Below are 65897 nucleotides of genomic sequence, written 5' to 3' on the forward strand. Positions count from 1 at the left end.
CTACTAAATCCATTCGATAAAAGTTCGGCACAAAGCGGCCAGTACAAGCCTTTAAGAAGTCAAATAAATCGCTTAAGTACCCAGTTTCATGCGCATCATTTTCGACGCACACCAGCTTGAAAGAATGGCCGAATGGATTTGATGGAGTGTTATCATGTGCATGATGCGCTGCTTTATGTGATGAACTTTGTTTACCTACGTTATTTTATTTTAAAGAGATATTCCGTCAACTTGTATAAAGCATCATTTATCCAGGATGATCGATCGGTTTGGCCTTGAGCCAATTTTTTCATGGATCATCGAAAAATGTAAACATTACGCGACGCTAGTGGAAGTGATGTAACACTAGTTTACAAAATAAGAATCTGAACTTCAATATTCCAGCACCATTTCTAATGTAAAATTGCGTGCTGAATCCGAAAATGAGGTTCAAAAAATTTCCAGTAGAACAGTTTTCGAGTTACAGTGAAAAAATAAATTTTACCTTCAAGATTAAAAGTTGGTTCAGTAAAATCCAAATATCTTCGGTTGTAGTGCATCGATATGAAATATTATTATGTTGAATTAAAGGTAATTGAATGTACTTTTGATTGTTAGAACATTTTGTTTTAAAGCGACTACTGGTTCTGACGTCATTTACGAATCTTTAATCTTTTTTTTAAAGAAAAATGAGTGTGTGATCAATATTTTCGGCAAGATGAAGCAATCCCAAAAATTATATTTTTATGGGAAATTAAAGCCTGCTAATAATCAATGAAAATAAGCACTTGTTAGTTTGAATCCGATGAAAATTGCGAAAGGTATTCAATTTTTTGAAAAATGCCAATTTTTGTGTTTCTCTGGGTCAACTTATTGAACCGTCTCGATTCCAATTTTTTCTAGGGCTTGTTTAATAATATATGAGGGACTCCCTGTCAGAATTCTATTAAACAAGTAAATGGAATAATTTTGAAAGAATTTAATGTGGGGTAATATTCGAACTCGTTTATCCAGATGATTAAAGACGTCTGATAACAATAATTTCGGGGACGGGCATAGCGTAGATGGTAAATCGATTGCCTTGTACGCAGCTCACCTGGGTTCGATTCCCAACCCCGCACATAGGGTTAGAGATTTGTCCAAAAGAGATTTCTCTAACCCGAAAAGAGGCGAATGACCCTAAGGTTCAAAACCCCTATAATTAAAAAAAAAACAATGATTTCAGGCTTAATGAAATTATAAATCATCGAATGATTGGTATGCAATACTGCGTCTAATGGGGTTTTTCATTGAAAAACCCCGGGGCGGTGGATTGCACTGGTGTTGCATTTTCTAGCAGAAGAGCAGGCCACTAGACGTGTTTCATTCCCACTTCTGCTAGAAAGTGCAAAACCAGTGCAATCCACCGCCCAGTGTTTTTCAATGAAAAACGACATAAGTGTGTTACATAAAATAAACACTCTTACGATACAAAATTTGTTTTGAGGAATTCCACGAAGATCCGTCCGAAAATCATTAAAATCGTGACCGACCATCTTAGATTCCGATGAAACTTTGCACGTTTCACCGTCATGCAATGAAAACAACCAAAATATGATTCAACTATATAGTTTAATCATCAGACCCTATGATTGAAATATATTTTGGTTGCTTTCATGTAACTTTCAAATGGTTTACAATATCGCCTTAATGTCAAAGAGAAAATTGCAGGAAAGTTTACGGGCCTTTTGAAAAACCTATTATTTTTGATGGAGAAATGCGACTAACTTATGAAAAGGTCGTAATAAAACAAAATAATTGTGTTGTTAAAACAAAAGTTAAAATATCTCGAGAACTGCTACATTTTAGAAAATTTTTGTTAAGAGCATTTCGATTTAGAATGACGTTTAGAATCATATTTAAAAAGAAAATTGTATTTTTGACTGCAAATAGTAAGAATTATAAAAATATGTCAAAAGTTGTTGTTAGGAAAACTTTTTTATTGAAAGCTTCTCCATGATCCAAATACACTACAAAAATTGCTTTTACGTCTTTAAAACGATTAACATTAAATTTTTCACATTTTATGATGGGGTAACGCGAATAACTTTTAAAAAGAGCATAATTACAGGAATTAATTGTTTTGAACGAGCAAAATTTCAAATATCTCGAAAACTATCGCATTTTGGAAGATTTTTGTTAAATGCATTTTGATTTTAAATGGTGCTTAGAATTATATTCTGTAATAAAATTACAATTTTGTATGTCAATTAGTATGAAATTTGAAAACATGTACGAAGTTATTGTTAGAAAAACTTTTTTACCGATTTTTTCTCCATCATGCAATCACATTCAAAATGTTTCTTTTCTCTTTAGGTTTTTGGTAACAAAATATAAAAACTTCAAAAAATGGGTTTTTTCGCCATTATAATTTTTATCATAAATTTTTGTTTTTTTGAAAAATAACACAACATTTTTTTCAGTGTATATTTTTGACAGACAGAAGTATTCATTCCCTGTAACTTGTTCTCAGAGAGTTTTGCTGTATAAAAAACAGTAATCGAACAAAAATTTTTGAAATTCATACACGTAGAAACGTTTACGCCCTTTTGAAAAATTGCTCTTGTATCAAAATATTCCAATTGCCAGAGAATATCATGGAGATTCATACAGCGAACACACCTGCAAAGTGTTTGAAACTATGTAGGACATCGAACAAGACTTGTTTTAGGATTAAAATCTCAAAATATGAACTTAACAATGATTAGAAGAACGTAGAATATTTTGTAATTGCACTTAGATGTTTTACGCAATATATTGTAGTATGTTGAAGTTTTGTGACCCAGTACAGTAAAATCGGTACATCATAGAAGCCAATATGAATCCAATATAATTTCAAATTATAAACTTCTAGACGTTTTGATAACGTAAAATAAATTGTTAGTAGAACAAAACGTGACGAAATAGGTGGATAAGTCATCATTCGTGAAGCTAGTGCCCGAAATTAGCATTTTGCACAGTCATAAGCTTCCGATGTGTGTATCCAGGCATTGTGGATCGTGCAGTTTACAATGTGTTTTGTATATATATACGATTCTGTACATGTAAATATTATGCGTATTTATTAATGCCGAATTTTTGATGACATTACTCCACTGAGGCTGAAATTATTGTTATAAGAAGTCCTGAGTCATTAGGATAAACGAGTTAGAATATTACCCCACATTAAATTCTTTCAAAATTCTTCCACTTACTTGTTTAATAGAATTCTGACAGGGAGTCCCTCATATATTATTAAACAAGCCCTAGAAAAAAGTGGAATCGAGACGGTTCAATATGTTGACCCAGAGAAACACAAAAATTGCCATTTTACAAAAAAATGAATAACTTTCGCAATTTTCATTGGATTTAAACTAACAAGTGCTTATTTTCATTGGTTATTAGCAGGCTTCAATTACCCATAAAAATATAATTTTTGGGATTGCTTTATCTTGCCGAAAATCACGCTCATTTTTGTTCAAAAACGACGAAAAATTAAGAAAAAGTTCAATAGATTCGCAAATAACGTCAGAACCAGTAGTCGCACTAAAACAAAATGTTCTAACGATCGAAAGCGCATTAAGTTACCTTTAATTCAACATAATAATACTTCATATCGATATACTACAACCGAAGATATTTAAATTTTACTGAACGTACTTTTAATTTTAAAGGTAAAATTCATTTTTTCACTGTAACTCGAAAACTGTTCTACTGTAAATTTTTTGGACCTCGTTTTCGGATTCAGCACACGATTTTACATTGAAAATGACCACTAGCTTATTTAGTTCAGAAATGCTGTGAACTAGTGTAATTTTTCGTTATTGTGCGCCACATTCTTGAGGGGGTCACGAAAAAATTGCAAATACATATATTTGAGGACTGGTTTACGACATTACTGCGAAAAATTTAAATTTTTATATATATCGTTTTGAAAGGTCAAGTTTTAAAGTTAATAACATTGAACTTTTTTTCCAATCATTTATAATTCGGAAACTATTCGATGTATGAAAAAATTAATAATAATGGATGCGATGAGTATCGAGTATGAGCTGGAAAGAATACTCTAATATTTTTATTTCGTTATTTAACTTATATATTCCGCAATTGTTATGAACAAATTGATTTTTTTATGGTTGGACCAATTTTTTCCGATATTTTTTCTTCAAATATTAAGAATTATGTGAAAAAGCTTGTGTAGAGAATTCAGAAGAAATTTTGAAATACTTTGAGAGATATTACAATTATAATAAGAAAGCCAGGCAACTTTACAATGAACGCCCCATGATAGTCTATAATTGAAATATCTCGTACAGTACTTCGAGATCGAACGATGTTCTCCGAAGCCATTGTACAACATTAGTAGGGACATTGCGATACTTTCGATACTAGTACGGAATCGATACTTCTGTTTCCGACGCTCGATTTTTTGGTATCGATACTTTAATCACGATACTTTACTGATATCGATACAATCTTCACGATATCGAAAAGAATCGAATGAACCAGTAGTTGGAAGTATTCGATTCGGAATTATGAACGATTTTGGAATTATTTCCGAGTGGAATGTGATAACCTATTCAGGCTAAACCATCGCGGAGTCGGTTGTTACATTTGAGTTGCTACAATAACTGGAGCACCAATCGCATTTGATTAAAACATCGATTCCGAACATTGCCCATTATTTGACAGTCCATGAGACTTTCTGATCAGCCAAATTATTTATTGTTTATCTTTTCTGACATTCGACGTCTGACATAATCGTCGACTGGATCCAACATCAAACGAATCAGATCAATAAAATATATTTGTCGAATGGGTTTTTCTGTTCCCAGGAGCAGAGCAAAACGTTAACTGACAAAACCCACTACTGAATTTCTAAACAACGGTTTGCAGATTACCTAATTCAGGGAATTAAGCTACTGTAAAAGCACAGACTAACAGACATAACACTCGAAAACAATGCTTCGCCCGCTTTAACGGTCATTTTAAATATATTTGTAGTTGGGACTGTGCCCACATTTGAAATTATGGCACCACTGACCTATGAACAAGCAGATGGGGGATAGACCACTAGTGAAAAATTGTTCCCAAACCTGAGGGGTAACCCATCAGCAAATGAGTGTTTGGGACTGTGCATAAAAGGTGGAGCTAATGTTCTGGGAAAATTGCCGGATCGATGTTTTTATGGGAATTCCCTCATAGTGTTATGTCTGTTAGTCTGTGGTAAAAGTGCGGAATCGAATGGCGATACTTTCAAGTATCGATACTGCGACTACGATTATATCGAAAGTAGGGTGATGTGCCTATTATGGCAGTAGAGCCTATTGTGACCGTATTTCGTACCCCTTGGTTTCGAACCAAGCATATGAGATAATGACACTATCGATTTGGCTAAAACAGGTGAGAAAAAATAAGCTCAAGTTATATTCTTTATTTGTTGTGCACATATGTATTTAGAACTATCCTCTAAATCCAACTTTTAATTAAAACAAAATCACCTTATTGAAATATCTACTAATCCGCCTCACTCACGTAGTGAACCGAAACTGGATGCAACGGCGCTTAGCAAAATAAACACTTATGAGCCAGCATTTACCGCCTCATATCTCGTTATTCCAGCACAAATATATTAAACATTGCACTGATACATACCTTTATTTTAGTTGGAGAACCTTTTTATGATAATTTCACTTTAAAATCACTCGTCAAACACTAGAATAGGCCTAGTGTTATAATAGGATAAAACTAAATACGGGGGTTCCTATTATTGGCATGTTTTGCTGATACACTACCACAATCAAAACTAACTTTTTGTATCCATCATGCAGAAAAGAATTATCAGTGCGGCCAAACCAAAACATGAACTTGTAAATATAATGTAATGCAATTTCAGGTATAAGTAATCAATTATTTCAAGTTATTCAACTAATTGTTGATTGCAGATATTTTATTTTCATCTGCACATACAATTCGGATTGCGAGAAAGCAATGTGTGATGTGAAACTTGTCATTCCAGCTGCTAACCTTCGAATGGTTTTTTTTCTGCGTGTGCAATTCTGGGCGCTCTTCTACTAACAGCTGATGAGTTTCATTGATGTGCGTGATGTTTACGTTTGTTTTGATCGGCTGAAAAAAGCAGAATGATTCGTTTTACAAATCACATGTTGGCGTCCATGATCTGGATACCTAGTTAGAATCGACGCAAATGGAATATGAGGCATTGCGTTTCAACTAGATTGTTTTTCGATGAGGTGGAAATTGGCACACCCATGAGGCGATAATTGGATCGTTAAGGTGGGAATAGATGCTCAGAATGGAACATTTATTTGCATTTATGCTGAAAATTGAGGCAATTCTGCTAAGTAAGCATTATAAAGATGTTTAAGTAACAGTACACTGATACTTTATTCTGAGAAAGGTTATAGATAATATGGCTTCTTTTAAAGTTGTTCAAAAAATAGTGCGACTCTCTCCCTAATGGTGCCAAAATAGGCTCATCACCCTATCAGTACTTGCATTCGATACCAGTATCGATTCTAAGTATCGATGTATTTTATTATCGAAACGTCCCTAAACATTAGTCTGTTCAACTGCATGGGCTCTTTTCATTGGCACCTTAACATGTACATTAGTGTACCATATGCTAGCGAGTTGTTATCTGCTTTCAGTACCGGCAAAAACAAACCGCTGCGATTGAGCAACACGCACGTTTGCTTATACGCTGAAGAATAACAGTTTCAACTATAAACCGCCAGTGTGGGCACGGCTCAGTCAGTCCAGTTCGGTATTGAGCTAAGATGAGTACCAGCGACGGTGATCAGCCCTTTCCAAGACAGATCAAATCGGTGCTTCCCAAACAACGTTACAACGTGTTGCGCTGGGATGGTTGGGGGTACAAGGATACGCGCTTACTAAGGGATGAGCAAGGGCTGTACTGTTCCGGAAACCGATATTTTAATGCCGGCGAGAATCACATGGGAAGCTTTTGGAACAAGTTCAAAACTTGTTTCGATTTGGAGGAACGACCAGTACAGGTAGCTACAGAGCCAACGGAGTTTCCGGAACCCCTGAAAAATGAAAACTTTCTAGCCAGTTTGATAGTGTTCGGTGTGGATTACTCCGAAAAAGGCTTGGATCGATTTGTACGAAGCCATGGTCAGTGTGTGCAGGATCTTATTGCCGTAAAGAGCTTAAGTATTAAAAGAATACCAGATGTGGTGCTATGGCCAAATCGTCACGAGCAGGTGGTTAAAATTGTAGAACTAGCCATGAAGCATGATGTTGTGTTGATTCCGGTCGGAGGTAACACCTCCGTATCCGGAGCTGTGCGGACACCGGAAATCATGGACCGCACGATTGCGGTTATCGATATGACTCAGATGAATCGGCTATTGTGGTTATCCAAAGAAAATTTGACTGCCTGTTTCGAATCAGGAGTCGTCGGTCAGGATATCGAGCGGGAATTGCAAAAGGAAGGCTTAACACTGGGACATCATCCGGACTCGTACGAGTTTTCTACACTTGGAGGGTGGATATCCACGCGAGCCTCTGGTGTGAAGAAAAATACGTACGGAAATATTGAAGATCTTGTGATTCGAATAAAGCTTGTAACCGCAGTAGGTGTTCTGGAGAAGCAATATACCGCAGCAAGGGTGTCCTGTGGGCCTGACATAGATCACATGGTTTTTGGTTCGGAGGGTACACTTGGGATCGTCACGGAGGCTATTGTTAAAGTTAGGCCAATTGCCGAAGTATCAAAATTCGGATCGCTGGTATTTCCTGATTATGAAACAGGCGTTCGATTTGTTCGCGAGATCGCTGAAAAACGTCTACAACCCGCTAGTATACGTCTAATGGATAATACTCAGGTGATGCTAGGAAAAACTCTTACGGAAAATAAATGGTATTCGAGGATTCTGACGAAAGCTCAGGATTTTTGTCTTGAAAAGTACTATCGTTATTCCATTAGTGAGATAGCCGCTTGTGCAATAATGTTCGAAGGTGATGCGAAAACCGTGAGTAGTCATGAGAAGGAATTCTATGGTATAGCGTCAAAATACGGTGCAATTTATGGCGGATCGGCAAACAGTGAGAAGTGCTTTCTGATGATCTTCATTGCTGCTTACATTCGGGTGAGTGTTGGTTGATATTGTACCAGAATTTGGAAATCAATGACCTAGATTCTCTTTTCCTCAGGATTTTGGATTGGATCACAATGTAATTTGCGATTCATTTGAGACCTCTGTTTCGTGGGATAAAAGTATTCAAATATGCCATAATGTTAAAAGTGCAGTTCATGCTGAATGTAAGCGACGCTCGAAGCTCCTTACGAATCCATTACTCAGCTACCGTCTAACTCAGAGCTACGACACTGGATGCTGCATTTATTTCTACTTATCGTGTAAAATGAACGGTTCGTTAGAACGCTCCCTCCAGGCGTATATGGAAGTTGAAGATGCTGCCAGAGAGGAAATTTTAGCCAACGGAGGAACGGTCTCGCATCATCATGGCATTGGAAAGATTCGCAGCAAGTGGTTCCCTACTACCAGTACCAAAGCTGGGATGGGACTTCTGAAAGCAGTCAAAAAAGAACTGGATCCGAATAATATATTTGCGGTAGGCAACTTGTTTCCAGATTGATAAGCGTACAGCTGTGATTCATAGGCTTTCTGCACGTTTATACTGTAAACGCTAAAACCAAGAAGTAAACAATTTACTATAAACAGATAGGCAAGTCACATTTTTGTGACGCAACTATTTATGACTGTTTTCATTTTAGTCAGGTGGCAGAATTGCAACATGACAATGCACGATGTTTTGATGAAATGAATTCCTATTAAATAAACTTGTTATCTGATTTTACATTGAAGCGCCGGAAGGTAGATTTTATACGGTGTCACACGAACAGAAAGAAAATAGTACACCTTAACATCGTATTTCAGTGAAGTTGGTCAAACAATTATTCAGGTATATATTATTATTCCCTTTTAGTTAGATTCAGGGTACCTTTATTCTCAATGCACGGCGGCTCCAGCCGGCTGACAAAAGGTAAGAACACTTTTCTGACAAAACAGCGTCAAATTTTGGAACGTATTTAGAGATTTACGAATAGTTGGACAGATCACACCATCCTTGAATTCAATTACTATTCTTTTTCTCAACTAATCGTCAGGGAGTCCATGTCGATCTTGATATGTTTACCATAAATAAAACGTGGTGAAAGTTTTTATCTTCCAGCTTTCATATTGAAGCCGGTATTTGCAACAAAAAACCACAGAAACCGAAATAACAGAACAACTAGCACAAGCTCAGGTACAAGTAGTAATTCAACCACATTCATCAAAGGTCAGTCTGTTGAGAAGCGTTGTTTCCCAATCGTTGACCAGTTGATTGAAATCCAATATCTTAATAAAACCTTTGAAAAGTTAGTATCACAGGCTCAATCTTAATTGAAATTCCCATAGGTTTCACACAAGGAAGTCATTTAGAACAATTGCTCTTTGGTTTATTTGTTAAAAATATATACCGACAAAAAAACTGACCGCTGAACTGGGGGCGCATCCTTCCTCCGAAAAGGTTACAAATGTCACCGAGCAAGTAAATAAGTTTGTTTTGATCAACGATAAAACCAATGCGAAAACCAAGATGAAAGTTCGTTTTTGAAAGAAAAAATAAGTATTTGGCAAGGGAACTGTTCCTGTAACAAGAAAATCAAGCAATTCCATGATGGCCCAATTACGTTATGGCTAAATCTAGCCAGCTACCATAAAAGCAAGGACTTGCTTCAATAGTCGACAATTGGGGACCAGCTGTGTGTGTTAACCATCCCAACTTTCACTGGCAGTATACAGAAACAATATGTCACTATGTATTTATGCTTGCGAATAACTTAGTTCCGGGATTTGGGTAGGTGTTAGCTCGATTGAATTCCGATGACCAATTTCGTTTACAGGGCAAACCGTGTACAGAAACCATCGTTTTATCAATCAAACCCGCCTTAATATAGTGTTTGAATCAAATAGATTGAAACATTATAAAAAGACTTTCGATTCCCTACGGAAGGGAAGAAATCATCACATCTTTATTGTATTCATTTGATTTTCTTATAAAAATATCTTAAATTGGGTGGATCTTACCCGATTGTTCATCATTTTTATTATTACTTTATTCTACTTACCTTGTCTTTCTTCTTACGAGTGCTCTCTATGATTATTTAATCCTAGAACATTACACTTACTTTTTCCACCTTAGAACGTTGCACTGGGGTACAAACGTACCCCTCGCGTTTGATCGCAATTTTCGCAGGTAAAAATGCAAACAAAAGAAATGAATAATATATCATTTTCTTCGTTTTTAATTTCGAAAACAGCTGCGTGAGTGAAAGTACGGAATTTATTGATTGCATAAATTGGTTTGAACAAAAAAAGTGAAAAAAATCGTTGCTTTGGCCTTTTTTTCAGAAATTACCATAACTTTGCAAATTTTGAACCGATTTGAACAAAATCGGATGATTCTGAAAGTTGAAAGAATTGTCTAGAAACGGCATAAAATTAAATTTCGCAATTTTTAAAAAAGTGCAATTAATTGGAAGAGTGAAAAATAAAGAAAGATAACGACTTAAAGTGAGTCAATCTTTTTCCTTTTTTATATTATAACGACATTTAATTAGCAAGGGACTGGAAGGTGAAATATTTTTCAAATATTAAGAGCCATAGTACTCAAGGAAGAGCAAGGATTTGAAGTAAGAAAGTTTAGAAAAGCGTGGAGTAGGGTCAATGAGCAAGCTTAGAGCTTCCCGGCTACTTAACTCTTTGTCTTCTGCAACGCAGGAGCCAGGATCTTTTGGCATTAACTGCGAATCACCTGAGTCTGCGGCATGTCCGGACAAGCGTAAAGTCACTTTAATGACTTATGCTGTCGGAACCGACAGCTTGCTTGCTCATTGACTCTACTCCACGCTTTTCTAAATTTTCTTCCTTCAAATTCTTGCTCTATCTTGAGTACTATGGCTCTTAATATTTGAAAAATATTTCACCTTCCAGTCCCTTGCTAATTAAATATCGTTACAATATTTAAATAAAAAGTTAATACTAATACTAATAGAGGAGTGATACAAAGTTGATTAAATATACAGCAAGAAGGAATCAGGATCCATTATAATAATACCTAAAGCCATCGGAGTAGCTTATAGTCCGAACGTCGCCTTCGATCCATCGGCCCGTCGTCTATAGCAGCGCTGTAGCCACTGAAAGCACGTCCAAAGTGCCGTCAAGCACACTGAATCAACCACGAGGTTCCATCGAGACCTCCGAGTCATCAGCCAGTAGCTGAAACCAGCTACGAGGTGCCAGAGTGCCCTTGAATCGCCGACCTGTCGCCGAAGATCAGCCCAAAAAAACCACTGTGCTCACCTATCGACGTATCCGCCAGAAAGTGTCATCGCTGGTCGCATGGGACCCGGTCACCCAACAGTTTACGTGTAGCATCGCCACACCAACAGCAGACCATCGCAGAATCCCGTCAAAGTAGCCGTCACAACAGCAGCCGATCGTTTTTCGCTTCGTCCCATCGTTCGACGGCCGGCCTTATACACACCTACACTCACACACACAAAATACTAAGTTACAATAAATCATTGAAAAAAGTGAAAAGACCGTGTTTTCTTCTGATTGGGATAGAGTGGCATTGAGCCGACCCTGAAGCCTCCGTGCTGCAAGCTCGGGCTAGCCAAGAAAAAAGACCTTCGGAGCCCACCCCAAACAGACCCCGTGGCTTGACCAGGGACTAGGGAAGATATAAACCGCGACCCCTCTGGTCCGGCAAGTAACAAATTATACTTGCAGGTCATTATTTTAAAAAAAAACTATAAAAAACAAAAAAATAATAAGTTCAAATCAGCGTAAATGAGAACAAATTTTTTTTCTACTTCAAAATTATATTAAATTAATTAAATAAATGATAATTCTAATTGTTACTTGCGTAGGAAAACAACCCGTATTTAAATTGGTATTTTCACGCATCACATTTCCACTGAAAGAACGAAACACTAACGGTAACCGTACACTGGGGTACAAATGTACCCAACCCCAACTTTGACTTCTGCTTCCGCGAAAGCAAAAAGCAAATTGGCTTTACCACCTTTTCCTACATTTATTATAAACTCCAAATTGAATTATGGTTAGGGTCACAGGTCGGTAAATGCCGAATTCTCGTCTTCACACAGCTCCAAAGAAGGCGTGGGGTACATTTGTAACCCAGTGCAACGTTCTAGGGTTAATGATTTTGTTCCAAACATTTGATTTAGAGCTAGAGCACTGGTTTTCCATGTTAAGAAGAGCACTTGCCCGCGTTTTTCAACAGTATCTTACTAGCTGAAACAATAATGAAATTAATTCCTTCATTACACATGCAAGAATACATCAGACAACCACAATTAATCCCCCACACAAGACACCAAGCTGTAACGCGAGTAGTGCCGTGAAAACTATCGAATACGACATTGCGCATTTAAGGGTTAAACCACAAACCGCAAAACATTAAGTTAACCGCAAAAACAAAAACCAAATTCCTTGACTGTCTTCGGAAATCTTGTAAGCGGATGCATCCTTCTGCCGTTTGATTGCGACTACTGTTTCAGTAAGTTTCAGATTTCAGCCCCGGAGGTAAAAGTTCAAGATGATATTTTTTCTGGTATGTTACGGTTTATTACCGGTGACTTTTCGATTGATGACATTGTACGCAGTCGGTTGCGACCAAGTTTGAATACCTGAAATCTTGTTGTTCTGGTCGGCAATGATGTCCAGTTCATCCCAAAAGGACTAAAATCACAAAATTATCCACAATTTCGTACAATAGAGACAAATGCGATAATATTTAACCCTGGAACGTTGCACTGGGGTACAAATGTACCCCACGCTTTCTTTGGAGCCGTATGAAGACGAGAATTCGGCATTTACAGACCTGGGACCCTAACCATATATCAATTTAGAGTTCTTAGAAAGAGTATGAAAAGGTGGTAACTGGTTGCGTATAGCCTTCGTGGAAGCAGGTGTCAAAGTTGGCGTGGGGTACATATGTACCCAAGTATACGGTTGCCGTTAGCATTTCCTCGGGTTTCGTGCTGTCAGTGGAAATATGACTCGCGACAATGCCAGTTTAAATACTGGTTGTTTTACTACGTAAGTAACAATTAGTATTATATAATCATATTTAATCGTTTAATCAATTAATTTAATTTAATTTTGAAGTAGAAGAAAAATCGTTCTCATTTTTGCTGAGTTTGATTGTTTTATTGTTTATTTTTTATAGTTTTTCAAAACAATGGCTCGCAAGTATAACTTGCGCACACCCAGCAAACCAGCAATCGTATATAAAAGTTTACAATAAATTACAAATAATGACAGACTAAATCAAAATTACAAATAGTGAAATCAAAAGTTATGTTTTGTTGTAAAAAGTTCACATAAAAAGCAAATCTGTGGTCGAAATACAATGTTGACTTGAAGTTATTTATAAGTCCACTACAACTTAAAACAAAATTGTACATGCGGAATAATAAAGACAATTTTGAAACATTGTATAGAAATTAATTTGCAATTGGATTAAACTGCAAAATCGTTCAAAAAAAATAGTCACCTCCTTATAGCACTTCGCAAATTCTCTGCCAGACTAGTTCAATATTTAAGCAATAAAAAATGGCTTGAGTACAGAATGTAGGTTGTGATTTGACAGGTATAGAAGGTATAATTGGAGTGCCATATTTAGGTTGGATTATTGTATTTTTAGATCGTAATCACAAAGCGATAAAAACGATCAAATATAATCGTAGCTTGACAGTATATAAATAGATGAGTACATAGCGGCTATGCTAGGAATACGAAGATCTCAGGTTCGAAACTGGAAGTAAATCGTAGCAGGTAATTTTAATAATTGATGTTCCAGTAACTCCAACCTCACCCATGAAAAACATATCTACCAGTGTGGGCGTAACTGTATCTTATAACAGAATTATGGAAATTTCCTCTTGATTTTTTATTTTTATATTATTTAAAAAAAAAATACTTCTTGTTACCACATTGGGGACCTTAAGCTGCATAAACCTTCATGTGTGATTGTAAAGTTGATCATATGTAAACTCGAAATGATAAGCTAGATTATTGTATAATGCTTCTGATGAGATCAAAATTCGTCGTAAATCACATAGTTCTACTATACCGATTTGTTGTACGTATATGGCCTCCACTTTTGTTCACATAGAAGAGATCTATGCATGTTATACAATCAATTCATATCGTTGAAGAGTACAGTTAATCAAATTGCAACTTATTAAAGTGAATCAAAATGTTGGCTGGGCAGTAACTGCTGTAACAATAACGTTGCGTGTTATCAATGTATTACTGGTCAGAAATATATTTTTATTTCAATTTCCATCCCATTTCGTGGTATTATCCAAAACCCGATTTTCAAACCTTCACTCTACCAAATAATTGCACTCTTTCAAAAATATCGAAATTCCATTTTATTCCATTTCTAGACCATTCCTTCAACTTTTGGAATCATTTAATTTTTTTTCAAATCGTTTGAAAATTCGCAAAGTTATAGTAATTTTTGGGAAAGAGGTCAAAATTGTAATTTTTTCACATTTTTATGTTTAAACCAATGTATGCATCATTGATTCAATAAATTCCGTACTTGCACTTACGCAGCTGTTTTTGCAATTAAAAAGCGAACAAAATGATTTATTATACATTTCATTTGGTTGCTTTTTACCTGCGAAAATTGCGATCAAACGCGTGGGGTACATTTGTACCCCAGTGCAACGTTCTAGGGTGAAAAACGCAAGTGCAATATTCTAGGGTTAAGTGGATGTAATTAAAGGGAGCAGTTACCAGTGACATTGGTCGGAAAAATAACACGGTGCTATAGTGATTTTGTACTTTTCAAGTGACTTAGTAGATCTCACCAAATGCAACACAAAACAATGTTTGAAAAATGTTGTACACCCTCAATATCTTGATTTATAGTAAAAAAACTATTTTTCTGGACTTTCGGCCCTAAATTTTTTCTACGCGGTCATTTTTAACCTATTCTCAATTTTTCGAGTTTTCTGGAAAGAAGAAGAAATTACCATTAGAACGGTATGCTATTTTATGTTCTCTTGATAAATATATTAAGTGGCTTTGGGACAACAATATGAAACTAATTTTTTTTACATAAAAGATGAAAATTGCTTAACATTTTCCTTAAGAAGAGCCTTCATTTCAAAAAATAGAGGGAATATTTAGTCCCGCATTCCACGAACTAGGTGATTAGATGCGGAATCAAATGTTCCCTTCTAAATTTTCGTTAAAACAAAGACGTTTCTTTAGAAGTAGGTTGACCAATTTTCATATTTTTCATGAAAAAGTCATAAAATAATGTTCTCAAGACACTTCGACACTTTCATTTTCATGAAAATTTCCAACGGTGTGAGAAAAAAACTGCCTTTTTCGTTTTGCAAGATGGCCGCTTATTGAGGCATTCTCAGTTGAACCTTAATGTCGCGATTTGTATTTACTCATACTGTGTCATTCTACTGATGAGTGTGTCACTTGACTCCCGTTATTACGGGATAGATTTCTGGAGGCGATAGCACTATGATTCGCGCCACATTTTCAACTCAAGGTTAGATATATTTTTTAAAAACATGACATGCGCGAGACAGGACACAACGTTCTGTAGATGGGCAGCATCCAGCCCGAAACCGGCATATCGGTACCGAAGATGGGTCGGCATTCCCCGGACTTTAGGGTTACCAACCGTCCTAATTTTAAAGTGTTACATAGAAGGAAATAAACTGATCACTTTGTTGATCACTTCTAAAATATTAGCATATTAAAGTGGGGTAATGCAAACTATTTTTGCCATAACAGTTTCTGGTCGAAGAGGGCCGGGGTGGGGGGTTAGCTTGTTCCCACTCTGCCCTGTCCTGGAGCCGCCAGTAGATCTAATGTAAAAACACTTGATATCTCCAAAATTTCCAACCAAAAAATGGGTTCTTCAAACAAAGTTCTGTAGTTTGGGCAGTGCTAAAAACTTTGCAAAAGTAACTATTCTTCTATCAAATCGACGAGATAAAGAATTTTCACGCGGTTTTTTGAATTACTGCTGTTTTTACGCGGATTTATGAATTAACGCGTTTTTTACGCGTAGAAAAACTTCTGAGTACATTTTGATTGAGCACACCTTATAAACGACGTTCAACGACGGCAGGAAGATATGTTATTCCAGTAGGTATGCACTACTGTGTGGATTGATAGTATATTTTGCAGGGCGTTTTATGCGTTGCTAGTTATTTGAAGAAGAATTGTGAGAAGTTTTATTTTTAAGTGTTCCTTCACTGGCTGTACCCAGAATGCAGATTTGACGTTACTCATTTTTTAACGTCGTTGTGCAAGAAGAAAAATACAGCAGAAGTTATTCATATTATTTTAAAAGATATTTCATGTTGAGCGGGTAAGGCATTTTCTACGCCAGAAACTGTTCCGTATTAATTTTACTTCAGCGAATAACTGGCCTAATGCAATGAGTGAATCTTCTACCCTATTTGTATCATATTTTATACAACCAACAAAGCAACCGTCTTAGCTACCGCACATCTGCAGTCTGCATACTGTTTCTGCTCTAAACAAAACAAACAAACGGCAATGACACACGGTCAACACCGGAGCGCGCGAGTTTGACAAATGCGCGCGCATTTATATTACCGTTTCATCAAACGATTCGCATGGCCGTCACCCATGTGCTCGGTACATTCATTGACGACGAGTGATTTTCAGTTCGGTGTTCATTACTCGCAGCTGGTATTGCGGCATTCATTCAACATAGAGAGTAGGTATAGATGTTATGTTTAATTCGTTATTTTGTTTGAGTGAGCTGTCTCTGTAGCGAAAGGGGTCGATTATTTTCGGTGCATTTTCTGTGGAGTTTCTTGTCACATAAGAGTTTTATATATGGCTCAAATAATTTATCCGCTTTCTATAAACCGAAAAACTGTTTTATTTCGATTTCAAAGTGCTATTGCCAGTGATGTTCTGATACCTTTCACACCATTTCAAAAATAAGCCAAAGCTAAAAATTTCAATCGGAAGAACCCTCGGCACGACGCCTCTTCACGACGCCTTTCGGGTAAAAACTCTCACTTTTTCTGTTCATTACACGGCTCTTTCTCTCTCACGTTTTTACATATCTGTCCGAAGGCATATATTGTGCACTACATTCTATCACTTGCCGTGCCATACTGTCATATATTGTAGATACAAATGTATATGCGAGGAAGAATAGGGTAGATAGAACCTTTGGATTAGTTAGCAACTTCCAGGGCTCCCGTTCGGTCGTGTCGGAAACGATTGTTTCTATCGAAAAGCTGTCAACTAAAAAATCATTCAAAATTCTGAGTTTCTGTTTATCACCAACGTGGAAGTCTGGCTGTGACATAACACACCGAAAAACGTGTCGTTCTTGGTCAGTAACAAAATCAGCTAGCGATCGGCTGCCACCGCGGACGGCATAGTGCGGCCGCAATTGGTTAATTAGCTCCAGCGCTGCTTCAAACTAGCCAGATCCGATTGCAGCCAGAGAGTGTGTCTAGGAGAAGAAAACAGCTCAATTACAAAAGCTAAATCCGGCGTTAGTGGAATCCAAATTCGTAAGCATCCCAAGACAAAATCACTTTCCCAGTCGAGGGCAAGTCGAGAGGCATAACGAAAAAGCGAAAACGGAAGAAAATCGATATCGAACCTGAAGACGGAAGTAGGAGAGGGCGCGCACCAGAACGGCGGCATCGGCGACAGAGCAGGCGAAATTTCAAACCGCAGAAAGTGTTCCCCCAAATGACTGATCAGAACAAAGATTCGGTCGGTCTAGATCCGGATGCTGGAATAGCCATCCAGAGTGTAATACCGAAGCAGCGGTAAGTGGAGTGAAATATTTGATTCGTCGGCAATTTTCCGACTCCGATTGTGTGGTGAACACGCGCGGAAGGGTGGGTATTGGACATGGACGCAAGTGTATGGTTGGAAAACTTCGAAGGGTGTGTGCTACTGCTGGTGAGAGAAAATCCAAATCTGTTCGAAGAGCGAAAAAGTGCAAATTTAGGTTACATACAACACCGTTTTACTATGAATGCCTCGTGGTCTGTGCTCTGTTTATGCTAAACTCCGACCGAGCGCGTGGTGTTATGTTTCTGTTCCCTTCTTCTGAAAGAAAATTTCTCTCATTTGTACGGGACGTTTTGCCTGTTTGAATTTTGAAGGAACATAGTTTTCTGATAAATAACAAGCAAAGGCGTGATTTTTCGGGTTTGGCAATAGCTCAGTCTAGTTGTCCATTGTCGATATGAGTCACCTAGCACATTTCCCCATTTTCGACATACTTACGCAGCAGATAAGATATGGATAGAGCGTTTATTCAATAAATCATTCGGCGCAAACTGGCTGACATAACGGATATCAATATGCCACAGAGTTAAACCTTTAATTTAAAAATCGGTTAAATTTATCTGTGGCCGAGCCCACTAATACAAGTTTGCTTGATAAACTATTTCGCAGAAGTTGGTGCTTAACCCTCCGCTGTCCAACTCCATCGTTTTGCGTGGTTTAGGAAAATCGTTGTAAAATATTTAATGTTTTTACGTTGTATTATCCACTATTCTTTGCACGACTTACCTATTTGTAATTGCGTTCTTGTTGAAATCAATATGGCGAGTAAATTTTTGGTTGAAAATTGAACATTTGAGGAAAAGAAAAAAAACTAAACTATGTTGTAAATTTGTATAATTCTTGACGTTTTCAAAACAATTTCAATTGATAGTAAGTTGCTCTACAGTAATACCATAGATAACAGACGTTTAGGCTCGATTCGAAAGTGTGTAAATACCCGCTACGAAAATTGCGAATAAATGAGACGTTTGAAACACGTTTGGCAAACGTTTGTAGGTGGCGCAGTGATCGATGCAATGCAACTGGAGTGCAGCTGTCAAGTACGTGTAGCAAACAGTTGCGTAGATGGCAATAGTGAAACACGGATTTCCAACGGCTATCAATTTAAAAGTTTACACAGATTTCGATGAAATTTTGTTCTAGCTTAAATGTCTGTTATCCGTGGTAATACCTTCGATGTAAAATTTTGTTGTGAACTAACGAGAACTTACTCTTATTAGCAGAAGAACTTACCTCGCCAAATGGCAGTGTTGGGAAGCTGTTTACTACTTTTCCCACTTGAATGTCAGATCGGCATGTGGGTTACTAGACTGGCTCGTGGTTACAAGGAAAAAAACTAAAAATGATTCTAATTAGCGAGGACAGGACTTTTTACTTTTGTGATTCCAAATGGCAATGCAATTTATGGGAAAGATTGGTTTTACCCCGGATTTGTGCATTGCGTTTAATCCTATCATGTCCTACTTATTTCTAGCACATACAGGCTTCTGAAACTATTTTCCCCTAATACTGCTAGGATCAGAAAACACAAAAACTCGTTTTTATTAAAGCACACGAAAAAATTTATTTCTGATACAATTACGTTTTTACGTTACGAAAACAGGACCATGCACACAAATCATGTGTTTTGTAAGTATATTCAATTTTCCTTCAATAATGCATGCTTAACGCTATTAGAGATATTTAGTTGTGTTTTGTGAACTTCAATCATGGTTCCCAGCATGCCCTTAGCAAATCGATTCTTTGTAGATGAACTAGTTCTCAACTTTATGATCATTATTCATAAGCAAATAAACCAAACGTTATTTTATTCATAGATTCAGCAACATTATTCAGAAAACGACCATAGGGTGTAAACTGATTTATATTACATCTGGATCATGTTTTAATTGTGAATTGGTTCACAAAAACCTATCAGTTTGGATATTTTCTCGCGAACTTTTTCATGAAACTCGGAATATTATTTATGATTCCTTTAAATCCTCCCGATGTTATTCATAATTTCTAATACATTAATCATGATTCGATAGCCAGACTCGCGAAATAATCAAAAAACAATTAAATATTCATATATTCCTAAACTGGTTCATGATTCCTAGTATAATAGTCAATACTCACAATTCGTTTTCATGAAATAGTCCAAAAGATCATAAAATATATTACCCGAATTCGTGAGCTGACTCACCGGCTTCCTGGTATATTACTCACAGCTCACAATTCGTGCTGGTCCAGTAGTTCACAAAATTATAAATTATTTTTTATGGTTTCGTGAACTGATTCTTGATTCAAAGTACATAATTCCCGATTCACCTTGCGTACTTGTGATAATAAGTAGTATTCCTAATCATTTTCAATTTCTTATATCTTACATCAGTATTCAACAAACCAACATAATCTCCTTCAAATCGTCAATCGCACCCACACTACCGCTTGCTAGAGGAAAACTAATGAAAGAACACACTCCAATGTACAGTCCAGTAATCAGTATATACACTAGGGTGGAACAAAATAATAGTTTTTCGGCACAGTACTTTTTTGGTTCCATTTGGGGTCACAAACAACTGTGCAAAATTTGGGGTCGATTGGTTTTGAGCCGGCGTAGCGCATTGCGTTTGAAATTTGTATGGAAATTAGTATGGGAAAGCCTACTTTTTGCATTATCAATTTTGCAGACTACAATCCTTCCTGCAGTATACCAACAATTAGATAGAAGTGTAGTCCAGGATATGCTGAACAACTATGCCGAAGGATACATGGTGCTAGAATGTCTCTACAACAAGTTATAGCCGTTCAAGTCGATAGATCGAATTAATTGCGAAAAATCATTTTTTGCCAACACTGCGGGTGTACCAATGATATTTCAAATAGCATACCAAAATTACATCGTATACTTTAGATTTAACACATTGATATGTTTGGATGAATTATTCAAAAGCCTTAGCTCAATTTCATGGGCATAGGTAGTTTAGTAATAGGGCGTAGTGAGGGGAGAGGGGGGTGGCTTTTAAATATAGAAATTTGAGCTGAAATAACTGAAATCTTGTCGAATCGGAATGTTCAGATGAATTATTTTAAAACATTTGCACAATCCACTAGAGCCCCAGTTCAACAGCAATTTTTACTTCAGGCGATCGAAAAGAGCATCCTATCAAATCATAGTGCGTATTAAACTGAAATATAATCAATGCATTCCTCTGACATATCAACTCATCAGTCAGGGTGGCGATTCCTGGAAAAAAAACCTCGAAAATCAGTGAATTTCAGGGAATTCTTTTTGACCTGGAAAAACCTGGAATTTTCAGGGAATTTATATTCAAATCAAGGAGAAATTTCGACCTAGTGTTAATATTTTTTTTAAATACGACCGGAAAATATTGGCTCCAATATTAGGTTGAACGCACTTACTCCCCTCAACACATTTTATACAAGGGAGAATAACAATAATCGATCCATCTCATAATTACAACTTTTCACAACAATGGTTATATGGGTCATCCCCCGTCAGATTTACAACCAAAATTTGAATCCCTTCCAATTTTTTTTCTTGCATTCTTTAGCTAAAAATAATTAACACGTATTTTTTGTTTTGGCTGAATATGATACTTTTTTCAAGTTATTAGATTTGTAACTTTTGAAGTTTATAAAATCGAACATTTTTCAATCACTGATAACTGCATGGAAAAAAATATTATTTACAAAAAGTAGTTTTTGCTTGAGCTTTCCGAAAAAAACATAAAAAATATTTTTTGTTATATAGCTTATGAAATCTGCAATTATTATAAACAAATTAATTTTTTTTAAAAGTTGGGCCAATTTTAAATATTAAGAATCATGTTTAATCTTTTTTTTGTGAAAAAATATGGAGTGGATATCAAAATACAATGCGAGATATTACAGTTATAAACTGAAAACAAGCCAATTTTACACTAAACGACCAGTGACAGACCTGTTATAATTGTATTATCTCGTGAAGTCCTTGGAGATCTATTCTGTAATTTTTACCTAATCTTCGCAATATAATTAAAAATGATTTCAAAAAATAATAAAATGTTTTTGGTTTAACTTAAAAAAAATTTGCTTCTAGTATTTGCAGAATACATAAGTTACATAGCAAAAACAAATATACATTGCAAAAACAATTTCGGTGAGCTCATGCGAAAAGGAAACTTAATAAATTATTTAATATTTTTTCTACAAACTGAATAGTTTCTGAGTAGAAGATTCATTGATTCCAGCGGATACTGAGTAGGTGTAATTGCCTACGGGTCCGCTACCCCCTTTTGGTCTTTCATACAGTGGTATGCTGAATGCAGAATTGTAACGAAATTTGAGCGTACTGTTAACCCTTTCATGCCCAACTTTTTTCTAGTGCATGTAGGGTTTCAAAACTATTTTTTCTTTAAAACGGTGAGGTCAAGAAACTCCAAAAACCATTTTTCATAAAGGTAGGTGCTTTCCTTGCAGTGCTAGAAGCTGCTCAATTTTTACCTTCTAATGCTCACTGCAATTCTCCTAGAATATTTACAATAGTCCAACTGCGTGGAAAACGTAGCCAAAAATAGTCCAAATTGATAAGTTTTATTAGTTTTCACTAATATTGCAACATAAAGAAGTTATATGAAAAATTCATTTTCCGTCGTCAACGTAAACGGTCCCTGGCAGTTCTGCTCCATCGGAGTTCAATCAGACTAATTGCAATAACTTCATTTCTAGAGCTGATCCGTGTAACCGTTAATACTCAAATGAAAGCCAATAGTCATATTAGCCTTACTTGTTTTTGTGAGCAAATCTTACCCCAATCAAAAGTTATAGCTGTTTAAAAACGTTGTTGGCCACAAACAACATGGGCATGAATGGGTTACGAGGAGCCGCATGCAGAGCAAGACTCGAGCTAGGATGGTGGCTACCAACATACATACATACAAATTGAATAGTTTCTGAGTTATCAGTGATTGAAAAATGTTCAATTCAATAAAATTCAAAATTTTACAAACTCATAAATTGAAAAAAAAAATAATTATATTCAACAAAAAAAAACATAGTGTGAACAATTTTCAGCTAAAGATTGCAGAAAAAATTTTGGTTGTAAATCTGACGTGGAATTACTCATATATAATATTTTATATGGATGCCAATTGATTTATCGACGGCCTTGTTGTGATTCTTCTGACTCAAGGTAAATACATATAAGTACATTTGGTGTGCACAGACCGTTTACTTTGACACGGCTCAATGCATTAGCTTGGCCGAACCGTGGGTATTTTTTATGTTTGCAAATTGTAGACGAAAAAGATGGGTCAGTAATGTTAGAGATACAGAGTAGTAGAGTAATTATGCCTATTAAATCGGACATATTGTTGATAATCTAGTTGCATTTCCTAAATAATAAAGCAATAAATTCTTTAAAAACTACAAGGGGCAGCCCTATGGTGTTGCAAGAACTGTAAACGTAGCACTATACTACTTAATGTAAAATATTTATTTTCTTAGTACATTTAGAGTAATAATAAATCAAATATATTTCTTACGAATAGTTTAAGCACAACCAATCAACATCGAATGTTACATATTGAACCAAACCTTCTTGGTTATCAAGTTATTTCATTGTAGTAGGCGATCGAATCCAAAGAAACTTATTTGAGAAGACCTGAAGAAAGAAGACAGAAAACCGTGACCGAACTACTACCTGAAACTATCGCACAAGATCAGCTTTTAAAAATTGTAAAAACTTTTCGATTGTGCGTGGTAAAAAAAACCCGAACCGGTGAAGAAAAAGCAAATTTTAGACAATATAATCACATTTCAAGTGTAGAACAAGCTTTCTAGTTTTATTTTGTCATCATTTTAACTTTCCTAAAGTACGTATACACATGCATCCGTTAACAAACAGAGATGCCACATTGAAATCTGTGTTTCAGTCAAAAATATCATTTTACCATCTGTGATGACTGAAACAGGAAAAAATCTGTGATAAATTTTCGAAAAATTACAATATTTCCAAAAATCTATCCAATTTTCATCAAAATGCCAAAAATCTACCATCTGTGAAAAGGAATCTGATCAAAAATTGTGAAAAAAAATCTCTGACATTACAGAAAAATCTGTAAATATAGTAACCCTGCCAACAAATTTGATATACCTACATTCGCCTCAAACATTGAACCCAAGCGAACAAATCAAAATGAGTCAACGCTGATGGTGATGGGTAGAGCGAAAGAGACAACTAGTATCACGACACTATGTTAGCAGTGTTTGCAAATGGAGCTCGAATGTACAAGCGATTTTGTGTAGGAATAACTGTATTCGAGATTGTACATAAAAGTGTGCTGGAAACGAGCACAACACAAAAGAAAGCATAGCTCTAGATAGCGTATCTTCACAAGTAGTGTAACGGACTTCTCACTCAGCTACACTGGCTGTGAAAACACACAGCGCAGTGATCTGCTCCGCCTGTCGTTCAACAGGCAACTGAGCTTGTCCGGCCAAATTCGTTCTTTATATAGTCGATGATAACGTTGTTCATAGAAGCGTAGCGCGCTAGGTACACAAATCTGTCGTACCGGGTTTGGGAAGCGCTATCTTCTGTGTGTAATTGCGCGATATTTTGACAAGGTATCAAACATTCTTGGGTTTATCTATTGGAATCCATTCTTAAAAGTATTTCAGGGCGATTCGCGCAAAAAAATTGAAAATTTATCGGGAGATGGCTGAATTATTTGCGTTCAAAATTAGACCACTTTTCGTTACATATCATTTTTGTAGAATTTGCAAAGTGCAGCCCCATATCGAAAACAAAGACGTAGTCCTATGTCAAAAAATGCCGATTCTTGAAATAAATCTTCATGATCGTATAACAGTATATCGCATCGTAGCTGATCTCTTGTTTTGCGGCAGCCTATTTTTTGCTTATATGACCAATTTTGGGATTTGTAATCAACTAATTCTCAACGGCGTAAACTTGTTTTATTCAAGTTCTTTCATGTACTAGCCATCGAGTTAATTCTAAGCGCTACTCAATTCCACTCGTGTTCAGTGCTAGTCCATAGCGGCATTAGGTAACGCACAGCTTTCATACTTCTTATTCGCGCACGTTGGCTGCCCCTATTTTTTGTCTGCAGCTGAAGTCATTTGTCTGCTCCGCTCACTGACAGACAGAATTATTAAGAAACTAAATAAAGTTGTGACGACCGCTCTGGGGTCAAATTATCAGATAGTCCCTTGACGATTGTTAACAATCTCTGTGGCAAACCCAAGAATTCTGACATCCCTATTGCTAGGATTCTTTGAAATTTACAAATAGTATTTCAAAGCTAGGACACACCTCCAGGACCGGGTGCTATGCGGTAGAAACGACCAAAACGTTCGCTCAGGTCTACATCTTCAATTATATCTCACTAAAATTTATGCCTAGTGATGTACTATGATGTCACCAAGTTTCAGGTTCTAGTTATGAAAGGCACATTGTAATTTTATTTGAAATCTGGAAAGGTACTCGCGTACTATGTCGTTACCTAACAGTTCAACACTCAACTCCGCTTAATAATTCAACGTTTTCAATATGGGTTTCCGTGTATAATAGAACTGTATGAAGATGACTTTCGCAAGCTTCAGTTTCAATATCACCTTCCGTTAACAGACGGGCGGATGGGACAATATTTAAAATCAACAAATAGTGTATTTAACCGAAGTTTGCCTCCCTTTTGCTGCGAAGCTTCACTCATCTCACAACAAACAGACAAACGATCATCGCAAAAAAAATCGGCAGTGTATTATCACTCACCATAGATCGTGGCGACTGTTACGTTTGTTAAGTTACAGCACTAGCTTGAGCAGAGATAGAATATACACTAGTGTCCTTTTTTGTGTGCTGCTATTGCCAGATTGCATTAAAAATCGCTTTATTTATTTATTTGTTTGTATTTATTATATTCCAAGATGGAATTTTCAACTGACCTTTTCACTGCCATTTAACGCATAATTGTCTTATGTATAGAGGGAATCTCATAGAACATGGGACGAATACGATCTTAACGGCAGTTTAGAGGGTACCTAATTTCTGAAATGACGAATTGGTGGGAAAAATCATAAGCAGGCAAATGAGAGACTAAAAAACTGCTTGTCTCAAATCACAAGTAAACTTACCAAAATTAATTTATTCGCAGACCTGTCTGTGTTTTCTTGTGATTATTCGTCATTTTCTTGAATTACGCCCCTACTTTAAAGTTGTGAAAAAGTGCTGGAAACAATCTTCTTAGTACATATTCTGGGATACCTTCCTGTTGGTATGAAGTTTTTACTGGTTCACCCACTGTTGCAGAACACCCTGCTTTACCAAATATTTCTTGAGAAATTTAGACTTCTCTATCGTTCAGAATTACTTTAATACTTCATTTCGTTACATACCATGAAGCATGGTTGAAGTCTTCTACGTCCAAGTTTTGTAATCCATTGCCACACAGGAAAAATTGGTAGAATATCCACGCTACAATTTTCGAAGAAGTGTTTAGCCCCCATATTCTGCCTATCACTATAATTCGGAATAATCAATACCTTCAATGACTTCGTTCCTTAATGATGCTTCGAATTATACACAAGCAAATTTGACGTTTTTATTTTATTATTATTTTATTAGTGTACGAGCAGAATGTTTGTCTCACTATCGAATCCATTTCGTCGTTTCTTAAGATTGTAATTTGCATTTCTTTTATATGTAGCTGATGGCAATCGAGTATTAGACGTTTTGGAAACGGTGTGAACAGAGCTTGCCGATTAGCCAAGCTTTTTAGAACTATTCCAATGAGATATCTTTTGATTTCCGTTTGGACCGCACATATTATTTCTAATTCGCATTTCTTTCGACCCATTGTTGAAAGCGCATTCAACATGTCAACGAATTATGTATTTTTGGATAAAAAAGACATACGTCCATATTTGTAAAAAAATTCAATGGTTGAATATATCAAGAGATCTATGTGATTTTAGGTTTCCATATTTTGTCGCGAACAAACTTTACATTGCAAATTGACCTAAGAATGGGTTACGACCACCTTCAAGGGTGTTTGGAATGTAATAGAGTATGTTAAAACGGTGCCTACTTAACCCTCCGGAAGTCGCGCATGACACTGAATGAGCAGCCGCAGTTGCCCAAAGACAATTCGCTAGCTTTTCAGAGCAGCGTGCACTCAGTGCACCAGCGCGACTGCCGAAAGATTAACGGAAGATCCCAGACTCATCACCATTTCCACACAGACTAAAATACATAACACTATGAGGAAATTCATCCCCAAAATGTCAATCCGCTTATTTTTCCAGTACACTAGCTCCTCCATTTGCTTGTCGGTCATCCCTCGAGCCTGATAACATTGATGATGATGATTTTTCAGATTTGGAAATATTTAAATTACATGACAGTTAAAGACCAAAAGTGGTTTAATTGAAATGGAAAATACAATAAGTTTAAAACTAACTAAAAATGAAAAAATGGTGTAAGCTCAAACGATTGACATTGAAAAATGTTAATTTAATTTGATTTGTTTGAGCACTCTGGAAAATTTATAAAAAGGTCTGGAAAAATCTGGAAAATCAGGGAATTTCATTTTCAGAAATGAGTCGACACCCTGTCAGTTGATTCAGTCTGCAAACTTACTTCCATTGATATAAAGTCAATGCAGAGGGATACAGTATGTTTCGTTTCATCGTTACTATTATGAATAGAACATTGTGCAAATGTTTTAAAATAATTCATCTAAACATTTCCACTCGACTTGATTTCAGTTATTTCAGTTAGAATTTCTATATGTTGAAGCCTCCCCCCTCTTCCCTCACTACGCCCTACTACTAAACTACATACGCCCATGAAATTGAGCTAAGGCTTTTGAATAATTCATCCAAACATACCAATGTGGTAAAAATAAAATATATGATGTTATTTTGGTATACTATATGAAATATCATTGGTACACCCGCAGTGTTGCAAAAAAATGATTTTTGGCAATTAATTCGATATATCGAACTTGTTGCAGAGACATTCTAGCACCATGCATCCTTCGGCATAGTTGTTCAGCATATCCTGGACTACACTTCTATCTAATTGTTGGTATACTGCAGGAAGAATTATAGTATGTAAAATTGAAAATGCAAAAAGTAGGCTTTCCCATACTAATTTCCATACAAATTCCAAACGCTATGCGCTACGCCGCACAGTGGGACGGAATCAAAAAAAGCCGGACATTGATATTTGCGACGAAACTATTGGCTATGGCACTTTGATGTCTTCAGAAAGGTTTTTTTACTTTTTAAGTAGTTTAATATAATGTTGGAAAATTTTGATTTAAGGGGGTATATATGGAGATAAAAAAAATAACTTTGCAAGTTGTTGCCAAAATTGATAGTCATGTATGGAAAGTTTGTAGACGAAATGATTTTATGAAACTTTGTTGAAGTAGCGAAATGGTTATCTGTTGAGCGAAAAAAGTTATTGGGTGAAATTGAAGTACAGGTCGGAATACCCCCTTAAAAAGTTTTTTTTTATTGTAACTTTTTTATTAGATTTTTTACAGTTTTTCGATGTTCTAAAAAGTTGTAGATCATTTCAAAACACACCTTTTTGCGGAATAGACCAACTCGCGATCCCTTCGTTTTTAGGATGTATGACTGTTTTTTTGGTATTTTTGGGCTAACTTTAAGGGGCTATGGTTTGTAGAGTAGCAAGTAGTAGCAGCTAAATTTATTTTTTTGTTATTCTGCAAGAAATTCCTTATTGATGTATAGATAAATCATAGGGGGATCTAATGGGATCCTTGGAATAATGTGCCCCTTAAAGTTAGCTCAAAAATACCAAAAAACAGGCATACTTCCTAAAAACGAAGATATCGCGAGTTGGTCTATTCTGCAAAATGCGTGTTTTGCAAGCATTTACAACTTTCTAGAACATCGAAAAACTGTAAAAAATCAAATAAAAAAGTTAGAATAAAAAACACATTTTAAGGGGGTATTCCGACCTGTACTTCAATTTCACCCAATAACTCTTTTCGCTCAACAGATAACCATTTTGCTACTTCAACAAAGTTTCATAAAATCATTTCGTCTACAAACTTTCCATACATGACTATCAATTTTGGCAACAATTTGCAAAGTTATTTTTTTCATTTGCGTATATACCCCCTTAAATCAAAATTTTCCAACATTATATTAAACTACTTAAAAATAAATAAACTTTTCCGAAGACATCAAAGTGCCATAGCCAATAGTTTCGTCGCGAATATCAATGTCCGGCTTTTTTTGATTCCGTCCCACTGTGCGCCGAGTCAAAACCAATCGACCCCAAATTTTGCACAGTTGTTTGGGCCCCCAAATGGAACCAACAAAGTGCTGTGCTTCGTTGATGAGATTATGATTACGTTTTTCCATATAACAATGCCCCACCCTAATATACACCCCCCGCAGTGCACTCTGGAACGCGCGCCGAGGTGAATTTATTGACACGCGCCACACATAATTGAAAGAGCAAGAGAGCGCGGTCTCTCGCACCCAACCACCCCATCGCCAGCGAACACTTGAAATTTGTTTATTTAGCTCCGAAAGAAAGAGCGTTCTGTTTTTTGTTCTGTGGTCTGTGATCATTGTATGCATAAAACTGGCGCGCCTGTACATCATTGAAATGATGCCTGGCGGCATTCATGGAATATACTGCTTCGAGCTCATGGAACGTAGCAACTACTACGAGGTCTGAAAGCAATCGAATGACGATTTTTTCTTATGTGCTGCTTTTATACGTGTATCGCAGTTCATTGTATGGCAAAAAGGGCAGTCCTACCAATGCTTCACGAAATACATTATTTCCGTTATTTATAGTAATGGTACATATTACGGAATCAAATACAATATACGGGCACATATTTCCGATCAGATAGTACAAAAATATAGGGATTTCGATCAGTACAACAGAAGTTATTCGCACTTGAAGACTGGAAAAATATCTCAGCAGAAAGTTTGAAACGGGACCTTCATATTGAAACGTTAGAAGTATTCTACTTCAAAAATTTATAAGCAAATAGTAATCGCTGAATGTATACGTGTCCCAGCAGGCATTATTGTTTGCTGTTGCAATTTATATATGTGAAATATCTGAAAACTTTGATGCAAATATATTGTTAATTTCCTCTTTAAAATTAAATCAAATTTGTAAAATGTGTTGTAGAAAAACATGAAATATGCTAGAATTCGTCAGATCGATAAATCCTCATCAATTTATCGAATTTTCTGATATATATGTTATAATATTCGCAGTTGATACATATAACTACTGTGAAAGATTTGAATTTCTGGAATTTTGCTAGGTGTGAGATAATTGTACTGGTTTGTTTAGTCTTTCCCATATTAAATATGCTAATAATAAAACCCCAAAATAGACTTAATTTTAAACCCTCAAAACTTTGGCATTTGTTTTTTGAATCTATGCGGAATCCTAAATAACATTTGTCGCATCCGCTCAATGTTACCATATCGCATCCGCATTAGAGACCATTCATAAATTACGTAACGCGTTTAGGGGGGGGGGGTAGTTGGTATGAGAAGTTGTGACATGTTGTGACATATGGGGGAGGGGGAATTTGTTACGTAATATGGGAGGGGGGATAGAGAAATTTGTGACAATTTGTTACATGGGGGAGGGGGGAGTTAATTTTGAGCCATTTTCGCGTTACGTAATTTATGAATGGTCCCTTATTTCTAAAATCTGTGTAAAACATGTTAACGTACAAGAGAAGCGTCGACGCGCACTATTCCACCCCACTTTCCTAATCTGAAAAGATAATATAAAGCTATTCAGTATATCGTTATATAGGCATTGGTGATAAAAATTGAATGAATACAAAGTGTAGGACACCAGGAAAACAAACAGCGCTTAGGCTTGGGCAAAGTTCAATGTGTGTGTTTTCTGGAAACGTCTTTTGCATCTATACCCTCGCCCGATCAGTGGAATATTATGCTATTATACATCCGTTGTAAAAGCCTCGCTGGTTAAAGGGCGATTCAGACGATACTTCCGTGAACGTCGACGGAACGTCACCGTTCCGTCAGGATAGGTTTAATACTTTTCTCTTGTGGCCGCTCACACGTGCCGTACGTCAAAACGTTCCGTGCCGTTGATGTTGTGTGTGAATGCTTCCATTTAACTGCATGTCTTGACAAATCTTGACGTTCCGTTGTCGTTCCGTACCGGTGACGGAAGCCTGACGTATCGTGTGAATCGTACTTAATGCAGAAAACATCCCCATCAAACTCAGAACAACCAAGGTTCAAATCGCAATAACCAATAATAATAACACCGTCCATATATTCACGATGATACTCAGCCGGCATGTATGCAATCATTTGGCAATGCTCTAAAAAGCTTTTGCAACTTGATGCTTTTTACTCCCAAGCCAAAAGCGCCTTAATGTATGCTTTATTTTTCTCATTTTCTATTTTAGACGTGCACGTTAAAATCGTTGATATTATATAATAAGTAAAACAAGCTACATATGTTGGGGTTAATTATGCTTTCTCAAGTTGTTACAATCGTGTTATATTGCTATCAACGTTTGTTATAAATGTGATACTCGTAGTGAATTTGTTGTTAGAATTTTTGTTATTTTAACACTTAACGTTTTCTACTTTATAACAATATTTGATAGGAAATTTTTTCGTAACAACGACGCTTCAACGTCATGATAGAAATTCTTTTATTCTCGATTCGGAATTGATAAAAAAAAAAACAAAGGAAATTCCGTCTTTTTAATACTAAATTGTGTTTTTTTTTTCATATATTCTTTTCTTTTGTTTTCGATAGTTGATCTACTCCACACAGACAAAAATATTGGTAAAAGTAGGTTGAAAGTAAAACTTTTAAATTAATCAAAAGTAATAATCAAAATAAAAGTTTTCCTTTAAAGCTAATGAAGAATAGTAATAAAAATTAAAGTTTCATTTTCAAACTAAGAGTTCGTGTTGGTGAAAAACTCGTATTTTTTTCTGTGTGTGGAGCAGTAGAGTGGGGTTCCCGGAAGGGCTTCCCGTCACAATCACTCGCTACAATTGCAGACGAGACGAGTAATGTCACCCACTAAAATACTGCTTAAGACCAATTTTAGCAGGCCCTGATACTGATGGGGTTTTCGATTGATTGACACCGGTGTAGTGGAGTGCACTGGTTTTGCACTTTCTAGCAGAAGTGTCAATGGAACATACCCAGTTTTCTGCACATCTGCTAGAAAGTGCAAAAACGGTGCGGTTTCAGTGCACTTCACTACACCGGTGTCAATCAATCGAAAATCCTATGATTGTGATATTATTTGTAAGGTTCAGATGTGCAAGCGTAGAGGGTCTTTACGATCACGTGGGAATGAGCGTTTATTTGTGCACGCTTGAGTTAATCAGATTACATATAAGTGCGTTCCCTAGCTCATCGGGGAATTTTTGTATTTGTATATGACACTTAATTTTCAGAGTACAGTTCAGATGATAGAAGAAAGTGAGTTCTTCCATATCACTAGAGTTCCCGGTCATGTCAGGTTGTCTAGTGGATATGAGCGTCATTTTTTCTGATTGGTTTAACAGAAGGCATAAACCTAGGCTGCTAGGAAAGAGGGTGAGGACTTCCGGACGTGACGGATCGATGATCGCGCGAACGGTGGGTTAAAGCTTAAGAACACGTTTATAAGTTTAAAAGTAATAAAACATTCATTTCATTACCGGGTGTTTTATGTTGGCTAGATCGCGGGCATAAGTATGTGTGGATGATTGGAATTGCATGTTCGCGTTTGTAACCAGGTTTGTGTTATCGTAAAAGCCACAAGCGTTTGTACTTTTGAAATGAGAGAGTTTGGGAGTGTACATGAGAAATTATGCAATCTGTTTGAATTTTTGTCATGCTAGGCTGACCGAGAATGGATGATTCGTACTTTAATTTATTCAGTCAATTCTTTCCGAATGAATCGATTCGAATGCTCGGATTGAACACGGGACAAAAGTAACTAACAAATCATAGGAAGGAAAAAATACTGCACGCGAGACTGTATATTCTCCAGGTCCATAATTATATTGCACGCTCTTGATAAAAGCTACATTTTTATGTCACCGTTGTAGTGTTCTGTACACAACCCTTCAATTTTTCTAAGTGTCCACGAATTTCCACGTTAGAAGATTTTACACATCACTAGCATGCACCTCAACCAAAAAATCCCCCAACCCAAGAAAAGAAAAGCAATCAGCGTACAAAAGTAATATTTTTATCCTGGTTACGTTTCTCATTCGTGCCCTATTTATCTTTAGTTGTAGATTGGCCTTGCTTTCACATATTCCGATAAAAAATAGGTTTACACGTCCTTACATCATGTAGAACAAATCGTTTAGTCGATAAGATATCAAAGTGCAAAGAACCCTATCGACACCGGACTGATAGAAAGACACGTTGCTGGTTACACGTTTGTCAAACATGCACCTATCAATTATTCACTGCAGATATTATCAAACCTGTAAGGAAAAGTATGACGGCAACCGGAACTGCTGACTTCCATTGGAATATACAATATTTTCTTGTCGTGATTACATCCTCTATAATAGGCACTTTATAAATTGTACACACCACAGATAAACAGTCAAAATATACTCATCTATTCATCGATCACGTCAGTTCGTGAAGTAATTTAGTCAACCGCAATTAGAATCTAAGGACATTAAAGACTACTACCGTACCACCTTGAGAATACCTACAGATTTGAACTCTGGCGTTTAATCGTTATACGTTTTCTCATTCTACCTAAAAGAAAAAATACTGTACATTTTGTCTGTGGTCCAATCGACGCGGCTAGTAAGGTTTCCCACCATATCTTTTACGTTGAAACGACATTATAATTAACTTCAAATTAAATTGTTGCATGCTTTTTCATCCACACACAGCCAGCAACTGCTCAAATGGAACGGCTGGGGCTACAAAGACTCACGCTTCGAGTACACCGACGGCATGCTGATTTTCACCGGTAATCGGTAAGCGATCGTATAAATATCCTCTTCGATTCGCTTCTAATATGGAACTAATCTGTATAATTACTATGTTCAATAGGTACCCGATCGGAGGTTCTCTCTCACTACCGTACTTTAAAGAGTACGTCGAAAAATATCTTGGTGTGGACCTAACGGATCGGCACGAAGGAAATCCACTACCGCTGCACTTTCCGGATCCCGTTCCATGTCCACAGTTCACAACAAAACTTCACCAACACGGAATCGAATTTAGTCAGAATGGTGTAGATCGGCTCATTCGGTGTCACGGGCAAACGCTACACGACATGCACACGCTGCGAACGGGACAGTTCAAACGAATCCCGGATGTGGTCATGTTCCCCACAAGTCACGCCCAGGTGATACAGATTGTTGATGCAGCCAACGAGTGCAACGTGGTGGTGATACCCTATGGAGGTGGCACGTCCGTATCCGGAGCATCGACGTGTCCGGAAAATGAGGAAAGACCGATTGCCTTGCTCGACACTAGCCAGATGAACAAGATGCTGTGGATTGATAAGGAAAACTTGATTGCCTGCTTTGAGGCTGGAATAGTTGGACAGGATTTGGAGAGAGAAGTTCGAAAACTGGGATTTACCGTTGGACACGAACCTGATAGTTACGAGTTTTCGACCTTGGGCGGTTGGGTTGCGACGAGAGCCTCCGGTATGAAAAAGAACCTGTACGGAAACATCGAAGATATTGTCGTGAAAGTCAAAATGGTAACTGTACAAGGAGTGCTAGACAAGAACGTGACTACACCAAGGATATCGTGTGGCCCAGATTTCAACCATATCGTCCTTGGATCGGAAGGAACCCTGGGAGTTGTGACAGAAGTTGTTATAAAGGTACGACCTTTACCTGAAGTAAAGAAATACGGATCCTTGGTATTCCCAGACTTTGGATCCGGGATTAAATGCCTCCGAGAGATAGCCAAGCAACGCCTGCAACCCGCCAGTATTCGACTGATCGATAACGAGCAATTCGTTTTCGGTCAAGCACTCAAACCTTCAGGTGGTTACTTGTCCAACCTCACAGCCTATATGCAGAAATCCTACATTACCAAAATCAAAGGCATGAGCCTGGACAAAATCGCGATTGCCACCCTAGTGTTCGAAGGGAACGGCCGGGACATCAAAGTGCACGAACGAAAAATTCTAACCATCGCTAGCAGTCATGGGGGCTTTTCTGCTGGTAGCATCAACGGCGAGAAAGGTTACATTCTAACCTTCGTGATCGCTTACATCAGGGTAAGAAATCGTAGAGCTGGTTTTGCATTGCGACTAAGCTGCACCCACAAGTGGTCGTCTAGTCAGGGAAACTGTCCGGTAAACATCTTGACTTAGTTAGTTATGCACTCCTCGAGTGGTCGGGGCAATATTTGCAATGACGCTGGCGATGGGACGCAATAATGATTTGCACGCGTCTTGTAAAATATTTACCCACCACCCAGCAAGTGTTCAGTAGTACATATACCTAGACAATGAAGCTGTTGCGATTCAAGGCCAAACTACATTACTATACTTTGCTTGTGATGTTTGTTTGTTCACTTTTTTTTATTACATTTTTAGGATTTGGCTCTAGAGTACAACGTGGTTGCGGAATCTTTTGAGACGTCCGTTCCGTGGAATCGATGCGAAACACTCTGTAGCAATGTGAAAAATCGGATTAAAAAGGTAAGAGGGAGAATGTTTTATACTAGTAGACTAGCACATTGTTGAAAAGTGTTGTACTGGGATAACGAAATGTTGTTGCAGAAAACTAAAAATGACTCCCGAAGGACCATATGATCTCACTATGGTAATAAGAAAATTATAATGAAACTACTTTGCTTCCATAATCCAAAAAAAGTCGTAGACCTAAACTGCCGTGATACGCATAACAGTCCCACCTGCATAGCAAACCCATAGCAAATGGGACTTTTAAGCGGATCACGGCAGTAAACTGCCCATAAAAGCATAAGAGTCCCTTATGGATTTTTGTCAAAAATGAGGTATCTATTGAGTTGTATTCTGTATCACCACCGAATCATAATGCACAAATAAGATTATTAGGTTTGTTTAGAAAATATCAAACAAAATACCATAACATGGTTGTCCCATCCATTAGGTTCAATGAAAATGTAAAACCTGAATACCGTTTTTCTCAGCATGCTGTTTTTTAATATGGGACTCTTATGCATATACGGCCAGTAAAGCTAGCCTCGGTTACCTTGTATATCTTTTTAATTGAATTTTATAGTGAAATCAGACAACTTATAATACTGAAAAAATGCTTGAATGCATAGATTTTTTAATTAAAAATGTGCTTTAAGTGGGACGTATGGAGTAATTGGCTAAAAAATCAATTTCTTTTTAATCGTTTAATTGTTAAACCTCTAGAATAGTGTCTTGCAATCTCGGTGGCCACGCTGAACTTCTTCTGCTTTAAACAGCCATGCATTCCTTACACGTATTTACTGTAACACACGCAGATTTCAATCTATTGGCGACTTTAATAGTTGTTTTCTCGAAACCGCGCTTTTCAAATTGGCGATAACTCAAAAACTAACCAACGAATTCGCTTGATTTTTTTTTTGAAAATGCACAAATGTGTAGCCTATTGCTGAACCACAGAAAACTGCAAAAAGTTTCTCACTATTATTTAGAAGGAAAGTGAGAGAATTTTATAGTACAATATAATATTTTTCGGTTTTCATGAAGCCATTTTCCGAAACTCGAATTTTTTTCTATTTTCTTTATTTTTTCTTCTTCATTGCGTAACTACAAGTCTAAGCTTTATAAATCTTGTTGAATTTCCAGCGTCAAATTTTTTTATCAAGAGTTATCGTGTTCGCCGCGGTGCTCCTCGACGTGGAAATAGTTGGACTTATACTCTTGGACAGGGCCGCCGAGAGGTGGGGGGGGGACCGGGGTGTTTCCCCCCAGGCCCGGAGTTTTGAAGGGGGCCCGGATTTTTAACAGAAACCAAAATTTTGACAAATACTTTTTCGACAAAAATTTATTTGAGAATACAATCAAAAATTCAATATCTTGTGTATGAGGTAACTAGAATAGCGAAAATTCTACTAACATTTTAATAGTTTTGTTTCGAATTTTATATGTCATGGAGCATGAAGAGAAGATCCCTCAGTTCACAATCCTTCAGCTGCCAATGATTCTAAGATGCATAAGTTCAACTAAATTGCTAAATTGTGTTTGATTGATTTCGAAGAGAAAATTGAACTCTGCTATCAAACTAAATCAACTAGTTAGCAAGATTAGCTAACTAATGTTAGTTAAATCCGCATACAAAATCTTTTCGTTTTGGAGGAGTGAGCGTGAGATTTTGAACGTCGCTTCCTGAACGTAACGATTTTATTTTTATTTTTGAACTATTTTCTAGAAATCAGTTACAACATTCTTGTAAAATAATTTAAGGTGTGCTAACACACCAACACAAATAAAAGAACAATCCATGTTTTTACAGGATTATGAATGTTTTCGAAACCAGCATAGCGTAAAATCCAACCAAAACTCTTATTTGAAATTTGATCCATGTTTCTCGTTTTTGTTCCATTGTTTTATTCCTACATGGATTTGTATTGTATTTGTAGTTCTACAATTGTAAGATTCTGCCTTTTTATCTTTTTGCATACTTCTATTTTATCCATTTTTTTACGCTCCTTACTTTAGCTTTTTTTTTCTATTGCTAACACTATCATTTACTTTAATTTATAGTTTTTTCTTTGTTATTTAATATTATTCGCATTTTTTTGAAAAAGTTCTGCTTTCTTAATTTTTTTTTATTGTTTCATATTCAAATACCTTGCTTTTTTATTTGTTTCTTTTGTCATTCCATCTAATTTTTAGAATTTGTCTATTTGCTACATTTATTCTTGTCATAGCGTTTTTCTATTTCCTTTTTTTTCATATTTTTTGCATTTCCAAAAGCAATTTTACTTATTCAAATTCATTCCAATTTGTCTTATTGTTTATTTTTTACCTTTCTGCTATTTTTTCCTCATTTTCTAGTTTTTTGCTTTCCGTTTATCGTAGTTTTATTTTTTTCCCATTGTTCATTTAATATAGTTTTATTTATTTTTTATACGTTTTTTCTTAAGATTTAATTCGTTATTGTTATTTCTTCATGTTTTACATTTAACCTATTTTGAAAGTACTTTTTCAGTTGACCATTTTCCTATACGTTAACATTGATTTTTTTTATTTTCCTAAAATCATTTGATTTATCTTTTCTTAACACTATGCGCACTTTTCCTTAATTTTACATTTAGTTCGTTGTTTGAATTTATTTCAAATTTCATTTCTAGTGCTTTTTCTATTCTTTAAATAGTATCCATTTTATTCATTTTTTTCGTGTTAATATCTTCATTTTTGTGTTTCTATAGTATACCATGTTGGCTTTTTCCTATTATTTTTTGTTTTCCATGTTGTATGTTTGCTCCGTTTTTGTTCAATACTTACAATTTTCTTTACTTTTTCGTCTTTTCATCATTTAAATTTTCCAGCTTTTTAAAATTTTCTGGTTCGTTAATTTTTTTTTAATTTCTTTATGGTTATTTTATTCTTGGCTTTTATATATACTCCTCTCGTTTTATGCATTATTAACGTTTTATTTATTTTTTCTATTACTTTATATATGTTATATATGTTTCCTATTGTTTTTTATCTTTTGCCGTTGATCGCCCTTTGGATATTTTTAATTTTTGTAATTACTACATTTTTAATCTTGCCATTTCCTTACTTTTATAAATACTATTAACAAAAATGGCGCTTTTCAAAGTCAAAACTGTCGATGAGGTATTAAAAACTCCCAAAGTATAAAAATTCTCTACGTTTTTTTCCTTCATTGGCACTACAACGAACTAGAGCAAAAAATGGTACATGAATATAAAATTTCAGTGTACTATACATAATATCAGTGAACTCCAATGGATTTCAAACATTGACTTTTTTGTACACAGTAGTGGGGGCCCGTACGTTGGACCCCCCGGGCCCGTATTTTCTCTCTGCGGCCCTGCTCTTGGAACACGTGTGTGTGGCTTTGCGTGAATGAAAATATTTTTTTCCCTGCAGAATGCATGTATAAATAAATCTTAACCGTTGTGTGTCCAACGCGGTACCCGGGTACCTTTTTAAATTTCGATTAATTAAATTCCTATGTTTTATCCATAGCTGGAAATTGAAACTTTGTGACATCTTAAAACTTCACTAAGTCAAGCTTTTGGGTTAATAATATTGTTGATATAGTAAGGGTGGGAGTGAGGAGGGACTCCTGAATTTTTTTACTACGTAACAGGCCGACGTGGGTACCCGGGTACCTACAAAACTAAAATGCCCGTAACTAAGGTAATATCCAACCGATTTCGATACTTTTGGCCGTTTTGGATTTAGGAACTCATCCACTTTTGGACTTGGTAAAAATGAATCGGGTTACTTCATTCGGTTCCCGGGAATCCGGGTTTCCGGAAGCAGGTTCCAGTGCTGGGGTACTATTTACGAACTTCAATGGAATACTAGCAATATGGGTATCAAAATTCTTGGAATTGCATCAGTCAGGAACCATTTGGTGATGTGACCCCGGAACGGACATTCCGGAGCAGGTTCCCGTGGGGCCCTGAGTGGCCATTCCATTCCAATCCCATTTTTCAAATTGCCATAGGGTCCCGTAATAATAAAAAACAGACTTCCGAAACAATTTGAAGAGTTCTGATACTCATATTGCTAGTACATTATTAAAATTTACAAATCATATCCTAGTACTGGAACATTACTCCGGAAAATCCGGAGTACCAAAAACCAGATGCATTATTCCGGTTCTATCGTACAGAATCAAAAAGTGGACGAGTTCCTGAATCCAAAATATCTAAAAGTGTCCAAATCGGTTAAAGGAAGCCATAGTTATGAGCATTTCAATTTGTTGGTACCCGGGTACCCTCGTTGGCCTGTTAAAGGTGTTTTTTTGTTGGACACATAACTGTTAATATTACACAAAAGATCTATTGTTGCCTTGCCTTCAAAATCGTAAAACAAAATAACTTTTGGTTTGGGCAATTTACACCAGACGCCCCCTTAATACTCATCGGCTTAATCAGAACTCCTTTTCTTGTGGGACATCACGTTTTGTTTCATGCAAATCTCCCACACAGAGGTTTGCCTATAAACACAAATTATGTTTTCGTTTGTAGAGCTAGTTTGGTTCTGTCACTAAGTTAGTGTCGGATTCTGATGAGACGAAGTCGAAACGCAAATTTCATAACTAACTTTGAAGAAGTTTTCCATATTCCATAGCGCATATTTTGGTATACTAATTTTAGTGATTAATTCTCCTAGATTTAATTATGGAGAATCAACTTTTCGAAAAATAGTAAGAAATTTGATGTTTTCAGAAACTCATACCTTGAATAGAATGTGATTTTTTTCGAAAACTTTGCTGAAGCTATTATGCCTTGAACTAAATTTGCTTGAAAAGTATTTTCTATAATTACTTCTAGGAGGATTAACCACCAAAATCATTTCATCGGGGAGAATGGGAGTACTACGTTATATCCTGATGATTTTTACGCCCACATTATTTTTCTTGTTGACTCTTTCGGCAACCTAAACTCAAACGCTTTTGCGAAAGCGTCAAACGTTTGTTGACGCTTTTAAAAATAATCAAAGTTTTTTGTCGTTAAAGTGGGAATATTTCTCATTTTCGGTGTTATACCACAGTATGGAAATAAAATTATATTGTGTACATTCAGTACAAAAGACTAAAGGATAAACGATAAATTTTTGTGCATGCCTGAGTGTTTTTTATTTGTCGGAAGAATAGTTCAACTTTCCTTCTGGGTGGTTCAAGTATCCCTACCTGTGGGGATTGAGGTAGCACTCAGAAAATTGCAATTCATACCTCTTTTTAGAGGAAATAACCTTAGTATTTGAATGAAGATATTTCCGTTTCTTGAAAAATATGGGAAAAGGGTTTTTGAAATTGGTGCTATGGAAAAATACGGAGGAAATATATATTAAATGCTATATTTTTTGAAGTGGCAGAAAATTACAATTCATACCTACTTTTTAAGAAAAGCTTACTATTTGAATGCAGATATTTCCGTTTCTCGAAAAATACGGGAAGAGGCGGTAATGGGTTATTTTGTCCCCAAAATCCCCTATGATTAATAATTTTTCTGTACCCTGCTGCAAATCATACATATTTTGCAGTTTTTATAATGTAAAAAAATCTCAGAAATCAAAGGGAACCTTTGCGACCTTGATTTTACATTTCATCATCGTTCTCTATCATTCTTCAATCAATTTTCATAAAATGTACGTTGTTGAACGTGGAAAATCCTTAGGAACAAAACAAAATAGACTCGTTACCGGTAAAATTCAGAAACATAATTTTTTTTACATGACCTCTACAAACCACATTTCTTTCATTAAATGCCTTAATACTTCCCGTATTTTTCCAGAAATGAGACTTGTTTCATGTGATTCCTAAGCGTATTCTACACTAGAAGTAGAAAAATTGTAATTAAATTAAATATTAATTTATTGTTAAATTGAGTTGATATGTGTAATTTAATGATAAAAATGTGGAATGGAGACTAAATGTCAATAAATCTGATGTTTCCGAATTTTACCAGTACCGAATCTATTTTTATTTTCTTCCTAAAAATTTTTTCACGTTCAAGAAGGTATATTGAAAAAAAAAATGATGATATTTAATATCAGTGACAAAAGGCCCTATAACCCAAACTTCCCGTATTCGGACAAAGGTCGAAATAATTTCGTTCGGTTTCTGAAATTTTTTACATTAGGGAAATTGCAAAATATGCATGATTTGCAGCACGGAGCGGAAAAAATGTTAAAAATAAGGGATTTTGGGGACAAAATGACCCATTACCGCCCCTTCCCGTATTTTTCGAGAAACGGAAATATCTGCATTCAAATAGTGAGCTTTTCTTAAAAAGTAGGTATAAATTGTAATTTTCAGCCACTTCAAAAAATATAGCATTTAATATATATTTCCTCCGTATTTTTCCATAGTACCAATTTCAAAAACTTCAAGCGAAGTGGGCGGGGTCTAAAATTGTCCAAATGATGTGAAATTTGGCATGTCAGCTTACTTTGACATTTGTAATAATATGAAAGGGGGGGGGGGAGAATCAAGAAATAAAAATTTTGCGCTATGCCCTATTATTATCACACCTTACTTTTCATTGTCAGTGGTATTACATATGGTAAAGTATTATTTGTTCTTTCAAATTCATGTACGGAGAACATTATTGCAAGTAATTAAAAAAAAATGTTTCATGTATCCCTACTCTTCCCTACTGTTTTATGTTGTAAAATTCTTCAATAATACTAAACATCCAAAGTGGACAGTTTCGAATGAATGTGGTAGTGACATTAAAAAAAGTTTTCGAGCATTTATTTTATTTTTTTGACTATTAAACTCACAACTTGAAAACCAGTCCTCGAATACTTAATTTTATTACGCCATTCAGTTCAGCACGCAAATATACACCGTTAAGAGGCACTAACTTGAAATATTTTGAAATTTTTATCAAGTCCAGTCCAACTTAGAAGCTATTCAAATAATTGATAATAGAACAACAATCAAATGCTCATAACAACCGATCCTGAACAGCTAGAGACTAGTTTGAGTTTTTGTCAAAAAAAATACATTTTCAGCAAAAAAAAGAAATGTTTGCAATTTTTCGGTAAGCTCACCGAGTAAGCCTATGTTTTATAGATAATCAACCTATTTAAACTTAGTTTCCCAATCGAAAAATTTCGGAACATCTCTTCTGAAAAGAGCTCATAATAATTCAAGTGGATATTTTATCAATATCAAATAAAATGTAGTATGGGATCTCGGCTAAGAGATCAGTTACAGGATCCCACAATTTTCAAAACGTCCTCATCATACTTAAAACAATAAGTTCCCAGTGTAATGATCGGACAATATACTTCCAAAATTAAATATTTAATTTAATGATTCAGCATCAGTTTTTTTTCTTTTAATCCAATATATTTTGGTTAAGGAGGTGTGGGGATAACTGAATGAGGATTGCATTTTTAACACCAATTCTAGAGTTGTTGTATGAGGCATTTTTATTTTCGAAACCACAGTTCTTTGTTCTTTTCAAAAATATGTTGCCCTTTTAATTTTGACCCGATTTGACCACAACTAATTTCATTTTAAAGGGAAATTTTGTTAATCATTTCACCATGTTCGCCAAATTTTTTTCGACCTAGTATTTAGTTTTACAAATATATCGTAAGTTGTCTGATACCAAATTCTTTTTTCACAAATGTATTCTGTACAATCAGGTGAAACTAGAGGTTCCATCCTGGGAATTTGTTTCCTAGAATTCCCAGGATTTTTGGTTTTCCCGGGATTCTCCAATCCCGGGAAATTGTGTTTCCTCATTCCCGGGATTCGGGAATCCCGGGAAAGGATTTTTTTATTTATTCCAAAATCCTGCAAAAAAATTCTGCAGGCAAACACTTGGAGTGTGTAGTAATTGTAAATTATACGTTTCAAACTGGTTCGCAGATCAATGGGCGATATATCTTTGAACTCGGTAATATGACGACATTTTAGGTGATTTTTTAAGGTATAGTATCCAAACCTTACGCAAGTCTTTGCTAAAGAATGTTAATGTTTTCATGCCCATATCGACAAATCCGTCGACTATTACCGCGAAGTATTTCTTTACAAAAGCGTTAGTGGTGCACATGATATCTCCGCAACCGATGAACCAATTTATGGATTTTCAAATAGTTCTTTCTTATTTTAATAAGTAGATCTTCAATGAAAGCGTTTGAAAATAAAGATTAGTTACGAAAATTGGACTGATTTCTTTAAAAAATGGATTAGTTAAGTTCCAAAAATTGGAATGGTTTGTAAATATATCGTACTTAACGCAAACGCTATTCGGTTCGTTCATAGAATTCATATTTCGTTCAATGTGTTATACTGGAGTTTATATCAATTTTATTATATGAATTGTAATTTTGCATTTCGGGATATTTAAGGGGTGCGTCTGGTGTAAAGTGCTCAAAACGAAAGTTTTGTTTTACGATTTTGAAGGAAAGGCGACAATGGAGCTACACATACGAGCGATCCAAGAGTAGACATCCAATCATTTCCACTTCGAGGAGCGCCGCGGCGAACACGATAACTCTTGATAAACTTGTCTGACACATGAAATTTATTAAGATTTGTAAAGCTTAGACTTCTAGTTATTCGATGAACCACACACTACACTGGAGCAGCTGAATCATTTCATCCAAGGTAACCAAAGATGCTTTGCAATTAATTGATCCCAGTAGTTTTATTCAATTATGAGTGTATCATAAAAATGTGATTATACATAGGAAAGGTTCGATAACACTGTTTGAAAAAAAAATCATCTAATTTTTATGACTTTTGGCATTGAAAATGAATTCACACCCAAAAACTAGCTTAACATGCGAAATTTTCAGCCAGATTAAGCAACATTTTTGGTTTGGTCCGACTTTTGCTCGTAGACCTGTGCTCCGGGCTGGCAGGAAGTTTGAATTTTAGATTGTGCGAGGAGTACTCTCGCAGCGACCACCCAACTATCCGGTACATCATCAGAAGGAATAGACAGTCGAAAGCGCGTGTGACTCAAACAAGCGGAGGTGGAAAATAATGAAGTTCGACAAGGGAATCTTCGTTGAGAGCACTTGTACTTTAGTGCATATGAAGTGATAACGGCATTAGCAAGAGCGTGCGATGCAACCATGCCAAGAGAGGATAAACCAAGGTACAGTGGCTCGACGATAACTGACCTACGCGCATGTTGCCACCAAGCCCCGAGGAAAATGAAGAGAGTCGCTGAAAGTACAGCTCTAAGACCATCATATAAGGTAGCAAGAGCCACACTTGACAAGAAAATCAAGCTCAGTAAGAAAGCCTGCCTAGAGCAGCTTCACCGCCATGCCAATTCAAATCCCTGGGACGACGCCTATAGAGTTGCCATGGCGAAGATAAGAAGACCGGCACTACCACCGGATAGGTGCCCGGAGAGGATGAGAGTCATCATAGATGCGCTATTTCCACGGGCTGGCCGCACACGTCGTACGGGGCTCAGTGTGACTACGAGGAAGAAGCTCGGGTAAACAACGAGAAACTGATAGTGGTGGCAAAAGCCTTGAGAACCAAGAAAATCCCGGGACCAGACGACGTCCCCAACGTGGCACTGAAAACAGCATTCCTAAAAGACCCTTAACGACGTTTGCAAGAGTGTATCGACGGTGGTAACTTCCCCGATATCTGGAAGCGAAAAATGCTGGTGTTGTTGCCGAAGCCAGCCAAACCCTCTAGAGTTTTCTCAGCATACAGGCAGATATGCCTGTTGGGTGCAGTCGACAAGAGCAACCTTAACTCGCTTACAACATACATAGAGGGAGAGAATGGCCTATCCAATATGCAATTCGGCTTCCGGAAACGTGGACACCATACGAACGATCGTGGAAACTATAGAGGCTACGCTGAAGCAAAAGAGAAGAGGAAACCGTTACTGCGGAGTAGTTACACTGGATGTGAAAAACGCCTTGAATAGTGCTAGTTTGGCTGCAATCACCGATTCGCTGCACAGATTGAGAGTTTCTGTATTTAGGATTCAGAGGAGCTATTTTCAGAACCGGCAACTGATCTATGAAACTGACGCCGGAAAAAGAAGCGTGACCGTAACAGCAGGCGTTCCACAGAATTCCATACTCAGTCCATCTTTTTGGAATGCTATGTTCGACAGAATAACGCGTCCGTCAACGGTTTAGGGAGACCTTCTTTCGTCGGAGAACTCTTCGCCGAGGTAGGCTACCTCCACCGTCGGGGACCGTGGAGGTAGCCTACCGAATGCGACAAACCACCAGCATAGGGTCGTCGGGACACCAGTGAACCGGTAGCCACTCTCCAACCGAAATCGCTGGATTGACAATGGCATCCAACTGGTCAATGCAGATAGAAGCGCACGTGCAATATCATGCCGTGCAGGATTGATGTGGCGGTGATGAGACCAGCGATTGCCGAAAAACTGTTCAACCGATATTTTTCATTTATTATAAGCGATTAATTCAGCCGAAAAAAGAGGCAGCTGAAATGGCGCAAGCGATTTCGACTCGATTCTTTTGTTTCATCTGAGCCGGAATCTCGCTTTAAATTCCGGACGGATGAATTGAAATCGAACTTTACCATAATTGCTAATATACTTTACTATAAACTAACTGAGGACTAAAACCCACACACAAATGCTATAGCTGCCCAGATAAACCCATTCGAAATTTTTACGTATACGGGCCGGAATTCCGAATAGTTTATCTGAGTTTAACTGTCTAGTATTTCTCTCATCCTAACTTTCCCCATTCCATTGCAGGAATGTGCCAAACATAGCATCAAACACTACCTCATCTCGTGCCGGGTTACGCAATCGTACGACGCCGGAGCGTGCGTGTACTTCTACTTCGGCTTCAACCACACCGGCTTCTCGAACCCGGTGCACATCTACGAAACCATCGAAACGTACGCCCGGGACGAGATTCTCGCCTCCGGAGGATCCATCTCCCATCATCACGGCGTGGGGAAGATCCGCGCCCGGTGGTACCCGCAGAGCGTATCCCAGGTCGGGGTCAGCCTGTACCGGGCAACCAAGCAGCAGCTGGATCCGAAGAACATATTCGCTGTGGGGAACTTTTTGCCGGACGCACGAGGCGAAGCTACTACTGACAGCAGCGAAAATCAAAAGCTCATCTCCAAGCTGTAGATTTGCCTTAAGATATTACAAGTTTCCCTGCAAGGGGATGGATTTCTGTTAACAGTTTTATTTATGTTTAGATTTTGATGTGACTAGCAATGACATTCCATTTACGTAGCAAATTTTCGTTAACGAGTGGCTTATAGTACTATGTTGAAATAAATAATTGTCGCCTTGTCCGATTTAGAGGATCTTATACTGCGATAGAAAGAAAGAATTCCGTACTTTGAATTGCTGTATTATTGGAACGATTTAACCGATGGAGCAATTGAATGATGTCCAATCCATACCGCATTGCGAAGATAATGATAGTGAAGGTAGATGACCGTCGCAAGCCTAAGCTGTATTTTATCCTTCAGAAGGTATTTCACTTCACGAAAGCTCTGCCGTATTGAACAAAATTCATAGTCAACGATTTCAGCGTTAGGTCGGTGCAGAGCTTTTTCGTCAACTTTATCCATGATGGCAATAATAATTACAGTGCTAGTTTCCATTCACTTGGCTCGGTTGTAGGTTGTAAGGTCTGTAATAATTATAACAATATTTCATATTCAATCATAACTATTGTTTATGAATACTGATTTTTATTTGTAAATATGCAGATTCAAACATCTATATTTTCAATATAACCGTGACCGTGTCTTGTACACACTTTTTTAATAACTTTAATGTTTAATAACAATGTGATACTTCCAAGTTCTAATTGCATTAAGGTTGAACAGAGAAAGGGCAAAAATCGATAACGAAAAAAGCAGTTTTTTCCACACCGTGTGATAGATATTCATAAAAATCAGCTTATGTAGAATGTTGTAACAGTAATGCTGATTGATTTTTATGAAGATCTAACATACGGTGTGGAAAAAAAACTGCGTTTTTCGTTTTCGATTTTTGCCCTTTCTCTGTTCAATCTTAAAACAGCAAACATCCATTTCTTTTATTTGTGTATGTATATAAACTATTCCCAGCGAATGAGCAGGTGTTGTTTTCACTGATACTGTGATGAGTCATAAAGTTGCCTTAATACCGCAAACGCAGAGAACGCGGATTTAAGAGTCTGTAAATATTGTTTCCAACCCTTTACTAATGGTACCTACTAGGTTTAATATGATCGACTTCTGAACTCACCGTAGCAAATGTGGCACGATTCACACTGAAGAAATGCGCCGCAGTTAGAGTCGTCGCGCGCTGTGATCGCCCCAGCATGAACAGTAGGCTGCGCTGTTCGGAAACTGAACGGTGGTGCCAATGTGTTGCATAGACTGCCTGCGCCATCAACGAACTCTAAAATCAGTTATCTCATTAGAAGAAACACTACATCTATATTTAATTGATTTCGAACCGATGTCATGAGTTCCGTGCCCAACATCGAATAAGAAAATATTTGGAAGAATATGAAACACAATAAGGCACCCATTTTGCTTAGCAAGCTGTTGTCTCCTTTAGCCTTTGAGGAATAATTGTTAGAGTTTTCAATACCAACCAATACAATATCCACCTACAATGGTAAGCACCATCATGGTCATGCAGATTACAAACATACATGTTCCGTAGAGCAGCAGCAACAAAGAACTGAGCACTGTTTTCATTTGACTGGCAACCCTGTTTCAAGAGAATAGATCATAAGAAATCCTGAAGTCGTAAACTCATATGCAGAGTTAAAAATATTCAAATTCATTGAATGAAAATTGATCATATTCAGCCGCATTCATTTTCAATATTCAGTGACGCAGCTGAAAACGTCAAACGAACAAACCGCCCATTCATACATGCAGATTTTCATTCATCTCCGATTATTACACGAAGCGACCGTACAACAACGAATCAAACGCATCAAAGTAGGCCGTGGCACAATGTAAGCGATGATGATTGTTGTTTTATATGCTTTACCGGCATTTGAAAACATTTTCCTAGATAATTAGTGAAATGAATATATTGTACGATATTCAACTGAATGAATAGCATGGATATTTGAATGAATATTTTTTCTATTCACCGCGAGTCTCTTCAGGTTCATTTTCAGCCGTCAAAAAAGAGCTTCGATTATTTTTAACTCTGCTCATATGTACTGTACCTGTAAGCAACCTCTTGGATTTTAACGATATCTGCCAGCTTTTCGTGGAATTTTGAACTCTCACGTGACTCATCGAACCGGATAATCTTTATCTCAATTATCTTGAACAAGTAGGGTATGCGATGCAATATACTCCAGATGAAACTATCTTGTAAAGTAGAGACCAATGTGATGTATATAAGAATCACATCACTGATCAACGATGCTGGTAACCAAATCCAAAACCTGATGACAACGAATCTAAGCATATCATATGACGAACCCTGTACTGGATGGTCGATACGTAAAAAGATACTTACGTTTCTTCATTATCTTCAGTGACATTTTGAAATATGTCAGCGGTTACGTACTTAAAAATGGCGGAAGCTGTTGGCACTAACCCATAGAGCGAAACAGTAATCATCTGAATACCAATGTATCCTTTGAAAAGCCAACTGGCAGAGTTGTGCAAGTGGCCTAAAATAGTCTGTACTTCGTGGTCCATATCGACGGAACATTGCTCTAAGATAGATTGCAATTCACAGAAAATTTGCTCCAACCTTGGACGATAGTGTACAATTACAATAGCCTGATACAAAACTTTCAATAGGATAATGAATTCTATCAGTGCCATCATTACACCATGAAAGTTTGCCTGCTGTCGGAGGATAACCATGAGCGTAGGCCATAGCAAACAGAGTATCATAAAAACAATGGCCTTCCACAAGCTGAAGCTTCTATCGGATTCAGACCAGAACCCGATAGCTCTCATCATTTTAATTATAAGATCCATTCTTTGAGTGTTAATCTAAATGTTGGTAAATTTAAGATATTTGTTGTAACAATACAAAACACTTTTCGACTAACGGTGGTGGATTTATGAAGGAAAAAACGATTAATTTAAGAAATAAATAAACGGCCCCACTATAGCAATGATTTCGAATAATTCGAAAGCACTTGAGTCGTACAGGACGAACAGAAGCGTAATGAATTTGATGGTGTGACCAAATGAAGCAGGACCAAACAAAATTTCGAACAGAGAGAATAATAACAAAAACACGCATGTGCACGCAATGACTTAATATTGTGTGCATAATGCAGTAGCGGAAACACCGCTTTTTACAGGAACAAGCGCATCGCCAATAATGGGTTCTCACTTAACATTTAACACTCCTTCACAATGGCGGTGTAGTTTGATATAGTCGCATTGCCAATCGTTGCGGAATCCTCTGCAGAGTCGTTTATGGGCCGAGTTGCATAAGAGAAGTACATCCTTCTGGAGGCGGAGGAAAATCAGTCGGCGGGCTCCAAATGTTCTGGGAACGGCTGTCCTCAAATTTCCTGAACAGTATACCCTGCGGCCATGTATCAGGGTTAAGAGCTCCATCACGGTACTTTGGATGAACTCCAACTTTGAAGGATATGAAGTTCAAAGTACTGACGTCTATGCCTTGTTAAAAAAGCGGAATAACCTTTGTCTCCTCGTTACATATTAGTCCTTCTTTGGACATTTTTTCGATAGTATCCTTGCTAACGCTGGGATGAAAGCGAGAAAGATACAGCCAGAGGCAACGGCGCGAGAGGTGGAACCGTAACAATGTTGCTATCAGCGACTAGCTTTCGACCGCCAACAAGAATATTGCTTGGATCAGGGCCATCCTCGCGACGACGCTTCTGGGGTGGTCAAGAGGTACCAGTATTTGGCCGGACTGGAGTAGCAGTTGAAATCTTTCTGGCGCGGTGCGAAATTTGCTGGTTATTTTCAGATAGCTCGGTCTTTAGTTCGGCACAGACGTCATCCGGTTTCCCAGCGATGGCAGCGATAACACATCCAAGCGATGAAACGGTGTCGCGAAAGCGAGCGAATTTCATCAGCATGACACATTCATTGCACATCCAAAATAAATTTGGGTTTTCCGCAAGTTTTTTTCAAAAACAGTTTGTTAAGTTTCCCACATTGCATGTGCACATTTTTGCAAAAGCCCATGCACTCGATAAAGTCGATCGCATGCACTTGCCATAATTTGTAATTTATAGTTTTATTGCATACGAAAATCTGTTAGTTTACACTGTACATCAGGTCAAGGAAAGGTAGTTTTGGTTAGAGATAATAACATTAGAAGCGACGGAATGTGTGCCGATCTGAGAATGCGAACAATGAAATATAGATAGCGCTGCGTTCGGTGGAAAGTTTTGGTGGTTAAGTCACAGAAGTTCGATTGCGTTCGTCGCTGTTTTTTCGCAACACTAAAGCAAACAGGAGACATATCTTCACAAATCTTGTCAAAAATTAAAAATAGTTGAACCGATTGATGTAAACAACTACCCGGTCAAACCATTCGGAATTTGACTCGGAATCCTGAATGGAGTCAGTATGGATTCCAAATCAAATGCAACAACCGATTCTGAATCGAAAACGGTTGTTGCATTTGATTTGGAACCCTCTAAGAACGGTTGGTTTCAAAATCGTCCAATGAAGGACGTTTGTTGGACCAATTTGGACAACGTCCAAATAACCGTACAACGAACGTCCATTGTTGGACCCGTGTTGAACGATTTTGAAACAATTTTTTGGACGTCTCAGTGGGAATCCATAATGACTCCATTCAGAAATCCGAACCGGTTCCGGAATGAGTTTAACTGTGTACCCAGTTAAAGTCGACTTTAACACAGTTAACCTCATTCCGGAACCGGTTCGGATTTCTGAATGGAGTCATGGATTCCAAATCAAATGCAACAACTGATTCCGACTCAGAATCGGTTGTTGCATTTGATTTGGAATCCATAATGACTCCATTCAGGATTCCGAATGGTTTGACCGGGTAGTCGGTAAGAATACACTGTAAAAAATAGATAAAGGAATGACTCTGACTGTTCCGTCAGCGCAGTCAGTTCCCCACAGCGAAAGAAGTTTTCACAGTGCATTAGCAAGATGAGTGTACGGGATCTAACACAATGCGGTATATATAGGTGTAGCAGAACACACGGTTTGCGAGTGTTGGCAACCAAAAATATGTAAACAATCCAGAAGCACAACGGGTCGACGTCATAGCGTTCACACAATTCAATGGGAGCGGAACGAACGGTATGACGAAAGCAAGTCGATTTATTCTGTGGTCACTCACACCACTCATAGAAGATTCATCTGACGAATACCAAAGTACCATCTTCGCCGTACCTGTATATACTACATTGGATCTGGCAGGCATGCACTAATATTCGTTTTTTATAAGTGTTCTGAAAAAATGGCTGATCGTTAACCCTTTCATGCCCAACTTTTTTCTAGTGCATGTAGGGTTTCAAAGCTATTTTTCCTTGAAAACGGTTGGGCCAAGAAACACGAAAAGCCTATTTTCATAAAGAAAGGTGCTTCAATGGCAGTGCTAGAATCTGGTCAATTTTTACCTTCTAATGCTCAGTACAATTCTCCTAGAATATTTACAATAGTCCAACTACGTGGAAAACGTAGCGAACGATAATCTAAATTGATAAGTTTTATCAGTTTTCAATAATATTGCACCATAACGAAGATATATGAAAAAATCATTTTCCGTCATCTACGTAAACTGTTCCTGGCAGCACTGCTCCATCGGAATCCAATCAGACTAATTGCAATAACTTCAGTTCTAGAGCTGATCCTTGTAACTGTTAATACTCAAATTAAAGGCAATAATCACATTAATGAGCCTTACTTGTTTTTGTGAGCAAATCTCGCCTCAATCAAAAGTTATAGCTGTTTAAAAACGTTGTTGTCCACAAACAACATGGGCATGAATGGGTTAAACACACGCATTAAATGAAATAAATAAAAACCTCTTCAGTCTACCTTCTCATCCCGTTCAGAACAGTAACTAGAGATTCTCTTTGCGATTATTAAGGCAAAAACATTTCCTTCCCGAGTATCGTTTTATCAACTTTGCAAAAGGCACAACATCGTTACTGTATCCACAGCGAAACGTTACCCCAATATGGACGAGCTTTGTTGCTATTGTTTGTTCAGAATGTCTCGTAAGTTCATCTATTTGGGAAAGTGGAAGAATTATTATGAGTATAGATGGAGAAATGTACACTTTCCAATTTTATCACGTTATGTATAGTGTGCTGATTATGTTCAAGAACATTACCCAAGCAGAATCGTTCATTTCACGGAACAACACGCAGCTCACCAACGAATGCGGCAACGTTAAAACGTTATCCCTGCATACATAGACGACGAGATAAAATGTGCAATAAAATAAATTGAAAATAGGAAATAAAGCATGGAAAATGTTTTTAGCCGCCTTATGAGACGAAGCTCAACCGTATTGGAACTTCCATGATCTTTAAGCGACTTATTAAGATACCCTTCTCTCTAAAGCAACTTCTGAAACATTGTCCCGTTAAAAAATCGCACTAATTTTAATGCATGACTCAATGAATTTAGAGACGATTGTAGAGCGTCAATCGACAGAAACTGTTATATCCACCTTTATTTTTGTTGGTTTTTGGGATCGATTGTATGGAAAAATACTAAATTTCCTGTAGCAGCTATTATTAGGGTTCGTAGTACCGACCCTTTTTGGCGAGACCCTGTACTACGGCACTCAAGCCCTCAGTACCGGTAGTATCGGTAAAGTACCGGTAGTCGAATATTTTTAAAAAAAATCGAAATAAGCTTCAAAGTGAAATTGAATGCTCAAACTGATGACCTTATTCTGAGATGGTTGATTTGTGCTGATCAAAAAAAACATGTTTATTGTTTTAATTGATTCGGAATGGCGTGACTTATTTCAGCAGAAAATATTTTTCGTATTCGGCACCTTCTTTTATTTCGATGTTTAGGCCAATTTGAAATCAATAACTGCTAAGCGGTGCGACTTTTGTCGACTTCAACAGATGGTAAATGTAAGAAACACTATTAACAACAGTAAATCAAAGCAAAAATGGTAGTAAATCCGAGCAGGTTGCTGGCATTTCCTCTCTTGATTTTCTGTAAATTGGTTTCGACCTGCATACCAAGGCTCCTTGCTTTCCTGTAAACTATGGAGTTTTGCTGAATTTTCCGATCATTAATAATTACAAATCGCCCCATTTGGAGTAGTTCACCAAGTCTAAAATTGTTAGCTACTAAATCGCTGTTCGTTCTTTTATAAATAAAGGTTTAAGAGCAAACCAAAGACATGACTTAGACTATAGTTTTATTACACGTCACCCAGTGAATAATGGAAACCAATCAGAATGTCGCTAATAAAAAAATTCATGCCAAATTTTTACGTCTCTTACGCTATATGTGAATATTTTAAAATTTAGTACAAGATCGTTAAAATTTAATTTGGACAAAATAAAGCAGGAATTTAAACATACCATTCAGAACAACGGGAGCTAGTAAAGTTTACCTTATAGAAGGTACTTAATATAATTAAAAGTCATCTTGTTGACCGATATTTTAAACATGTCCTAGAGAGTCCACATATTTTTCATAAAAAAATTGTATGGTACCGAAAATACCGGTACTGGCTTTTGTTCAGTACCGGTATTACGGTACCAAAAATAGGTCGGTATTCCCGGGATTTTCGGTACCGGTATTACCGGTACCACAAGCCTAGCTATTATAGCAACAAATATATTTCAAATTATTTGATGAACAACTACAAAATTTGTCTTTACTTACAAGATAGTACTATAATTTCTATTCCAACCTATCCTCTTGCTATGGATAAAAATATATTCTGTTAACACCTTTAATATTTTTCTAAATACATTTCAATTAAATCCTTCATAACTATTTAAACCTACTTAATTAACCAATTTTGTGTTAGATTAATTTCAAATTTATCATCCATCACATACCAAACTTTTATTTTAACTCTTAATTTTCTCAACATGATTATTTTCAACCTTTTGTTTATATTCAACATAACACCGCTTATAGACTAGCGTAAGTTTGAACTGTAGCAAGTGGTGCCAACACTGGATATTGCTTTCTGATGGCCAACCGAAGACTCAAATGATCGCTAAGACAAGACGTGACAATCAGCTTCTTATTTTTCCTTCGGCATTCTTCTTCTCGCACATTTTCATCCTGCCGAAACCTTTTGGACAGTTTCTATTTTTATTAAGGTAAATGAAGTCTTTGTAATTTATTTTATGCCGGCCATATTTTGTATCTACTATATTGATGAAGGGCACCGTTTTAATCTGTCATCGGTGTTTAGGATGGTTTGATGAAGCCATTTTCTGAAAAATTTAAGATTATAATGTGATTACTGTCTTATTTTTGTTAAAGTTTATCAACCACGTATACGGTAAATGTATGAAAAATACTTGTTTCACTTTGCCGCACATTTTCTGTTCAATTTAGTCATTTTTACTTTTTTAACGATAATAATTATATTTGTCAAAAGTAATGACAACCTTTTCCTATAAATATAGCAACATCATTTCGCTATCCCTGCAGTAACATTGCATACCCTTTTGTCACGCCTTGTCTTAGTATGATCGCAAGTTCACTTAGGTAAACACGACAATTTTTTTAAATTTACGAACAATTTAATCTAGACTTTTCACTCACGAAAGACGATGATCGGAAATTGGCAACGTTCGCTTAAGGTTGGACAGAGAATGCGCAAAATTCGCAAACGAAAAAAGCAGTTTTTTTCCACACCGTATGTCAGATCTTCATGAAAATCAATCAGCATATGTAGAATGTTGTTACAGTACTGCTGATTGATTTTTATGAAGATCTGACATACGGTGTGGAAAAAAACTGCTTTTTTCGTTTGCGAATTGTGCGCATTCTCTGTCCAACCTTAAACCACAGAGAACAGACATCCATGATCGAACAAAAATATTAAAAAAAACGTGTGTAAAGATTTGAATTAATATACGATAAACACTAGCGCCGCCACACCAACCTATCCCAACTATCCGTCAAATCCATTCCGGAACCGGTTCGAAATCCTGAATGGATTCAGTAGGGAATCTTGCTCAAAGAAAACAACCGATTCCGTCTCTATCGGTTGATGCATATGAGCTGGAATTCATGCTGGAAGTCCGAACCGGTTCCGGACTAGTTTGACTGGGTAGAGGAATAACCGCTGTTAATTCTGTCAAACTTAGCCACAAAAAAACATGACGACAGTAGCGCATCTGGTTTGGATATCCCAACTACCTTCGAAACCGAATACTGAAGATGGACGTCTGTTCTCTGTGCTTAAACGCAGCAAAATCTTCACTCTATCACGAAAAACTTTTTTCTTCAATTCATTTGAGGCGTCAATGCTCTTGGTGGTCTGTCAATAATAAAAATATTTAGGAGTGTATGTCGTAGTTGGTAAGTCTCTGAGCTATACTGTTTGCAGTGGCTGGAGATGGGTTCCAACACAGCCATTTCAAACAGCTTAGGAACTGCGCTTAGCGTTGTAATACCACGGTAGTTGTCAACTGCCTTTTTATCATCTTTTTGTGAACTGGAAAGCCAGCATTTTGAATTTTCGAAAAAAGAAATCATTCTCTAATTATCATAAAATGACGAAAAAAAATCAAAAGAATAATTTCGTATGTCTTTTCAGTTTTCCGCGAAAAAATCTCAAATATTGTTTGATTTTCCGCAGATTCTAGGTGAAGGTGGCTAAAACCTCTAGGGAATCTGATAAAAATCGACCATTCAACTTCAAATCTAAGATAACGGAACATGTTTTTCCAAAAATAAAAACCCAACTACCAAAGATATAAAAAATCAACGACAAACTTCTAATCACTGTAAATTGGATGTAGCTGAACAAATCCATTCTTATTTACTCAATCGATACCAAGGTAACGGTCTGATGTCTTTTCAGAACCGGTAATTTTCATCTAGGCACCTGACAATTTCATTCTATCTGTTTTCTGGGAAAAGCATCTGTTTGGATGGTGAAATACAAAGAACCTACAGAAACAAAAATGTGTACAATAATAGTCAATACCACAAAGGGTGGTTAAACGCGAGGGTCGAAAATGAATGAACGAACTCAATTAGAATTCTTCGTTCAAAATCAACAATATATTGATTGCTTTCAAGAATTGAACCATTCTCTGCTAAAATAATTAGTTCAGTGCGTTTATTTAGTTTATTACCTAGCTAAAGTCGAACCATTGAAGATGGAGACAAATACAATACCTAACAATAATTCCCTTTTTTGAAATTCAAACATTCCAGCCTCGTACATTAAAAATGTACATCATGGATTTCTTTGGATGGAATCGAAACAGCAGCTCTATTGTAAACGAAAGACACAATATCATCGAAATCACATAATTGCTGACATTTAATACAGGTATTGAATATTGAAACAAAATTAATTGCCACTTCCTGACCTGACCACCTTAACTTATATTATTTAAATAAAAAATATGGGAAACAATCTACATTGGTTACATACGTGTCCTGCTTGCCGCATTATCTTTTACATACTCTAGAAAAATTCAAGTTTATTTGACACGCTATGCATTATGTAGGATATGTGGAGGATGCTCAGGATAGCAGGGCACACACATGACCGTTGAAAGTTGATTCACACGTTGTTGATTTATATTTTCTAATCGCAATAAATTATTCATTACTACTCCATTAACCTGAACCGAACATGATGAAGTGCCTGTGGGGTCGAGTTGATACCAATGTCTTACTACAATAACTCGAAATCTGTCTATAATCTGAAGTAGATAGTACATAGTATATAAGAATTTCCCAGCAAACTAGTGAGTGTCGTTTTACCGATGCTGTGATGAATCATAAAGTTGTCGTAATACCGCGAAATGTGAGAACGCAGATTGAAGAGTCTGTGAATAATACATTCAACATATTATTATACATACTAACCGTGCTATGTAACAAGGCTGAATCTCTTAATAAAGACTCCACATTTCTATACTTTGTTTACCTTTTATCTGTTAATGTCATTCCAATCTCAAGCCCCGTCAAAAAATTTCAATTAGGCAATCCATGAGACGTTTCTGATCAGCTGATTATTTGTTGTTTACTTATTCTGACGTTACTCCGAGTGGTGCGACGTCCGACAATATCGTTGATTCGATCCAACATCAAAAGAATCGGACTAACAAAGTTGTTTGTCGGACGAGTTTTTCTGTTCGCAGGAGTAGACTTGTTGACAGAACCCACCGCTGAATTGTCAAACAAACGTCTAATGGATTGCCTAATATGACGAAAATCTTTTCGAATCCTTCTCGAACGAGGTCCATTGTCAGACCTGTACTCGATTGGAATGACACTAGCAGATGAATGGTATAAACAAAATATACAGTTGTCGAGTCTTTATACGTAGATTCAGTGTCGTTAGTGACATGCTCAACATCTGAACTTACCTTAGCAAATGTCGCCCGATTTACGCTAAAGAAATGCGCCGCAGTAAGCGTCGTCGCGCTTTGTGAACGCCGCAGCATGAACAGCAGACTGCGTTGTTCGGAAACTGGGCGCTCGTGCCAATGCGTTGCATAGATTGTCTGCGCCATCAGCGAACTCTAAAAAAAGAATTTCCTTAGAAGAAATATGACGTCTTTATAAAATTAAGTTCCAACCGATGTCATTAGTTCCGTGCCCAACATCGAGTATGAAAATATTTGAAGTAATATAAAGCTCATTACGGAGCTCATTTTGCCCAGTATATTGTTGTCTCCTTTAGCCTGAGGAAAAATATCGCTTGAGAATTTTCAACTTCGTAGAATAATAACTTCACTTACTATGGTGAGTATCATCATAGTCATGCATATTACAAACATACATGTTCCGTAGAGTAGCAGCAACAATGAACTCAGCACTGTTTTCATTCCGGCGGCAACCCTGCTTCGAATATAAACAATGCAGTCGCAAAATTATTCCAAAGTTGACGTAAAATTTCTACTACCTGTAAGCAACCCGTTTCATTTGTACGATTTCTACAAGCTTTTCGTGAAATTTTGTACTGTCTCGAGACTCATCGAACTGAATAATCTTTATCCGAATTATTTTGAACAAGCAGGAAATATGATACAACATACTCCAATTGAAACTGTCTTGTATAGCGGCTACCAGGGTGATGTATATAAGAATCGTATTACTGAACGCGGTCACCGGCAGCCAGACCCAGAAATTGATGGCACCGTATCTAAGTATATCATAGGATGAAACTGGAGCTGAACGCTTTGTAGATATGTAGATACTTACTCGGCTTCCATATCTTCAGTAACAGGTGGAAAAATTCCTGTGGTTGCGTACTCAAAGATAGCGAAAGTTGTTGGCATTAAAGCATAGATCGAAACGCTAACCACCTCAATACCGATGTATCCTTTGAAAAGCCAACCGGAAGAGGTTTGCAGGGGACGTAGCGTAGCTTGCACATCGTAATGCGTATCGACGGAACATTGCTCTAGGACACACTTTAGTTCATAGAAAATTTGCTCCAGCTGTGGACGATAATAGACAATTACAATAGCCTGATACAGCACTTTCACTAAGATAATGCATTCTATCAGAGACAGCATTAAGCCTCGAAAGCTTTGCTGTTGCCGCAGGATAATCACGATCGTAGGCCACAAGAAACAGAAAAACATGAACAAGTTCGCCTTCCATAAGCTGAATCTTCCGTCTGGTTGAGACCAAAATCCGATTGCCCTCATCATCTTGATGATGAGGTTCATTCTTGAAGTTTGTTTAAGCTGACGATACACCCTTTCGACAAATAATGAACTTGGGAAATGGTAGGCCTTCTCTTTAGTAATGTGTTTAAATAACATTGAAGTACTTGAATAGTACAAGGCGCGCAGAAGAGTAATAAGTTTGATGGTCGGATCAAATGAAGTAGAACCTGCCACAATCTCTGACCGAGGAAATACCAACCCAAGCTTATGCACGCGATTGCTAAATAATATATGTAGGCTGCTGACAACCCGAGAAAATGTCCATTGACTCCAACATCATGGACCATACATGTACCATAATAAGATAAACGTAGTATGGCCAACAAAACAAAATGCCCGATAAGTCCGATGCCGGAAACTTTTATACCAAATATGTATTAGGAATCAGACACTTCTTAGACTGAGTTCTGCATGGTGTCTTTGTCGAACATGTTTTATCTGGTGATCTTGATTTCCTAGAAGATTCGCGCCCTCAGTGAAGTTGTGTAGAAGGACATGATCTGTTTGATTCGGAATTATGCCAATCAGGATTTCGAGATACAGCCTCGTGAATTGACGACCCTTTCTAGGTAATGCTAAATTTTTCGGGGGGTATTGCAATATTCAATATGGGTGTTGCAATACTTATTGAAACGATTCCAAACCTTTGACGGGTAGTGTACATTACTCCACGTGTCAAACTCGAAAGAGAACTCAAGAATATATCACGATAACGTGCATATAAATTACTAAAATCTCGAAATCAAGATCCTGAAATCATGAACATAAATCATTCTACAATTATGACAGTAAGGACGAAAGCAAAAACCAAGGAAGCTGACCGAATAACCCGTAATCCGTTTGCTCGGGAAAAGCGCCATTTGCAGAAACAAACCTGTTGCGGATGATTTGTTCTGATGGAAAGTCGTCAGTTGGATTTATTACCGACAGAGCAGTGGCGTAGCCTGGACTTTGGCTTCGATGAAAAGAATTCCAAAGTTAATCATTAACGAAAAGTAAAGTTCATCGAAAGCAAAATAATTTCATCAATCAAGCAAATTCCTAACAGTAAAACAAACTTAAAAATTCGAACTTTCGATACATAAGTTTAATTGTTACTCTAGTATGAGATATTTTATTATTCATGAAAACTTTGAAACTATAATAACAAGCTCTCAAAATTATTACAAAAAGAATTATAAAATCATAGATTCAATATTCTCATGTATTTATTACAAAATTTACCAAATCTAAGAGCCATTCTATTCTATTCTATTAATATTCCTCAATTCAAAATTTAAAATATTTTTGTAATGAACACCTGTACCGGTTTGCAAATCAAATTTCTTTTTGTTTGATTCTTTTTGAAAATCAGAAATGGGATAAAAATCAAAGTATCGTAAAACGGGGGAAAATTGATCAATTTTTTTATAGTTTTTCGAATAACTTTCTTCAAATCAGGCAGATGTAACTGTTTGCATTTTAAAACAAGTACTGGTACCCATAGATTGAAAACGTCCAAATTGTTTGATAATTTATTTCGTTTTACTATAACAATAAAGCTAACAGTAGAAACATCGGATTTTTTAGATAAATTATTGGACAAAAATATATACAATTTCTAAAAAAGTGACTAGTTCAGTTGAAGTTGATTGATTTCATTAATATACAAGGAATTGTTCGAATAGATTGAAACGATGCGTGAAAGTTGTTTCATTTTTAATTTGAATTTATGTTCATAAAAGGTACATTAATTGACAAAATAATCTTTGACGGTAGATGCTGAACATGTTTAGAATATGGTTTGTATTTTGTTTCGATGAGTTTGTTAGAGGGAATCATCTTATCGCACGTTACTGAAAAAAGTCTCATTTGATCAAACGTACCCCGGTGATCAAAGATATCCCGTTTTACGGTACTCTCAATGATTCCCGTTACTGATACACCTAAAAAAGTCAATGTTTTTTCGAAATAAAATATCTATTGAAATCAACATTAGACGTTGTATTTATTTTTCAAACGAAAGATATACTCATTTCATAAAACTATCTCCAAAACAGTTGAATTTACATAATGTTCCCAAAATTTCGACATTCCTTAATTTGATAGACTTGATTAGCGAATGTTCATAGTAATATGATTAAAATCCGTGAAATATTCCCTTTTTTTCTTCTTCATATTCTTTTCGATTTTAAAAAAAGCGTACGTCCTCCCAACTACACTACTGGTGTCCATTATGGTATAAAGCGATTTTAAATAAATTAAATAGCTCCCAAATGATTGTTATTGGGCTCCATATATTATTAAATATTCATGACATAAAAATTTCAACGGAATAACCAATGTAATTATGTAACCCAAAGCACTTGTAGGTTTGGATTTTCGCTGGGATTGGTTGTACCGTTCAGTGTAATGTCATGAAGGCTTTTGTTATAACAAGAAGTCAGCGGAGCGTAACAGTTTGTTAGCACCTCCAAGAGCTCCATGATTCGATAGATCTCCTTCAACTGAGTAGATTTATCTCGTCCCCTAGTTTACTTCATTCATTCGATTCGAATCTTTTTCGGTGGTCGAAGTAAGCACAATTTGTTGCAAAACTGTTTGCTGGAAGTTCCCAGAGAACTGTCGGGCGCACGTGGAGGGAGTCGTTCTGTAATTTTAAAAATATATAGAACATTGCATGAAAATGTTCAACCTCACTTTTTTGACAGATCGGAGAGCTTGTTTACATAGACTTAGAAAGTTTTTGATTACACAACAGTGCAAGCAAGTGAGTTCGAGTCGCTTTTAAATTCTAACACCTTATACTGTCAACCTAATTTGGACCCCTACATATTCTGGACCTTGTTAATGTACTTGCCTCCTGTACTGTCAAGTTTCTCTGCATTTGTTTGGTTTGATGCAAGAATCACATTCCTTGGGTTAACTATTAAGTTTCAATATCATTAGTTCATCTCTAATTGTTTGAATTTAAACATAATCCACAGTTTTAAAAAATATCACCGAAAACGTTTCATATTTCAACGATAACTAAGAGGAATCGGTAGAAGTGATAAATTTCCAAATTGGATTAAAATGCACTATTGTAATATTTTTATTGATTTAATTAGTTTGTCGGATTTGGTATTATGCATGTTGCATGTTTGAAAAGGTTTCTTCGCAATGTGTTATCTTAAATAAATATGTCCACAATATGCCTTAAAAAAATTCTATCAATATATGTTGAACATCCCTAGATTTTCTTTCTTGACAGCTATTTGTTTATCGAGTTAGAATATTGCCTGTTTCGTCTATAGATAGACATTCGTACACATTTTGAAACCAGAATAATAAATATTCACACATTAAACTGCACGGAGAACAGCAAATAAACAAACCGATTATCTTTTGCTCAATTCTTCAGATGGCGTTAAATGTTGTTTTTGTTAGCCACTGCAAGAATCAAACTATGATAGATACTGTGTGAGCATATTTTCGTGTGACAAAATTATTTTGCTGTGAGTCTATTTGGGGGTAAACTTCGCAATAATCAGAAGTGAAAAATTTCGTAATGATATCGCTTATTGCTTTGAAAGTTGCATTTTTGATGCACTTTGCTATCAAATGAAATGATATGAAAATGATATGAAATCGACAAAAAATAAACTTTTTCCATCAAATTTATTGTAAAAACCGGGATACTGACAGTCATGCTAACCTTCCAGCTACTAAAAGTAAGTTAAAACGTAAAAAAGTAAGAAGAAGTTTGTTTTTGACACTTTTCTATTTCAATAATTTGTCAGGTCGAAGGAGTTGCACTTTTGATCACACTTTTGATTCACCACACTTTCATACTGTGCAGTTCGATTTGGTGGGAACTGTGCAATATTAATTTTTAATTTTTTGTTTACGAGGTGGTTTCTTGTTATTCTTACTAAGTTCAGCTTTTCTTTGATTCTCTATCTCTACCTACCGTTTTCTTCAGTTTTCGCCTTGTGGTATTCAAGTCTTCGGCGCGACGATGATTAGATTTCATCTAATTGTTGTCACTGACGATTTCTATGACGCCCTCTCGTCAAATGTTTACACTCTAACAGGCTAGCCTAGTATATGTGAGCCGTGCAAACGTAATTTGTTTATGAAATGAACTTATAATTGAAGTTATAATTTAAAATTCTAAACGGATTGATAAATATTGACATTGGTTAGTTCATAATGGATTCGTATTTCCCATTGTTGTTAACATGTTAACATTGCTTGAGATTAGTTTGGACTAGAAAAACTCAAGAAAGTGAACTGCGGGACTATTTTGTATCGATTGTACGGAGAAAAAGAAAAATACTAAATACCACACCATTTTTTTTTCTCCTAAAGCCAGCAAAAATTTAGCTGAAAGTTTCAGCAACACAAAATGCCGAAAAATCGGCAATTTGAATTGAACCTGATTGATAGATTCGCTTTGCTGAAAATTCAGTAATTAAAATTATCAAATTAACAGTGCAATTGCAGAATTCTCAGTATTCCGGGCGGGATTGCTGTAAATCCGGCAATTGCGCTGTCAATTTCACAATTTTAATTACTGTATTTTCAGCGAAGCGAATCTATCAATCAGGTTCAATTCAACTTGCCGATTTTTCGGCATTTTGTATTGCTGAAACTTTCAGCTGATGAAAATTCAGAAAAGTTTTGCTGAAATCTACAACCAAATTTTGGTGTGTAGCATATTATATATCACAATTTAAACATTATTTGCTTTTAATCATATTATATATGTACCGCTAAAAAAAATATATGCTTCGCCATGCATTTTAAGATCTTAATATTTTCCGTGCATAATACATGTGTTACCCAGGGCCGCCGAGAGGGGGGGGGGGGGCGGGGTGTTTCCCCCCGGGCCCGGAGTTTTGAAGGGGGCCCGGATTTTTAACAGAAACTAAAATTTTGACAAATACTTTTTCGACAAAAATTTATTTGAGAATACAATTAAAAATTCAATATCTTGTGTATGAGGTAAATAGAATGGCGAAAACTCTAAACTACTGCATATTTGATATCAACTATGTTTATATCAACGTAAATCTCGCATCGAAACAAGATCAGACTCGAGCGGGCATAGCGGAATTTGTACATTGAATGTCATGTACGCAGCTCACCTAGGTTCGAATCCCAACCCCGCACACAGGAATAGAGATTTGTTATAGGAAAATTCCTAACCTGAATGAAGAAGCGAATGACCTTAAGGTTGAAATGTCTATAATCGAAACAAAAATATGATTAGACTTGTAAGGGTTAAACAATTAAATGGTTTGATTAGAAGTCATGAGGTTGTCTTCAAATTTCGCCAATTTGAAATCGATTTTTTTGATTTATTGCATTTCCCATCTTCGAAAGCGCTGGATTAGTATCGAAAGTAATTATTGAAAGAAAAAAAACACTGCTTAGGGTTGCCACACCGGTTTTTGAGGCGAATTCCGTGTCTTCGTTCAGATAAATCTGAATTCGCCCGGAAGAATCCATTGGATTATTTTGCAATTTTGCGTTGCCCTTTTCTTTACCAGGAATTGCCCAGCACCCAGCCCTCATAAACATCATTCTCGGGTTGCAGGCCCTATGTTCCTCACAAAGATTCTCGAAAGAAACTGAAGCATGATTTGACACCCCGTGTTTGTTTACTGAGGTGCAGAGCAAAGCTCGCTCGGGTTATCTTTCACAGCGAGAGTGGTTGGAATCCTCTTTGTGAATATCCGAGAAAGCGAATCACTACATCCAACTAAATCAACAAAACTGTTAACAAATGCAAAAACATACAACTTAATGTGAAAGTCACAGAAAGGTGGAGTGCTTTACCAAAACATTAAACTCTACGGTGAATGTGAAGAAAATAAGATATTTTTCCTCGTACTGCTACGAGCTACATAAGAAATAAAACAGTGCATATTTATTTGTTTTTAAGCGTTTTATACAATAAAAATCAATGGAAGCGCTCCAAAATTCTGTCGCGTGATCACTTTAATTCGAAATTCGAATTGATTTCAACGCATACCCATGTGTCTCTTGAAGTCAATCCCCTGCTCAGTAAAATTCTGTTGGTCAAAGTACCACTAGAGGCGGTACCCTACCTCTATTTGAGAGCTCAATTGGTCAAATGAGTCATCAAAAACTCTTGATATACCAAAAGAATTCGAAATTGATCCAAAAATTTAAATTTGAAATTTAATATATTTGGTTTGCCGTTCATTGATACAAAATCTATAAAAAATCATATTCAGATACGAGATGATACCGAAACATTTTTGTAAAGGGGTTATACTCAAATGACGCAGCTTTTTCGGAGATTTTCGACTACCAATTCCCCCTAGCAAAGATGCCAGGGATGGAAAAAAAATAAATACGTTTTACAATTCTTTCAAATACGGCCTTTTGTCAACATTTTTACTATAAC

General features: G+C 36.7%; 3 protein-coding genes across 3 annotated transcripts; 2 read left to right on the forward strand and 1 right to left on the reverse strand.

The window, feature by feature from the left end:
• Positions 1–6797: 6797 nt before the first annotated feature.
• On the forward strand, positions 6798–8805 carry LOC131695324 (alkyldihydroxyacetonephosphate synthase-like). Its single transcript, XM_058983789.1, has 2 exons — positions 6798–8132; positions 8197–8805. The coding sequence occupies exons 1-2, from the start codon at positions 6798–6800 to the stop codon at positions 8638–8640; spliced, it is 1779 nt and encodes a 592-aa protein (XP_058839772.1). The 3' UTR covers positions 8641–8805.
• Positions 8806–17315: 8510 nt separating this feature from the next.
• Positions 17316–46980, forward strand: LOC131677557 (alkyldihydroxyacetonephosphate synthase). Its single transcript, XM_058957435.1, has 5 exons — positions 17316–17950; positions 33918–34004; positions 34081–35269; positions 35591–35695; positions 46417–46980. The coding sequence occupies exons 1-5, from the start codon at positions 17871–17873 to the stop codon at positions 46801–46803; spliced, it is 1848 nt and encodes a 615-aa protein (XP_058813418.1). The 5' UTR covers positions 17316–17870; the 3' UTR covers positions 46804–46980.
• Positions 46981–47755: 775 nt separating this feature from the next.
• Positions 47756–59497, reverse strand: LOC131695334 (odorant receptor coreceptor-like). The gene is made up of 5 exons (XM_058983800.1): positions 59025–59497; positions 48294–48393; positions 48134–48238; positions 47920–48075; positions 47756–47848 (listed from the first exon to the last, which is right to left on the reverse strand). Exons 1-5 carry the CDS (start codon positions 59495–59497, stop codon positions 47780–47782), a joined length of 903 nt encoding a protein of 300 aa, XP_058839783.1. The 3' UTR covers positions 47756–47779.
• Positions 59498–65897: the final 6400 nt, after the last annotated feature.

This window comes from Topomyia yanbarensis, chromosome 1 (assembly GCF_030247195.1).
Source record: "Topomyia yanbarensis strain Yona2022 chromosome 1, ASM3024719v1, whole genome shotgun sequence".
Lineage (NCBI taxonomy): Eukaryota > Metazoa > Arthropoda > Insecta > Diptera > Culicidae > Topomyia > Topomyia yanbarensis.

What these genes read in the sequence shown, in the direction of transcription:
- LOC131695334 (XM_058983800.1), bottom strand. Translation starts at nt 59,497, where the DNA reads ATGAACCTCATCATCAAGATGATGAGGGCAATCGGATTTTGGTCTCAA. An exon ending in CCATGATGGTGCTTACCATT is followed by an intron (nt 48,239 to 48,293) that starts GTAGGTGGATAT and finishes TATTCCTCAAAG; the next exon opens with GCTAAAGGAGACAACAGCTT. An exon ending in ATCGTGCCACATTTGCTACG is followed by an intron (nt 47,849 to 47,919) that starts GTGAGTTCAGAA and finishes CAATATTTACAG; the next exon opens with ACTCTTAAATCCGCGTTCTC.
- LOC131695324 (XM_058983789.1), top strand. Translation starts at nt 6,798, where the DNA reads ATGAGTACCAGCGACGGTGATCAGCCCTTTCCAAGACAGATCAAATCG. An exon ending in TCATTGCTGCTTACATTCGG is followed by an intron (nt 8,133 to 8,196) that starts GTGAGTGTTGGT and finishes TCTTTTCCTCAG; the next exon opens with GATTTTGGATTGGATCACAA.
- LOC131677557 (XM_058957435.1), top strand. Translation starts at nt 17,871, where the DNA reads ATGACTGATCAGAACAAAGATTCGGTCGGTCTAGATCCGGATGCTGGA. An exon ending in TCGTGATCGCTTACATCAGG is followed by an intron (nt 35,270 to 35,590) that starts GTAAGAAATCGT and finishes TTACATTTTTAG; the next exon opens with GATTTGGCTCTAGAGTACAA. An exon ending in TGAAAAATCGGATTAAAAAG is followed by an intron (nt 35,696 to 46,416) that starts GTAAGAGGGAGA and finishes ATTCCATTGCAG; the next exon opens with GAATGTGCCAAACATAGCAT.